The sequence below is a fragment of the Lygodium microphyllum genome, chromosome 2 (genome assembly GCF_053477565.2).
Source record: "Lygodium microphyllum isolate KBCC chromosome 2, Lygodium_microphyllum_v1.1.10, whole genome shotgun sequence".
NCBI lineage: Eukaryota > Viridiplantae > Streptophyta > Polypodiopsida > Schizaeales > Lygodiaceae > Lygodium > Lygodium microphyllum.
This window is the reverse complement of record NC_141136.1, coordinates 155,489,453-155,561,541: the sequence shown is the minus strand read 5'-3', so window position 1 is coordinate 155,561,541 and position 72,089 is coordinate 155,489,453. Positions and strand designations below refer to the sequence as shown.

The following is a 72,089-nucleotide window of genomic DNA, read 5'->3' as shown; positions in this document are numbered from 1 at the left end:
CTCTTGTCCTTGGGCACATGGCAGAATGCCTCACATCCAAAGACACGGAGATGCGCATAAGAGGGTGGCTTACCAACCCAAACTTCCTCTGCAACCTGAAAATCCAATCCACTGGAAGGCGATCGGTTTATGACATGCACTGCCGTACTAACTGCCTCAGCCCAAAAACTCTGGGGTAGGCCTACATGGCTAAGCATAGAGCGCACACGCTCCTGAATAGTCTTGTTCATGTGCTCAGCCAAACCATTCTGGGGTGGGGTGTAAGGGGCGGTCAACTGACGCTTAATACCCCTGTCATCACAAAACTGCTCAAAAGCATGCGAGACATATTCTCCCCCATTGTCAATCCTAAGGCATTTCAGCCTTTACCCAGTCTGGTTCTCAACAAGAGCAAGCCAACGCTGAAAGACTGCCAAGACATCGGACTTTTGCTTTATGGGATAAGCCCACACTTTCTTAGAAAAATCATCAATGAAGGTAACAAAGTACTTCGCGCCACCCATAGACATGCAAGGCATAGGCCCACAAACATCGGAATGCACCAATGCCAAGGGCTCACTCATGCGTGGCCTACCCGATTTCTTATGCGTAGACCTATTCTGCTTACCATAAAGACAATGATCACACGAGTCAAAACATGCATAATCCAAAGGCGGAAGATACTGCAAACCAGATAACATTTTCATTCCCTTCAAAGACATGTGCCCTAAACGAGCATGCCAAAGTGATACATGTGGGATAGAACCCACTACCAAAACATGGTCAATTGAGGACCTAGATACAACAAGAGGATAGAGGCTGCCAGCCTTAGTGCCTCTAGCAAGCACAAGTCTGCCACGAGTAATCTTCCAGGCAGAATCCCCAAAACATACATGAAATCCTGCATCATCCAGATGTCCTGCAGACATAAGATTGCGCGTAAGCGCAGGTACATGACGTACATCCCTAAGCAAAAATGAACTGCCAGTGGAAAACTGCAACTGAATATCACCCATGCCCACAATGTCAAGAGACATGTCGTCTCCAAGTCTGACTGAACCAGATATAGTGCGGTAAGAGTGGAACCACTCACGGTAAGGCGTCACATGGAAGGATGCTCCTGAATCCAATAACCAGCACTGTGCATACATACTAGATGTCTCAGTCAAGTGTGAAGCATTAGAAGAACTAGCTGCAAGTATAAACTCATCACCACCATCGAACTCCTCAGTCTGCGTGACATTAATTTCCTCAATCTTGACGCTGGACTTCGCAGGTATACTGCGATCAGAGGACTTCTCCTGCACTATATCTTTCCCCTTATCCTTGCGCTTCTCATTGCGCAACTCATGACACTGTGGTCTAATATGGCCCTTTTTCCCACAATGATGACAAGTGACATTTGCATTGCGCCCACGCGACTTGCCACGAGATTTAGACCGACCCTTCTGCGAGTGACGGCCACGGTTATTACCACGATCATTCCTGTCATTCCTGCCTCTAACTGTCAAAGCATGACTACCACGAGAGGCATCCAAGTTTTTGCGATTCACCTCTTCCTGAAGAAGAGCACTCTCAACATCTGCCAATTTTAGAGTAGCACTAGAGGCACAAAGAGCAGTGCGGAATACATCCCATGACTCATTCAGAGTCCTAAGCAAGAAAAGAGGAGTTACTTCCTCTCCAAAGGTGATATCCTGCGAAGTCAGGTTCTTCAGTATAGCATGGAACTGGCTCAAGTGAGCAGACATAGTCGCATTATCCTTCATGCGCAGATCCATAAGCTGCTTCAACCAGTACATCTGACTCGCCGGACTTTTCTTATCATAAAGATTCTTGATCTTATTCCATAGATCCCATGCACTCTGTGCTTCCTCAAATACATTATAATGTACATGTTCAGTGAGAGACAATACAATCGTGGACTTGCATAGCTCATCAAGTTCAAGCCAGTCGTCATTGTCCATAGTTTCAGGCTGCTCCCCACTCAACCGAAGTGGCTTAATCTGAGATTTCTGCACCAAGACCTGCCAAATTTGACTCTTCCAATAAGAGTACTTGGTACCATCCAACTTTGTAATGTTAAAGATGGCACTATCATGTGAAGATGACGCCATTATGCAGGCTGGAAATGCCCAAACAGTCCAAAACTGCTTGTTGTTTTATTGTAGAAACTGCCCAAAAATGACCAAAACGGGGTCCAAAGGGCGAGCAAAGTGTGCCAAAAGTTGCTGCCCACTTAGTACTAGGTGCGATACACCAAATCAGGATATTTCAGCATGAAAAGTACACCTCAGTCCACCAATAACTGCTTGCTGTAATAAATTGCAGGTATGCAGTCTAGAGAGCAAACTGTCCCAAAATAGGATCCAATGTCAAGCAAACAATGCTAGGTCCAAAGCCGGCATGAAACGGACATAAGCAAGGCCAATGACAGTGAAAAGAACATGAGCTCAACACCGAAGCATGTCAAAATAACATCTGCCAGTGAAAGGCACAACCCCTAGACACTCTAGGCAAAGTGTTCCTGTAACTGCCAAAACCTGACACAAATAGGTGTCTGCTCAAAGAGAAAGATCCAAATATGAGACTCAGCTCATAAGCATCCTGTGAACCAAGAGTACATCAATGCATATCCATAAAGATCGGAGTATGATCCCAAAGTCTCAATGCGTATGTAGCTGCTCAAGACATAAACTGCTCCAAATACATGTAAGTGCTCCAATAGCATGCAACTGTCAAAGGTCAAGCAAGCATGTAAAATGCTCCCACTGGCACAAAAGGCGTACAAAGCAAGCTCAGAAGCTCAAACAACCCAAGAGAAAGCACCAGTGATAAGTGACCCTGTCAATGCATCAAGCGCATCCAAGAGAGCATGACATACATGAAGCACTGGTTGTATTAACCATGAAGCAATACATAAGCCCAAATAAGCTCTCGGTCAACTCAATGACATCCAAATAGCAACCAAGATCAGTGATCAAGTAAGCCGGGAATGCTCAAATACATCCAAATCCAAGCTCCAAATGTCGGTATGGCATACACGAACCAAATAGCATATGTCACGAACCAAAGCATGTAATGTAAAAGTCTAACTGTCAAGCAGAGACATGAGGCATAGGCGGTCCACGAGCATGCCAAGTCGGTCCAAATGCCAGTGAAGACGGAGCTAATGCGAAGCTCAAAAGCATCCCATAATCTCATACATATGCTCCAAGTCGTCCCCAAATGTCAGAGACATCATGCCAAAGCTCAAAGCATACATCCGGTATTGGTAGGTAAGTGCCAAAGCATGTAAAGTACCTTCAGCCCACTGTTATTCCAGCATGTATTTACTATTCTAAACAGTAGATTTCAGCCCCGAATTCAAGCCAAAATCATGGTCAAACCAAATGCATACATCCCCAATACATCCGGGTAGAAAGTAGACCGCATACGGGCATCAAATAGCTCCAATGGAATGAGGCATAAGCAACAAATGTCAGTGTCAGGGGTGCTGCCCTGTTTCCAGCACTGTTATGCAGTGAATGAAGTTTCAAAACTGAGAATGATCAGCTCCCAACCTCAATGTCAAGCCAAAGCATCAAAATGACATCCAAAAAAGGCTCAAATGCCCTCCAAATAGGCCAATGATGAGTGCTCCATGAGCAACAAAGCATTCAGCTGTAAAACGTGGAGGTCAAAGTCTGAAAATGGGCGCCATATTCAGCGTGTTGAGGCTTGGAGTGTTGCTGCCAATCACGGGGAGTTATGATGGTTGGGGGGGGCTCAATGATGGCCCAAGGTAGGCACATACCAAGCCATGAAGGCCCAATGCAAAGGGGAGGGAAGATATGAGCTATGGAGCTCAAGAAGAGTGGCTGCCCTTTGTTCCCGCCCTGTTTCAAACTGAGAATACACTCAAATGCCTACAAATGCTGAAGCAATACCTCAAGGGCAAGGCCCTGATGAAGCTCAAGAAGGCCGGGATGGAGCTCGGGAAGCCGGGGAGAGTCGGGAGCTCGAGAGGTCGGCTATGGTTGTCGGGATGGAGACCCAATGCGTGAAGCGAGTCGATGCGAAGGTCGGGAAGCACCAAGTCGAGCTCGAGCAAGAGAATGCCAAGCTCTGATACCAGTTGAAAGGTGAGAATGATCGAAGCTTGCACGCGAGCTATGGCGGGAGAGCAAGAGCAAGAAAGAGAGAGACAAGAAATGGGAACTCCAACAGTCACAATGTGTGACCGGGCCTTCCTTTATTCAAATTGTCACTAAAAGAATAAAGAATAAAGTGACGTGACGGGCGCTCGCCACCTGCAGTGTGCAGTGGCGGGTACTGTCAGTGTAGTAATACACGGGGCGGCACGGCGGAGGCGCCTTTACCCCCAACATTACTCCTTCCTACCTATTGTCTACAAATCAAACTCCAACAATATAACTACTCTCAATGATGCAACTTGCATGTAAGTCATTTCACAAAATAACAAGCCTTGATAATCAACAAAGAATATGAAGAGGGCAATGAGGAGATAATGCCAGAACTTTTGAAAATGGTGTATATAATACATCTAATCCCTCATGGTACATTGATCTTTCGCTCAATCCTTTTTCTTGCTTCACTACAACATATAGGCTCTAGGGGTATATTGACCCTTATAGTGGATGAAATTTCTCTAATTGAAAAATGTTCCCATGGTCACATTTAGCATCAAGATGAAATTGTTACTGATCACATTGCTATTAGTGTTATAAGATATGAGATACACGCTCGACTTTCTTATATACTTAATATATATATAGCGAATATTATGCTGGCACGGAGGGAGAATAGATGAGAGAAAAGAAAGATGTAGTGAGAGAGAGAGAGAGCGGTAGAGAAATCAGCAACACATTAGGGAGTGGAAGATGGGCCAGTCCCCCCCCCTTGTGGAGTTATATTATTGACAAGGAGCAAGCTCCTCCGTTACACATAAGCCAATTCTTACTTGTAGATCTTGGAAACAAGATCACAGTTCCTTGCACGGTATACAACCAGCTAACACTTGCACAACTTGGAAGTTGGCACCTTTTGATCCTTCTTGAGTCTCCTTCTCTCCTACACAATATGTGTAGGGCTCTCCTCTTGGCGCTTGATTTTAATAGAGCTTCCGTAGCACTTGCACATTCTCTCCTCCTCTTAGAACTTGATTTCAGCAGAGCTTCCACAACACTTGCACCTTCTCTTCTCCTCTTGGAGCTTGATTTCAGCAGGGCTTCCGCAACACTTGCACCTTCTCTTCTCCTCTTGGAACTTGCAAAGTGATGATTCCTTCACCCCTCTCTCACACCCAAAAAGAGCCTCCTCTTTTATAGGCTTTCAAGAGCTTATCTTCTTGGAGAGAGAGTTGAGTTGTTCTTCATGCAAGATGTGGTTGTTCCACTCTGCAACACTAATTTCGAGATATCTCTTTATGTGTTGTTTGGATGAAAAAAAGTCCAACACGAAAGTTGTAGATCACTATATATCAATGCTTTTGGTGATGATAATGCTATGAGAGTGATGAGAACTTGGCAAGGATAAGGGTTGTCGCCTCATAATTTACAAAAGGGACCACCTTGAAGAAGAATAAGAAAAAGAAAAACAAGAAGAAGAAGAGCTTGATTCTTTACTATAGATGACAAAGCAAAATGATATATTTCTTTATAGAAAACTTGATACAATTATGTTTACAACATGACTAAGTTCACTGTACAAGACAAGGCAAGATAAAGACTAGGCTCAATACAAAACAAGACAAGATCTCGATAAAAGATAAGGCAAGATCTTAATAAAAGACTAGGCTCAATACAAAACAAGATAAGAACGTGAGATACAATGCTTAAACTAGAAGTGGAGAAGACTTACCTCGCAGGAGCCTAAACTAGAGAGGACTTACCTTGTAGGAGCTTGAACAATTGGTGTTGGCAAGGGTAAATGACTTGTAGCCCAAGGTCCCTATTAATACTAGAGTTGAGGAGGTCAAGAGAAAGCTTCTAGATATGAAATGATATAAGCCTTGACATAAGCATGATGAGATCGTCAATTATATAAGCATTATAGACATAAGTGGTCATATAAACAATGTTGATGTAAGCACCAATGGAAGCACTCCTAGAATCCTCCAAGAAATGTTTTTAAACATTATCAAAAACTTCTGGAACTTTCTTAAATCTTTGAGAAGCTTCTAGGAAATACTGGATGTTATTTGTGTCCATGGCCTTATGCCCTCCTTTAGCAACGAGCTCCTTGAGGAGTTGTGGGGTTCCCTAATAAGACTCTTGGCTTCAATGGATGTTGTTGACGAGACTACTTTACTTTTAGCAAGTGCTCAATGAAGGTTGGAGGGCTAACTCCAATGTTTGCTTGCTACTAGCATTGTAGCCCTTCCAATGAATAAGATGTTTAAGCCTTCCTCAAAAGATTTTGGAATCAAGGATAGCCTCGACTTCATACTTTGGGTGTCCTTCAATCTAAATAGGTTGTGGTGGTCCATTCTCCTTATTGAGGATATATGGCAAGGCTCCAAGCTTAAGACATGGAATATATATAGCTCCTCATGAACTGTGTTACTAGAGGCCATAAGTGACTAAATTCACTTGTCCAATGGTCATAACTGGCCAAATCCAATGTTTAGAAAGGGCAAGAAGAGCATAAATCATGCCATAAGAGCCAAACTCTATCTCCAATATTATAAGTGAAAGGAATCAATTTAGATGCACAAGGGAAGGGGGATGGCACAAGATATAGAGGCTCAATCCATCTTCTTATTCATTCTTCTCGTACATGCATTGAGTATCTCCCAAAGTGGATAGATACTTTAACTTTAGGACACTTTACACATAGCCTCTTTTTCATTTCATACAGGCATAGGATATGACTTAACTTATGAATTATTTCTCAACACTCCCCCTCAAGCTCAGAATGAGCTTGCAACCATAATACCCCAAGTACACTTCTAAAATACTTAAACTTATCTTAAAATAACGCTTTGGTAAAGACCTAAACATGCTCCATATACTATCCATTGTCAGCCATCTTTATATTTTGGTCCATTTACCAATGGAACGCTGTCAATGTGAGTGATCTTATGCAACATATCATCTCATATGGCAACATACTCCTCACTTTGCATTTGTTCCTTCCTGTCAAACCATTCTACATGATGTGTCATACGATTTGTAGCTCCAAAAACTAGAAACCAATTGTCTCTAGGGGGATGTGTCATGCTATTAACTACATGCTCCATAGCAAAAAAGTCATGAACCACCCTCTAGAGACATAGGATGTGCCTCCATAATCACATGCACAATGACCATACTAATTCCCTTCATGACCTCTAAACATAACATTCTATTTATGGTAGCATTCCTTCTCAAAATGGCCAAACTATCCACAATAATGACAAGCACTAGCTATGATGACTAGACCATCCTCTACCTCTAAAAAAGGATCTCCCCCTACATCTAGGCATAAAATCTCCATGATCAAAAGAGCTATGACTATGAGCAAAGTTATATCCATGATCATATGAAGATCCTCTAGCTCTTGATGAGCTACCACAACCTCTCTCATGGTAGAATACATTGTCTTGACTAGCATTTTTCCCACTACTAGATGCATTAAGATGCAACATTATTTATTCAATAAAAGAAATAAGGCAACCAACTCCTCAAAGTTAGTAGGCATACAATTACCTCTTATAGAAATGGAAGTGTCAAGGAACTTGTATGCAAGACAAGTCCATTCAAGGCAACAGAAACCAAGTCATCATCATCCACATGTGCATTAATCAAAGCAAGGTCCTCTACAATCTCATTTATCTTTCCACACTAATGCTTCAATTTTCATGCTATACACCATGAAATCTTTGGTTTTAATGTATCTTTCTTGCCTCTATAGAAGTCCCATTCACTTTCTTGATAATCTTCCATGCATATATGTGCTAGCTTTCCTTATGTGTGGATCAAGGTCTTTGAAATGCATATGGATATCCAATGTAAAGACTTCCTATTTGTATTTGTCTAGTCTTTGTAGGCCTTCTATTCCTTTGTGGGTTCTTTAGAGATCTTAGAACATGTGCCTTTACATGTTATGAGGTCCCATAGACCTCTTTTGATCAGAAAATATTCCATGTGATGTGTGCCATTTATGACATTATGATTGCTACAATTTTATAAAACTAGCAAGATGTAGTGTGCCAAACCAATATTCAAGTGCATGAACGAGACCTGAGGATTAACTGCTCAAATCCAAGGCAAAAGAACATCTAAAATGCCCAAAAATACATACAAAGTGGATTCCAATTATATGATTGATATATGTGTCTAACTATTATCAAATACATCCAAACAACATGTCCACATATCATACTGCTACTATCTAGCAAGAAACATTGAAATTAGAGCTCAACATTGCCCATACAACTTAAAAAGCATCAAAATATGAGTCAAAAATTGACAATTTTCTTTACTATTTTTCTACAAGATTTAATGCTAATAATGAAGTCCATGATAGATCAAATCACAATAACTTTTTAAAAATATTTAAATAAAATTTTCCCTCCAAAAAAACACTTGAAAGTTGCCTAGAAATTGGCCTTTTGTACCTTCAAAACAACTAGTTAATCATTTTGCAATGTGAAGACAAATCTGTGATCCAATTTAGAGTTACTTAGCTCAACATGGCCTAGGTGTGAAACCAATTCTAAAATATCCAATTCACTTAAGCTCCAATATGAACATCCCATAAGTGGAACCAACTCAAAGTCTTCAAATGTGAAATGGGTTAAATTGGAAGGGGGGGGGGGGGGGGGGGTGCATGGAGGGGGAGGGGGCTTTTTAAGGCTTTAGACTAAGGCTTAAAAAGCCTAAAGAAAGAAGCAATGAACGTGATGCCAATGGCCATTTATGGCATTGCCTGATCTCACCAGGCCTCCCCAATGTCATTGGGATCAATTTTATCCAAAACATACTCATCTCCCACAAATCAATTTTGGGAGTCAAAGCTCTCTTCAATAAACCCACAAACATGCGTCAATTCTATTGTCAATCTCTCTAACATTAAACCCTTGCTTCTCAAGCAAGCAAGCCACTTGCTCAATGTATAAGTTATCCTTGTGCTTCTTCTAGTGAGCAGGCCCCAAGCTTAAGCAATCCCCATGCTTTCAGCATTAATACATGTACCAATCCAACACAAGAAGTGAACCAAACCATTGTTCTAATACATTATTTGTAGCCTTCAATGGCTTCCTGAATGCATCCAATTTGGTAATAATGTCCTAAAGTTTAAGCTACAATAGCTCTACTAATCGATGAACCTATTTTGAGTGGATTGGCTAAAGATTTGTACTTGATCTAATGATGGACATCATTCTTTGAATCTGATGTAGACCTTGATTTGATATGCTCCTCAATTTAATTCTTCACTCTCATACTTTCAGAAGCAATTGAACAAAAAATTGGATTGAGGGACAAAGAGGATACTCTCGCTCTGATACCAACTAAAAGGAATCAATTTAGATGTGCAACAAAAGGGAGATGGCACAATATATTGAGGCTCAATCCATCTTCATCTTCATTCTTCTCACACTTTACACATAGCCTCTTTTTCATTTCATACAAGCATAGGATGTGACAACCTATGAATTACTAATAGAGGTATGAGTAGCATTATTGTGGGTGAATTTAGCAAAAATAAATCAATCTATTCAATTATTTTTGTGATAATTGATCTTACTTCAGAGGTGTTATTCCAATACCGATTTATTCTCCGTGTTTTTCCATTACTTTGAGGGTGATTGGGAAGGGATGTTGCTTAGGATGTCTAGGAGCTTGAGAAGAATTCTCATAAAACTTGACATGAAATCTGGTTCCTTGATCTAAAATAATGTCATCCGATATCCTATTATAATGGTAGATATATTCAAGGAAAAGTCAAGTTGTGCCTTTGCTAGTAATTATCTTGTGGGCAAGGACAAAGTACCATCCTAGTAAATCTATCAATCACTACAATAATGGAATCAAATCCCTTTGAAGAACATATCACTAAGATGATGCCCATTGATATAGATGACTAGGGCTATTAGGCATAGACATGGGGTGGAGCAACCCATGGGGTTGATGATGAGGGACTTTGGCTATGTTCCATGTATCACATATGTGTACAAATTCTTTGACTAATTTCCAAATTTGAGGCCACCAAAAGTTTCGAGAGATGATCTCTATTGTTCTATTGACCCTAAAATGTCCTATAGTTGGAAAGCCATGCCTTGTTTAAAGTATGTATAATCAAACCAATTCAAATATATATAGTAGCCCTTGATAATAGAGCGGACCTTCAATTTCCTAGAAGTCTTTAACATTCATACACCTTTCTTGAATTCTTTGCTTAACATTCTAGGCAACATGATCCTTAGTTATTTCTTAACTTCTAGAAGGAAGGTTGTATTTTTTGGAGCTTTGCTTATTATTATGCAAAGTTGGAGTTTTTGTTATGGTCAATTTGCATCTCCTTTTTTATATGCAAGATAGGAATATCAAGACAATCCATCCAAATATCTGCGTTGGTTACTAAACGACATAATATGACTAAATCAAATCTAGAAAGAAATATGCTCCATCTTTCTTGTCATCAATTCAAGAACTAAGAACTCATGAAGTACTCTAGATTTTTATGGTGTGTAAAGATTTTGATTTTGTGGGGTGCTCCTTCTAGAAGCGGCCTCTATGTTTCAAAAGAGTCAATAATAGTCAAGATCTCTTGATCACAATTTTCATAATTTATTTCAACTCTTGAAAATAGTTGCTTTCCACTCATCACCTTTCCTTATTCTAACAAGATTACAAGCCCCACGAAGATCAATCTTTGGGAATAGCTTTGCTCTTCCAATTCACTCCAAGAGTTTTGGAAGTGGATAACAATTCTTAATGGTTATCTTATTGAGTTGTTTGTAATCAACATACATAAGAAGAGATCCATCCTTCACTCACCACGTGCATGCACAATATGCTCACACATATACTAGCACACTCTCTGATACATGTGCAGACACATCACAATACTCATGTAAACTCAGTCAAAGCATAAATATACACACTCACTTTGGCATAAAGCACCACTAGGGCATAGAATTGCAACCACTTCTTAGATAATATAAGCACAATGATTCAATTAGGCATAAACACTCGTAATTTGGACACAAATAGAATGCCTCATATGCATGTAGGTCATCAAATCTAAAGACTAGTAGGTATATCACAAAACTACACACATTGTAAACACTAGAGCAACTCCACTACCTAAAACACATTGTAAACACTAGAACCACTCCACAACTTGAAATCAAGCCAACCCTAGTTATCTATCCAACCTTACTCCTCACACTCAAATCCTAAGACCAAATTACTCACACTCACAATAGTGTGCAAGAGCACTGCTACTAAGGGCTTTCCACTTTTAGACTATCCACACCACCATTAGTTGAGGGATGAGTTGACATCTTGGATATTCTTAGGTTAGTTCTAGCTCGCATGCCTAAAGCTTCATTCTCATAAGGTATGTTAGGATCACTGACAATAGCTACAAATCCCATCAACCTGTGACACATGCTCATCCATTCTTATCTCTTTAGACACATTTAGATACACCTAGGATAAGTCCCTTTTAGGTGCACTCCACTTAAGGTCATTTAGTTTTTTTAAGATCAATTTGTAGACCACTTTAGAGAAATAACACCACATTTAGGTACCAAACACTAAGACCTAGGCTACTAGGATCTGATTTCACAGCACGCCCTAGTCACTTTGGCACTAGTAATGGAATTTGGAGGAGGAGAGACAACCAAACTATTGAGAAGACTATGTTGAATCCAAATCATTGCAAGGACATGTCTATCAATGTATCGAGTCTATGAATTTGAGGCAAAAGAAACTTCAAATCAACAAATTGATTGACTCGATAGCTCTCTCCAAGTTTACTTATCAAGAACCCAATCAATCATCTCATCTTTTGGGAAACACTTGAGTGAGTTTCACTCATTTATTGTGACTAAGATTGGTTGAGTGATTTGTCTTTAAGGACTTCTAATTTTTAAGATAACATTAAGCAATTCTCTAATGAAAGGTGAGAAGGATCGACGCTTGCTTGGAAGAGCTATGGCGAGAGAGCAAGAGCAAGAAAGAGAGAGAGACCAAATGGGAACTCCAATAGTCACAATGTGTGACTGGGCCTTCCTTTATTCAAACTATCACTAAAAGAATAAGGTGATGGTGACAAGTGCCCGCCACCTACAATGTGCAGTGGTAGGTATTGTCAGTGTAGTAATACACGAGCAATTAGGCGGAGTCGCCTTTACCCCCAACAACCTCCCACTTAAAGGTGAATCTGCCCCAGTGAGGAGTGAAAAGGAAAAAAGAAAAGACAGTATAATGTACACATGTACAACAGGATGAGGAAAAACATCATCTCATCCAATGCCCATCAATCTCCTGAGAAAGGCAATGTGCTTAATATTGAGTCTTTTCGTGAATAGATCTGCAGGATTTTCATCAGTGGAGATCTTGACAAGGTCAACAGACCTATCCTCAATGATCCCACGTATGAAGTGATGCCTCACCTCAATGTGTTTCGTCTTAGCATGGAAGACCGAATTCTTGGCTAATTGAATAGCACTCATAGAATCTGAATGTAGTGTAGAGAAAGCATCAATACCAAGGTCATGAACCAAATGACCTAACCATATTGCAAGCCTCAGTGGTGGCTGCAACATACTTGGCCTCAGTGGTAGAGAGAGCCGTACACTTTTGCACCTTGGACATCCAAGAGACAGCACCTCCAGCATAGGTGAACACATAGCCAGAAGTGGACTTCATACTATCTGCATGTCCTACATAATCAAAGTTAGTGTACCCCATGACTCATGTATCTTGGTTTTCATAGCATATGCACATATCTGCAATGCCCTTTAGGTACCTCATGATATCCTTCATGGCATCCCAATGCTTCTTGCTAGGTATAGCCATATAGCGTGCCACAACACCGACTGCAAAGACAATATCTGGACTAGTGACATTCATCATGAGCTTCCAAAACATAATCAATATCATCCAAAAACACTTTCAAACACTTCCAAAATAGCTAAACATCACTCATGGCATACATAAGACTGCCCACTGTGGATGCATAGGGAATCTTGGCCATCTTGGCCCTCTGCTCATCTGTGTGCGAACAATCGGTTTGTGATACCTTCACATAAGAAGGCGATGGACAGTGAATATGTTTCACGTCTTGCATGCAGAAGCGCTCAAGGACTTTATAAATATACTCCCTCTGTGACAAGTAGAGGAATCTTGTCCCAGATCCTTCATCTCAAAGCTCTTCTTGAGCTGAGCCTTAAGAGCATCTAGCTCATCATGAACTTTCCTTGCTATCAACATATTATCCACATGAAGTACCAAAATAAGTAATGAGCCATCACAAGTGTTATAGCCTTGTGATTGCATAAAGGCATCAAACTTATGATACCACTCCCTAGGTGCCTGCTTCAAGCTATAAAGACTTTTCTTCAACTTGCACACTAGGTGCTCCCTGTCAGGTTCTGCAAAGCCCTTAGACTGCTCCATGTAAATCTCATCATGCAAATCCCCATGCAAGAATGCAGTCTTGATATCCATTTGATACATGTCCAAGTCAAGTTGTGTGACTAAGGCCAAAACCAAGCGTAGGGTGGTCATCTTGACCACAGGAGAAAAGACTTCATCAAAGTCAACTACATGCTCCTGTTTAAAACCCTTAGCAACAAGTCTTGCCTTATAAGTCGGCTTGGGGTGTCCGTGGGATACTTTTTAGCTTGTACACCCACTTGCATGGCAGAGCCTTCTTGCTATGAGGCAAGGAAATCGAATCCCAAGTCATATTCTTATGCAAGGATTCTATCCCAAGAGTGACTGTCACCCATGCACATAGCCTCATCATAGATGAGAGACCCTCATGCATCTATAACCAATACATGATGCATCGAGGGCTCAAATCTATTAGGTGGACATCTATCTCTAGTAGACCTCTCACAGCAAGTTTTGCTGCTTGTCCAACACTCTGGCCATGTGTACCAACTGCTGCTGTAGGCTATCCAATTAGCTATGGAGGAGCACATGGCTCCTCCTGGAATATAACCCTGTGTATCTCTACCACTTTCTCCTACATACATAAGACTACCTGTAAGCATAGGTACATGATGTACATCCTGTAACATAACATTATTGCCAGTAGAGAAATGCAGTCGTACATCCCCAATCCCAACAATAGCAAGTGACATGTCATCACCCAAGAAAATTAAACCAAAGATAATGCGGTAGGAGTGGAACCACTCATGGCATGGTGTAACATGAAATGAAGCACTAGAATCCAAAAGCCAGCACTGCACATACATAGAGCGAACATCAATCCAATGGCATAGCATCACAAGAACTAACTGCAAGTATGTACTCCCCATCAAAGTTATCAGTCTGCATGGCATTTATCTCCTTGATTTCCACATTGGATTTCCTAGGCACAATGCTACGATCAAAGGACTTTTTTTGTACTTTGTCTTTCCCCTCTTTGCGCTTCTCATTGCACAACTCATGACATTGTGGGCATATATGACCCTTCTTGCCACAATGGTGACATGTCACCTGTCGCTGCAGTGTCTAGGCGTAGGTATTGTCACTGTAATAATACACGAGTGGCTAGGCGGAGGTGCCTTTACCTCCAACAACCTCCCACTCAAAGGCAAATCTGCCCAGTGAGGAGTGAAAAGGAAAAAAGAAAAGACAGTACAACATGTACACATGTACAACAGGATGAGAAAAAATATCATCACGTCTAATGCCCATCAATCTCCTGAGGAAGGCAAAGTGCTTAGTAGTGAGGCTTTTCGTGAATAGATCTGCAGGATTTTCATTAATGGAGATATTGACAAGATCAATAGACCTATCCTCAATGATCCCACGTATGAAGTGATACCTCACCTGAATGTGTTTCGTCTTAGCATGGAAGATCGAATTCTTGGCTAACTGAATAGCACTCATAGAATCTGAATGTAGTGTAGAGAAAGCATCAATACCAAGGTCATGAACCAATTGACCTAACCACATGGCCTCCTTCCAAGCCTTAGTGGCAACTGCAACATACTTGGCCTCAGTGGTAGAGAGAGTCATACACTTCTGCACCTTGGACATCCAAGAGACAACACCTCCAGCGTAGGTGAACACATAGCCAAAAGTGGACTTCCTACTATCTGCATGTCCTGCATAATCAAAGTCAGTGTACCCCATGACTCATGTATCCTGGTTGTCATAGCATATGCACATATTTGCAATGCCCTTTAGGTACCTCATGATACCCTTCATGGCATCCCAATGCTTCTTGCCAAGTGTAGCCATATAACATGCCACAACACCAACTGCAAAGGCAATATCTAGAGGAGTGGCTATCATGGCATACATAAGACTACCCACTGCGGATGCATAGGGAATCTTGGCCATCTCAACACTCTGCTCATATGTCTACGAACAATCGGTCTGTGATACCTTCACATAAGAAGGCAATGGATAGCCAATAGGTTTCATGTCCTACATGTGGAAGCGCTCAAGGACTTTATAAATGTACTCCCTCTGTGACAAGTAGAGGAGTCCCAGATGCCTATTGCATCTAATGCGCATACCAAGGATGTGAGAGGCTTGTCCTAGATCCTTCATCTCAAAGCTCTTCTTGAGCTGCCTTAAGAGTGTCTAGCTCATCATGACCTTTCCCTGCTAATAGCATGACATCCACATAGAGTACAAAAATAAGAAAAGATCCATCACGGGCATTCTTCTATACAAGCACGGATCCATAGCACTATGGTTGTAGCCCTGTGACTACATAAAAGCATCAAACTTACGGTACCATTCCCTAGGTGCCTGCTTCAAGCCATAAAGACTTTTCTTCAACTTGCACACTAAATGCTCCCTGCCAGGTTCTGCAAAGCCCTTAGGCTACTCCATATAAATCTCATCATGCAAATCCCCATGTAAAAATGTGTCTTGACATCCATCTGATCCAAGCCCAAGTCAAGCTGTGCGACTAAGGCCAAAACCAAGCAGAGAGTGGTCATCTTAACCACATGAGAAAATACTTTATCAAAGTCAACTCCATGCTCCTGTTTAAAACCCTTGCCTTATAAGCTGGCTTGGGGTGTCTAGGGATACTCTTCAACTTATACACTCATTTACATGGTAGAACCTTCTTACCACTAGGCAAGGAAACCAAATCCCAAGTCTCATTCTTATGCAAGGAGCCTATCTCAGACTGCATAGCCCTCTCTCAGGAGTGATTATCACCCTTGCGCATAGCCTCATCATAAGTGAACAGCTCTCTTACATCTGTAACCAAGACATAATGCATTGAGGATTGAAATCTATCAGGAGGGCGTCTATCTCTAGTAGAATGCTGCATTGTCAGCTCTGCTACTTGCTCAACATTCTGTCCAACACCCTGGCCATGAGTATCTGTTGCTGCTATAGAATCCAGCTGACTATATGGGAGCTCGTGGCTCCTCCTGAAATATAGCCCTGCATATCTCCACTATCTTCTCAGGCTACCTATGCATCTTATCTTCATGGAAGACTACATCATGGTTGCAGATGACTTTCCATGTTTGCGGATTCTATAGATGGTAACCCATCTCTCCTGCATCTCCATAGCCAAGGAATATGCATTTAACACTCTTAGGATCCAGCATGTTACGCCTATCCTTGGGTACATGGCAAAATGCCTCACATCCAAAGACACGTAAATGTACATAAGAGGGAGGCTTTCCTATCCATACCTCCTCTGCAACCTAGAAATCAATGGCACTACAAGGCAATCTATTAATGATATGCACGACAATTGTAGTTGCCTCAGCCCAAAAGTGATGGGGTAGGCCTGCATGGCTAAGAATAATGTGAACCCTCTCCTGGATGGTCCTATTCATCTGCTCAGCCCCCTACCATTCTGAGGAGGAGTATAAGGGGCGATCAACTGATGCTTGACACCCCTCTCATCACATAACTGCTCAAAAGCACGTGAGACATACTCACCCCCATTATCTATCCTTAGGCATTTCAGCCTATGGCCAGACTGGTTTTCTACCAAAGCAAGCCATCTCTGAAAAATTGCCAATATATCAGACTTTTGGTTTATGGGATAAGGCCATACTTTACTTGAAAAATCATCTATGAAAGTAACAAAATACTTTGCACCACCCATAGAGTGACAAGGCATGGACCCATAGACATCAAAATGAACCAAAGCCAAGGGCTCACTGATGCGTGACATACTAGACTTCTCATGCATAGACCTAGTCTGCCTACCATAAAGACAATGATCACAAGAATCAAAATGAGAATAGTCAAGGGGCAGTAAGTACTGCAAAAACCAGATAGCATTTTCATTCCCTTAACGAACATGTGCCCCAAATGGGCATGGCAAAGAGCTACATGAGGTAAAGATCCCATAGACAAAGCATGATCAACTGTAGATCCAGAAACAACTAAGGGGTAGAGACTGCCAGCCTTGGCACCTCTCCCAAGCACAAGCTTGCCACGAGTAATCTTCCATGCAGAGTCTCTAAAAGATACATGATATCCTATGACATCAAGTTATCCAACGAACATGAGATTGCATGTCAATGCAGATACATGACGTACATCCTGCATAACAAAACTACTGCCAGAAGGAAATTGTAGCCTAATATTACCAATACCAACAATCTCAAGAGACATGTCATCACCCAAACGCATAGAACCCGAAATAGAACGGTATGAATGGAACCACTCTTGGCAAGGTGTCACATGAAAGGACACACCTGAGTCCAAGAGCCAACAGTGTGCATACATAGAGTGTATCTCTGTCATCTATGAAGCACTAGATGAAGCTACCTACAAGGATATAATCCCCATCACTATCCTCGGGCTGCGTAACATTGACTCTTCAAATTTAACACTTGACTTAGTAAGTACTATGTTGCAATCATAAAACTTTTCTTGCAATTTCTCTTTCCCCTTGTCTTTGCACCTTTCATTGCGCAAATCATGACACTATGGCCTTATGTGGCCTTTCTTCCCACAATGATGACAAGTCAAATTGGCATTTCTCCCACGAGACTTACTACATGACTTGCCATGGGACTTTGACCGAGATTTTTGCAAATCCCATCCACCACGGTCATTCTTTGCATTTCCATCATGTCGGCCTCTAATTGTCAAAGCATGAGACACACGAGAGGGATCCAAATTCTTATGGTTTATCTCTTTCTGCAAAAGAGAGCTCTCAACATTAGATAGCTTCAGAGTAGTAGTAGAAGCACATAAGGCAGTGCAAAATACATCCCAAAACTCATTAAGAGTTCCAAGCAAGAACAACAGAGTGACATCCTCTTTGAAATCAATGCCCTTCGAAACCAAGTTCTTAAGAATAGCATGAAATTGGCTCAAATAAAAGCTGACATGGTCACATTCTCTTTCATGTAGAGATCCATAAGCTGTTTCAACCAATACATTTGACTTACAGGACTTTGCTTGTCATAGAGGCTCTTGATCTTATCCCAAAGCTGCCAAGCACTCTGTGCTTCCTCAACTACATTGTAATGCACCTGTTCAGTGAGAGATAAGATGAGAGTGGACTTGCATAACTCATCAAGCTCCTCATTAGTCATAGTTTTAAGCTGCTCTTCACTCAACCTTAGTGGCTTTATCTGCGATTTCTGCACCAATACCTGCCAAAATTGGCTTTTCCAATAGGCATAATTTATACCATCAAGCTTAATGATGTTGAAGATAGCATTGTTAGTGGAAGAAGATGTCATACTACAAGTTGAAACAATGTAGACAATTCAAAACTGCTTGTTATAAATTGCAGAAAATGACAAAAAATCCACCAAAACCAAGGCAAAATGGTGAGAAATGAGTATTTAATGATGTTGCCCACCAAGTACCGTCAAAATTATACCAAACTAGGATGATTTAGCATGAAAAATACATGACACTCCTAAGATATATGCTTGCTGTAATTTGTAACAGCAGTGTACAATGCTCGTACAATGAGAGCGGACAGTAGGAAAACCCAATATTCAAAGTCAATCACCGATTGTCAATGCAAAACCATCATCAAGTGAGAATAAACAAGTATGTAACAGTCAAATAGACATGAGCCAATACCCAAGCATGTCAGATAAGGTCCGTCAGTAAAGTCAGCATACCTCCCAATCAATAGGACAAAATGTACATACCACTGCCAAGACCTAGCACAAGTCGGTGTCTATACAAAGATAAATCAACCCAAGTACATCTATGCGGACCAAGTACATCAACCATACATCATCCACGTGGAGATCTCAGTCTCAAAGATCCAAAAGCTCAATATGCATAACTCGCATTGCTCAATGTTTGATAAGTGTACAAAGACTCTCCCATCAACACAAAAGTCATGAGTTCAAGCAAATAAGCTCAAACAAAGTGTGTAAGAGCACCAGTGACAAAGTATCCAAGATCATACATCAGTAAGACATCCGAGCACATGAGTGGTCAAGTATCCAATGATAGCATCCAATGTCTTGAAGACAATCCCAATCAATCTTTGATGAGCCAAAGCAAGACCAAAATAAGCTTCAGAATATCCAAAGTCAAGCCCAAACAAAGCTCCAGTAACGTTCAAGTCCAAACAATGTAACTAGCATGTGTAGGTAACATAAGCATCAAGCATGTACCAACAGGTCATACATAGACCATAGGTATAACCAAATCATGCCAGTGTAGACCAATGTCAAGTAAATGCCAACCAATATGAAGCTCAAATAAGGCTCAAAATATATTCCAGAACCATCCAAAGAATTTTCCAACCTTTATTTGCATCCCAATAGTCATATGATACACTCAGGAAGCACCCATGATGACCCATAGGAAAAGCATAAAGTAACTAAATAAGCTTCAATCCTGGAGTGTACAGTAGTGATTCACTGTGTAAAACTGAGTATTTCAGGCCACTAATTCAGCTCCAAATGATGGCCAATCAATAGGCATACATTCCCTTAACATTCGGAGACCATTCGGAACCCCAACCGGGCATCAAATGTCAATGCCAACCAAGTTATAGCATCAAATGTCAATGTAGCACTATTTGTAACTGAAAAGTTTGAAGGATTGAAGCTTGCACGTGAGAGCTATGGATGGAGGGCAAGAGCAAGAAAGAGAGAGACAAGAAATGGGAACTCCAACAACCACAATGTGAGGCCGGGCCTTCGTTTATTTCAAACTGTCACTAAAATAATAAAGAATAAGTGACTATGACGGGCGCCCGCCACCTGCAATATGCAGTGGCGGGTACTGTCAGTGTAGTAATACACAGGTGGCTAGGCGGAGGCACCTTTACCCCCAACAACCTCCCACTTAAAGGCGAATGTGCCCCGGTGAGAGAGAAAAAAGAAAAGACAATACAACATGTACACATGTACAACAAGATGAGGAAAAAGATGTCATCTCACTTGAGGAAGGCAAAGTGCTCAGTAGTGAGGCTTTTCGTGAGCAAGTCTGTAGGATTCTGCTTAGTCAGAATCTTGACAAGGTCAACAAACTTGTCCTCAACGACCTCGCGAATGAAGTGATACCCCACCCCAATATGTTTTGTCTTCGCATGGAAGACCGGATTCTTGGCCAATTGAATGGTACTCATAGAATCCGAATGCAATGTAAGCATAGCATCTGTCATACCAAGGTCTGCAATCAAATGACCTAACCAGATAGCCTCCTTGCAAGCCTTTGTGCCTGCAATATACTCGGCCTCTGTAGTAGAAAGGGCAGTACACTTCTGCGCCCTGGACATCCAAGAGATAGCTCCTCTAGCATAAGTGAACACATAGCCAGAAGTGGACTTCCTACTATCTGCATGTCCTACATAATCAGAGTCAGTGTACCTCACAATTCCTGTATCCTGGCTACCATAACAAAGACACATATCTGTTGTGCCTTTCAGGTACCTCATGATACCCTTCACGGCATCCCAATGTTTCTTGCCAAGTGTAGCTATATAATGTGCCACAACCCCAACTACAAAAGCTATATCTGGATGGGTGGCTATCATGGCATATATAAGACTTTCCACGGCTGATGCATAGTGAATCTTGGCTATCTCGACCCTCTGCTCATCTGCTCAGCCTGTGAAACCTTCACATGAGAAGGTAATGGACAGCCAATAGGCTTAACATCCTGCATGCAAAAGCGCTCAAGGATTTATGTACGTACTCCCTCTGTGACAGATAGAGGAGTCCTTGAGATCTATCATGCATGATGTGCATACCAAGTATATGAGAGGCATGTCCCAAATCTTTCATCTCAAAGCTCTTCTTGAGCTAAGCCTTAAGAGCATCAAGCTCCTCATGAGCTGTCCCTGCTAAAAGCATGTCATCCACATAGAGTACCAAAATCAGTAAAGAACCATCACAAGCTTTCTTCGTGTACAAGCATGGATCCATAGCATTGCGGTGTAGCCCTGTGAGCATGAATGCATCAAACTAATGGTACCATTCCCTAGGTGCTTGCTTCAAGCCATATAGACTCTTCTTTAGCTTGCACACTAGGTGTTCCCTACCAGGGTTTGCAAAGCCCTTAGGCTACTCCATGTAAATCTCATCATGCAAGTCCCCATGTAAAAAAGCCGTCTTGACATCCATCTGATACAAGTCCAGGTCAAGCTGTGCAACCAAGGCCAAGACTAAGCGTAGGGTGGTCATTTTGACCACAGGAGAAAAGACTTCATCAAAGTCAACACCATGCTCCTGCTTAAAACCCTTAGCAACCAATCGAGCCTTGTATGCCGGCTTGGGGTGTCCAGGGGTACTTTTCAGCTTGTACACCCACTTGCATGGCAAAGCCTTCTTACCCTGAGGCAAGGAAACCAAATCCCAAGTCTTATTCTTATACAATGAGTCAAGCTCAGACTGCATAGCCCTCTCCCAAGAGTGACAATCACCCCTACGCATAGCCTCATCATAAGGAAGAGGCTCTCCTGCATCTGTAACCAGTACATAATCCATAGAGGGCGCAAAACGGTCAGGAGGTCATCTATCTTTAGTAGAACGCCTCAAGCCAGGTTCTGCTGCCTCACCAACATCCTATCTAGCATCAGCACGTTAACATCTGGGCTATGAGCATCAGGTGATGCTTCACAGTGTCTAGCTAGCCATGGAGCAGGGCTGAACATGAGCAAGTGGCTTCTCCTGAAAGATAACTTTGCGTACCTCAACCACTTTCTCATGCTACCTATGCATTTTTTCCTCATGCAAGATGACATCATGGCTGCAGATCACTTTCCGTGCCTGCGAATCCCATAGATGGTAACCCATCTCTCCTGCATCTCCATAGCCAATGAAAATGCATTTGACACTCTTAGGATCCAGCTTATTGCGTTTGTCCTTGGGCACATGGCAGAATCCCTCATAGCCAAAGACACGCAAATGATCATAAGAAGGGGGTTTGCCTGCCCATATCTCCTCTGCAACCTGAAAGTCTATGCCACTGCTAAGCAACCTATTAATGAGATGCACTGTAGTAGTAACTGCCTCAGCCCAAAAGTGATGCGGTAAGTCAGCCTGGCTAAGCATGCTACGGACCCTTTCCTAAATGGTCCTATTCATGTGTTCAGCCATACCATTCTGGGGTGGGGTGTAAGGAGCGGTCAACTGACACTTAATACCCCGCTAATCACAAAACTGCTCAAAAGCATATGATACATACTCACCCCCATTATCCGACCTTAGGCATTTGAGCCTTTTCCGAGACTGGTTCTCTGCCAATGCAAGCCAACGCTGAAATGAGTCTAAGATATCGGATTTTCTCTTTATGGGATAAGCCCAAACCTTACGTGAGTAATCATTTATGAAAGTAACAAAGTACTTTGCCCCACCAAGTGACTAACAGGGCATGGGCCCACATACATCTGAGTGCACAAGAGCCAAGTTCTCACCCATGCGTTTCTTACCAGACTTTTTATGTGTATTTCTAGTCTGTCTGCCATACAAACAATGATGACAAGAATCAAAATGCGAAGAGTCAAAAGGCGGAAGATATTGCCAAGCACGGAGCATTTTCATTCCTTTAAGAGACATATGCCCCAAATGAGCATGCCAAAGGAATACATGGGGAATAGAATCCACAGACAAAACATGATCTAATGTAGTTTCTGATACAAGTAAGGGATAGAGGCTACCAGACTTGGCACCTTGTGCAAGTACAAGTTTGCCACGAGTAATCTTCCATGCAAAGTCTCCAAAAGACACAAAATACCCTGCATCATCAAGCTGTCCAACTAGCATAAGGATGCGAGTCAACGTAGGTACATGGCATACATCATGCAAAACAAAAGAGCTGCTAGAAGGAAACTACAGCCTAACATCTCCAATGCCCACAATGTCAAGAGACCTGTCATCACCAAGACACACTAAACCAGACATGGTATGATAGGTATGAAACCAATCTCTATAGGGTGTCACATGAAAGGACACACCCGAATCCAAGAGCTAGTACTGCGCATACATAGAATATATCTCGAAAGTTTATAAGGCATCGCATGAAGAAGCTGCAAGTATGTAATCATCATCTGAATTAGTGGCGTGCGTGACATTAACCTCTTCTATCTTCACACTAGGCTTTGTAGGTACTATGCTGTGCTCAGAAGACTTTTCTTGCACTTTATCTTTTTCCTTTTCCTTGCACTTATCATCGTGCATTTTATGGCACTACGGACTAATATGTCCTGCTTTCCCACAATAATGATAGGTAAGATCCGACTTCCATCCACGGGACTTACTATGACCATGTGACTTTGACCTGGACTTCTGAGAGTCCTTGCCCTTATGATCATTATCATGCCAGCCATTTCTACCACCTCTAACGGTCAATGCATGTGAAGAGCGAGAAGCATCATTGTTTCTCCTGTTGATTTCCTTAGTCAATAAAGCACTCTCAACATCTTTGATTTTCAGCCCATCAAGCTTGTTAGTGCATATGGTAGTACGAAATACATCCGATGATTCAAGAAGGGTGCCAAGCAGAAATAACGGGTGCAAGTTATCGTTGAACTCAATATCTTGTGACAACAGATTCTTCATGATAGCATGAAACTGACTTAAATGAGATGATAGGGATGACCCCTCCTTCATGCGAAGGTCCATTAACTACTTCAACCAATACATTTGTGACGCAGGACTCTATTGCGCATAGAGCCCCTGAATCTTCTCCCATAAATCCCATGCACTCTGATTCTCATCTTCAACAACATTATGATGGACCTCTTTTGAGAGTGACAAAATAATGGTAGACTTGCATAGCTCATCAACTTCCATCCAAACATCATCATCCATATCCTCAGGTTTGACACCTTTGAAACACAAGGGTTTAATATGCAACTTCTACACCAAAGCCTGCCATATTTGGGACTTCTAATACCCATAGTTGGTACCATCCAACTTGACAATGTTAAAGAGAGTTGTGTCTTTCAAATGACCAGCCTATCCCAAATCAATGCAAAAATGTAAAATTGTAGGTTGTTGTAATTAGCAGAAAATACACTAAAACCACAGCTAAAACTGGCTGAAAGAGTGGATTTTACCAAGAAAAGCACCTGTCCACCAAATATGACCAAGATAACATCAAATAGTAAACACTACTCTCAAAGAAGTGCTCAAAATTTACAGATTTTAGCTTGTTGTAATAAATAACAGATTTCAGTAAATGAGAGCTAACTATGCCAGAAGTGGATCCCAAGTCAATCATATATTGCCAAGACCATAATCAGCATCATGCGGGCATAACATAGGCATATATAAATCCAATACCCGAACATGCTATGAAATATCTACCAGTGAGTAGGCACACCCCCCAGTGAACGAAGCAAAGTGTGCCTACCACTACCAAGACTTGACACAAGTAGGTGCCAGCTCACAAGAAAAGGGACCCAAGTCAAAGAGTTAGCTCATAAGCATCGGAAGGAACCAAGACATATGAACCATGCATCATCTCAAAGGCTAAGAAATCCCAAATAGTCTCAAAAGCTCAAATAGCATAGACCACCTGTCAAGCATCCAAAGATGCTCCCACTGGCACAAAGGCCGTAAATATCAAGCAACAAAGCTCGAACAAAGCATGTACAAGCACCAGTGACAAGTGTCCAAGATCAAGCATCAATGAGACATCCCAGACATGGAGGCGATGTGGCATCCATATGTAGCATCCATAGACATCAAATATATCCCAAAATAAACTCTGACAAGCCAATAAATCTCCAAAATATGCTCCAGACAATCGAATGTCAAGCCCAAGTAAAGCTCCAATAGCATCCAAGCTCAAACAATGTAACTGACATAGATAGGTTACATGAGCATAATGCATGTCCAAAGCGGTCAAACATAGACCGATAAGTACCAAGATACATCCAAGATAAATATCCAAATGCTATGGAAATCGAAGCTTAAGCTCAACCAATGATTAAGAAGCAATGTCGAACTCTTTTCCAATCCCCGATGGTCAATACATCAATGTACATCTCCAAGACATGACTCAAATAACATAGGCACAAGCATACATAAGTAGAATAGCTTCAGCCCAACTATTTATAGTAGACACTCATTGCTCCAGACTAAGTATTTCAGGCCTCAAATTAGTACCAAAATGATGGCAATCCATTAACATAGCATCTTCATACATGTAGACATCATTTGAGCATCAATATGCATCAAGTGATCAATCTCGATAAGCATAGACTTCAAGAGATAAGTGTTGTCCTATTTTGGCTAGATCTAGAACTGTTCAAAACAGTCAATGGCTGAGCTAAATCAGCTCCAAATGCGTCTCACATAAGAGGCATAACATGCACAAGTGATCGGTATCAATAGATATCAGTAGAAGCATCACATAAGCCATAGGCATGCAAATACATGCTTTCTTAGACTTGAAATCTATTACAGAATATTTTGTCATCAGAATTTGGCAAATCTGACATCACTATCTCATCTGAAGCATGTCAAAACTCCAACTTAGACTCTTACCTTGCCTGAATTGGGTTCCGAATGCTCGAGATATGACAAAAAGAGTGATTTTTGAGCCATTTTTTCAAACAAGCGCAAATAAAACGTGAGCATGCTGCTATACTTGAGGGGCCAAATCAGGGTGGATAGGGGGTAAGCAAGAGCCCAATGAAGGCCTACAATAGGTCTACACAAGCCCAAGATAAGTCCAAGCAAGAGGTGAAGAGAACAAGCTTCAATGATGGAAGCTATGGTTGTCTCTTCATGAAACCTTATTGTTCATGTCAAAGAATGGCTGAGAACTGAGGGAGAAGCTAGCTCTCATACCTCGTGTAGATGTCGGGGAAGGCTGAGAAGCGCTAGCGAATGACATGCTCTGATACCAGTTGAAAGATGAGAAGGATCGAAGCTTGCATGCGAGAGCTATGGCGGGAGAGCAAGAGCAAGAAAGAGAGAGATAAGAAATGGGAACTCCAACAACCACAATGTGTGGCCGGGCCTTCCTTTATTCAAATTGTCACTAAAAGAATAAAGAATAAGTGACTATGACGAGCGCCCGCCACCTGCAGTATGCAGTGGTGGGTATTGTTATGACAATCCCAAAACAATGCTAAATCAGACCCAAATCAATACCAATGTTCAAGGCTTCAATGTCAAGCTCCAAGTATGCTTCTAAGCATCAAATGAAACGTATCCAAGTGCCCAATGGTTGGAGTAGCTGGAGAAGATCAATGTCAAGCTGAGGAAGATGCTCTTGCAGGTCACATGATTGCGCAAACTGATCTGGGGCCTATGGAAGGGCTAGGCAAGATCAAGGCAAGGTTGGGGGGGTAGACAAGGACCCACAGGAGCTCCCTAAAGGGCAAAGTCACTGGTAGAGTGTAGGCGTCACAAGAAGCAAGATGACATGGCTATCCTGATTCACAAAACCTATGGACTGAAGTGAAATAACAAAAGAGAGCTCCAATACCTCTAAAGGAATGCCTTGAGGGTGCTCAAATGGGCCGGTAGGTGCTCGGGAAGCCGGGGAGTGATCAAAGCTCAAAGGAGTTGGATATGGCTGCCAAGAGTGAGAACCGATGGTGTTGGGATTCAAATAAAAGCTGAAGGGGTCATGAACCAAGCTCGAATGCTCAAGAAACCATGCTCTGATACCAGTTGAAAGGTGAGAAGGATCGAAGATTGCACGAGATATCTATGGTGGGAGAGGGAGAGGAAGAGAGAGAGAGAGAGAGAGAGAGAGAGAGAGAGAGAGAGAGAGAGACTCACAATGTGGGAACTCCAACGGTCACAATGTGTGACCGGCCTTCCCTTTATTCATCTATCACTAAAAGAATAAAGTGACGGAGATGGGCGCCCGCCGCCTGCAGTGTGCAAGTGCGGGTACTGTCAATGTAGTAATACACGGGTGGCTAGGCGGAGGCGTCTTTACCTCCAACAAATCTAGATGCATGTCATGCACTCTGTGTATAAAGCTAGCGATCTTAAAAAGGGCCTCCATCATCATGAGGGTTATAACAAACTCAACTCTAATAGCTAGTGATTTGAAAAAGTGCCTCCATCATCATGAGGGTTACAACAAACTCAACTCTAATAATCTCATGTGGTATAGATGGTTTGCTACTACTATTCGTGAGGTGGTACAAATGGTTTGCTGCAAATCATTCGTGTGATAGCCTAATGACCTATGGTCTCTCAATCTCTATCCATAGATATGTAGCTAGCAGGCCGAGGGTCCAAATACGTGCACTACATATCATGGTTGGTGTGAGCAATGTGTTGAATAGCCACCTCTATGTGCAAGCTCCTAGAAGTATGCATGGTGGCATTGTCTCTCCATCATGGCCAATGTCAGGTGTCCTCGTGTGAGTTAATCTCTGATGACCCATGCCATGATGAATCTCCTAGCCAATGTGGTGAATGTGACCCCTAAGTAGACATACAAATCCACAACCTCCACATGTCATACTCCTGGGGTAATGTGTGGAAGATCACGATCTTGGTCTTTCCAATATAAACTGTCAATCCACATTGTGTGCAAAAGTCATGAAAGCCATGGAGATGTCATTGTAGACCCTCTTATGACCCCTCAAGGTGAAGATGTGGTCAAGTGTAGAGAATCTTTTTTTGAATATAGCCTATCCTGCTGCCCTCAATCTGCCTTTCTCTACATATGCATTGAGCTCAGCCTCCATCATTGCTCCATTTCTCTTATCAATGTGAGCATAGGATGGAGGTGAGTTGGGAGGTGAGTGTGCTTAGAGAGGCAATCTACTTGAATTGTGTAAGCCCATCATAAACATGATGGCTACATATGTCAGCTAGCTCGTGGATGAAATAGGAAGTGGTGAACTAGGAGTGGGTAGGAGTTGGCACTTATCGGCATGAGGAGGGGGATACAATGAGGGATAGTATGATCTACTCCAATTGAGCAAGAAGGGATGGTGAAGGATCTTAAAAGTTCCAATGTCTCAATGGAACCTAGTACATCATCACTGTGTTGGAGCCAATGGGCTAGAAACAAGTCACTGCCTCGAATCCAGGCCACTTTCTCATCCCATTGTAGATAATAAGATGGCACCACAACCCTAGCTCTAGCAAGTGCTAGCCATAACATGTGCACATCTTTTTGAAATTAATCAATTTTCCACTTGAGGTTTCCTAGTTTTGGAGCTCCCACCATAGCAAAGGGGTATGTACCTTGCTCCACCATAGGAAAAGGTGAGTATCTTACTGCCATCTACATTTTTCCCATTGTATTTCTTCCACATGATAATCTGAGTATTAGCTATGGCCACCCTGGTTATGGCTTTTGCAATCTTTCATGGCTCTTTTGAGCATTTCTTGTTTTTAAGAAATTATATTTCTTAAGATGCATGATCCTCAGCCTACAAATGATCCTATCTGACCACCACACAATCCATTTCCAACTCCACAACTTAATATGACTACTTTTGAGAAAGAAGAACCATCAAGAACGAGGGACTGTTTTCAGCAGCCAACTCATATGCAATGTAAGAATAAAGCAAGGCCACAATTTAGCCAAATAAATGATTCTAGGCAATAAGAGAAATTTTTAATTGAAGATGAATATCATGGATGTGATCCATTCTACAAGTCTTTCTATCCTTAGCCTGCTACTTTGCCAAGGAGAGTTGAAGTTAATCATGAAGAAAGGCATGATGGAACAAGACCATTCCGTGAACAAGTACCTAGAGAGCACCAATCACTTGGCTAGGCCTCTAATCATGGAATTGGATAGTAACCAAAATGAGCAGCCCTCTTATAAACAAAATTCATGAAATAAAGGTTCATGGAGGCTACAATTTTATCGAAAGCCTAATACAAATCCACCAAAGAAAATCAACATTCTAAACTTCAAAGGAGACAAGTCTTCACCCATGAAATGGGAGGAGTGGATAAATAAGTTGGAAATGTATTTTACACTTTACCCCCATAGTGATGAAGCACAAATTTATTATGTAGCCCTTCACCTTGAAGGCTATGCCCATACTTGGTGGAGATACATGAGAAAGATTAGAGAAGATTTTGTCATACTTGGGAGGAATTCAAGAGAGCGATGCTGGATATTTTCACCTCTCCCATGGTTCCTCAATTTATCAATGTATGTGGAAGGGATTACAAATTTGGCAAATTTGAAAATATATTTATGGACTTGATCTCCATCTTTCTTTGGAGGTTGGTGCCATGCTACCCAAGACCATACATGAGGCAATTCAACTTACTGGTAGTACAACCAAAAATACCATAGAGATGTGTCTTCTTTTCAACCTAGAACTATGGGAAACATTTCTTCAAATCAATCTTCAAGGTTGGGATAGAATTTTAACCAACAAAGAGAGGCGTTTAGGCAAGAAGGAGATTTCAAAAGCCCTATAGCAAATTCCAACTTATCCTACCATTTATGGAGCAAAATAAGGCATGAATTCTAGGCCTAATGTCAATGTAAAATCAAAATTTAAGCAGGCAAACTTTGCTGGAGAACCTTCAACTAACAACACACTAAGAAAGCATGTAATAAATAATAAATTGAAGGACACGTACACCAAAGGTTTGTGCTTCAAGTGCGGGGAGAAGTGGCCCCCATGCAAATCAAGGCATGCCAAAGTTGGCATGATCATTGAAGACGGATCAAATAAAGAAATAAATGAAAGTGAAATTTTTCAAACAACATACATGCCTTCTTTAGAGGAACCACATGAAGAAGAAGAGGTTACAAATGAGGAGTTTTATGACCCCATGGATGGGTTTCCTTTGAACTTGGGTGGTTCTTCTAGATTGTGCACTATTTCTCATGATGCATAGATGGGTAATAAAGGTGAAAATACTCATTGGCTCAAAGGGCTTGTGAATGGTAAAGTTGTCTATATTCTTGTGGATATAGACAATATACATAGTTGTGTGAATACAAAATCTTTGGATAGGATAAAGCTACTACCTGAGAATATAGATGAGCCATTAAGGATACAAGTTGCCAATAGAGCCTTTATCGAGTTGTCGCCATCATGCACTATTCAAGTTGATCTTGTAACCTTGAAAATGGGACCCATTGACATAGTTATTGGTTGTGATTGGTTGAAAATAGTTGGAAAGTCTACCATGGGTTTGAATTTAATGCAAATGGAAATTTCTTGGGGTGGACAGTAAGTAACATTACATGGGGTGGATCAAAAACAAGTGGAGCTCATCTCTTTGAAGAAGTTGAAGAGAGAGATCTATGCTAAGTCTTGTGTATTCGCTCTTCTTCTTTCTAAGGAGGATGAAGATCAGCCCATGCCCACTTCAAGTAAGAAAAAATTAGCATTGTGCAAGTTGTAAGAATAATACAAATGCTTATTTAAGCCACCATCTTCATTGCCACCTAAGAGAGAGGTTGATCATGCTATTCACTTGGTGCCTAATACCAAACCCATCAAAAAGCCACCCTATAGACTATTTAACTTTGAGCATGAGATAGTGCAATAGCAAGTCATGGAGTTGCTATAGATGGGGTTGATTTAATCAAGTCAGTCACCTTTTACCTCTTTAGTGTTACTGGTGAAGAAGAAGGATGGGACATTCTATATATGTATTAATTATAGGGAATTAAACAAGTTCACCATAAAAAACAAGTACTCCATCCCCCGTATTGATGATTTATTGGATGACCTTAAGGATGCAAGGACTTTTACCAAGCTAGATCTTTGTTTGGGTGTATCCTCAAATTTGTATGAAAGAGAGGGATGAATATTAGACTACATTCATGACTGAAAGAGGATTAAATCAATTATTGGTGATGTCTTTTGGACTTTTAAATGCTCTAGCCACTTTTCAAGCACTTATGAATAAGATTTTGTAGCCTTCCTTATTCAAAACATTCCTTGGTTTCTTTGATGACATTCACATATATAGCAAGTCCAAAGAAGAGCATTTAAGGCATGTACAAGAGGTATTTGATGCATAGAGAGGGCACAAAATCTTTGCAAAGGAGTCAAAGTGTTATTTTATGGAGGATAAAGTGAAGTATTTGGGTCACACAGTCAAGGTGACTAGGATAAGAGTGGATCCAAAGAAGGTGCAAAGTGTCAAATTTGGCCTACCTCTATCACTGCTACATCTTTAAAAGAATTCCTTGGATTATCCTCTTTTTAGCAGTAATCTTATGTGGTTGAAATCACTCCTAATTCTATATCAATATCATGGAGCCATTGCCTATGAAAGTAGAAAACTTAATGACAAGGAGAGTCAACTTCATGTGTATGAGAAAGAGATGCTTGCAATTCTTCATGCTATCAAAACTGACAGCACTACTTCGATGGTAGCCATTTTAAGGTCAAGAGAAATCATCACGTGTTGAAATATTTTCTCTCACAACCTACTTTATCTCCTAAAGAAAGACGGTGGTTGTCTACATTTCAAGGGTGTGATTTTGAAATCTCCTACATGGCAAGTAAAGATAACATTGGGGCGGATGCTTTGTCAAGAATATGGGCATGTTTACTTTTGACAATCTCTACCCTATATAGAGATTGGATCCGTGATATACAAGAAAAGTGTTTAAATGCTTGATTAGAAATCAACGACTACGATGAAAGAAATTCAACAAGAAAGAGGTGAAGAGTATCTTAATTTTATATGGCATAATGGACTTCTATCATACAAAGAACAAGCTTATTTGACACCCTAAACATCCTTTAAGCATTACAAAAATACACTCCTTACCGTTAACAAAACATCATGGGTTATTCAAGACACTTGACACTATCCACAACAGCTTTAATTGGAAGGGCATTTGGCCGGGGTTGAATATATGTTTGATGTGCCAACAAAGTAAACATTTAATGCTTTACCTAGTGGTTTACTTTAGTCATTACCCATTTCTCAAGGAAAACGGATCGATATGAGCATGTATTCTATCACAAGATTTCCTATTGCAAAGCATGGATGGAATATCATTTATGTGGTTGTTGTTGATCGATTAACTAAATCAACCCATTGCATCCCAATTAAGGTCCAATTTTATGCCAAACGATCAATTTATGGAGGGTATTTTCAAGCTCAATGGGATGCCATCAAAGATTGTATCTGCTTGTGATAGTAAGTTCATGGGAAACTTTTGGAAGAGGTTATTATTTTCCATGGGCATCCAATTGACTCTTGGCATGGCATAACACCCCCAAACAAATGAGCAGACAAAACATGTTAGTAAGTGGTTGGAAGTCTATATTCATCACTTTTGTCATGATACTCAAGCCTCTCGGGAAAAATGGCTACATCTAGTTGAATCTTTTTATAACAATACTCATCGCATGAGCATTAGCATGTCACCACCATCAAAGTGCTTTATGGTTACAAATTAGTGCAAATACATTTTGCTCTTTTCCATGGTGACACGAATCCACAAGCTAAGGTTTAACTCGAGAAGATGGAAGCTTTGATGGGTCAATGTTAGAACAACATTTGCAAATCACAAGATATCATGAAGGCTTACGTGAATGAGAAAAAGAAGACCTTTGAAATTGAAGAAGGTGGATGGGTTTTTCTTAAGGTGCCAAAGTCTAGGTATGCTTCTTTGAAAGGAGGCCATAACAAGCTAGCTCATAGGTTTTATAGACCCTATCAATTTCTTAATAGAGTTGCAAAGCTTGCATATAAGCTTGAGTTACCTTCTTTAACACACATTCACACTATCATCCATGTTTCTTAATTAAAGAAGTATGTAAGTCCAGCCATTCAAGTTTCGGAAGAGTTGCCTCCCATGGATGAGTACGATATCATTATCTATGAGCCCGATAAAGTCATTGGAATTGATTAGTGCTAGAATACCTTATTAGATGGTGGGGCCTACCTATGGAAGAGTCTAGTTGGAAGCCATCATAATATATTGACTCGTTTCCTTGGCTTTTACACGAAGAATACTGAGTTATTGAACACTACAGTTTGTTTCATTAAATTTATGTTGCAAAATAAATTGTCCTACCTCGGTCAAAATGTCATCTTTATAGGTGGACGAAATTCTATATGGTGCCTATTTTCTAATGACACTTCATTTGCTGAATTTGGACAGAGATATCCCAAGTTATGGCCCTCTCCATCTCATCTTGAAATCTCAAGAAGAGTGTGCCCTTTTGCTTTTGTTTCCCAATTCTCAAGTTTTGTTCAAGGAAAGTGCATATTTCTCTTTGCATTTGAGGCGTATGCATGGATTCTTTTACTATCCTCCTCAAATGATGAGCCCTCTTGGTTGGGTATGCCATTTGCCCTTACGTTCAACTGCCTTGATTGTCTCATTCTCCCTTCTTCAAGTGGGGTGTTGACAATTGGCACCTCCTCCTTTTGATCGACTTTCTCTACTTCCTTTTTTATGTTCTTCTTCACTACCTTTATCCACCCTTATTGCATGGCTTCAAGCTTAATGTCCATTGCCTTGGAGATTTCCTCCTTTATGGCCATGATCATGTCCTCTTGGATCTCACCTTCCTCTCATCTAATGCTCTTTAATGCCACAATTTCCTATTTTAATTATTGGATTTCCATTAATATGGATGCCTCTTATTCCTCTACTCTTCAGCCTCATTTTCAAGAATTGTAATCTTGTTGAGTAGGCCACACTGTACTTAATTGATGCTATTGTTTAAAGTTTTTTTGATATCAGTGATTAGTGCTTTCATCACTTCCTCTAGTGTGTCTAACTTAGTGTTTATGCTCATCACCTCAGTTTGATGGTTTTAACCTCAGTTTTACTGTGATTCACATTTTAATTGGATCCAGGTGGTCCAAGGCAAGTGGGGGAAAAGTAGGAATGTTGAAGGAGGACTAAAGTTGGTAGAGGGTGTAGGAAAGGTTGGGGTTGGATAGGATCGGCTGATAGGGTGCAAGGCGATGTCGAGAAAAGTAGGGCGGGAGAGATGCGAGGTAGGATAGGGCCAAGGTGGGGATGTAGTATAGGGTGGGGTTAGGCAATGTAGGGTGGACATGGTGGGGTGGGATAGAGATAGGGTAGGGAGAGGGAGAGGCATAGGGCTGGACAAGGCCAAGGTAGGGATGTTGAGCAAGGCAGGACAAGGTTGAGGTAAGGATGCAAGATGGGGCTAAGATGGGGGATGTAAAGGTAAAGGTGGGCCCAAGTGTTCAAGGTGGGGCATAGGTGGTTAGGGTGGGGAATGCAATATGAGGCATAGGGGGACAAGTAGCATGGCGGGGTATAGGTGGTCAGCATGGGGGATGCATGGAATGGAGCAGGTGAACTAGGAGCAAGGTAGGGTGGGGGAATGCAAGGTGGGGTGTAGGTATTCAATGTGGGCAATAGGTGGTCAGGGTAGAGAGAGAGAGAGAGAGAGAGAGAGAGAGAGAGAGAGAGAGAGAGAGAGAGAGAGAGAGAGAGAGAGAGAGAGAGAGAGAGAGAGAGAGAGAGAGAGAGAGGATAACAACAACAACAACAACAATAAGAAGCCACTCAATCTACGTTGAGTAAGGTATGTGGCAAGCTCCAGGTCTATAATATCTTCCATTTCCTCATCTACCATGCCCTTTTGTTGTTAAATACCATTTACTTTGGTTTTAAGACAACAAATCATCCAATCTAAAATGATGTTTGGTAGGTCATGCACATCACTAGCATTGATGAGGAAACTACATGGTTAGAAGTGCATGCATTTGGGGATAGGGTTAAGGAGCACCTTGCATGTAGCAATGATGCTTCCAATTTCGAGGAAGGACATTGAAGGAAGGAGGAGGGGATAGAGAATGAGAAGGGAAAGGAGGAAAGGCAAAGGGGGCCAGGAGGCTATGACATTGAAAGGGTAGCATTATAGAAGCCACACTATGAATTTTCAAGAGAAGGATGATGCTAATAAGGAATATATTAGCAAGATTTACATAAAGTCTTTAATAGACATCTCTAGATGTCTTAGCTCAAATCTTTTGAGTACTTTCTTTCTTTCTATCTCTTAAAAATTCATTACTTGCCTGGCTTGCCCAATGAAGCTGAGAGAGAGAGAGAGAGAGAGAGAGAGAGAGAGAGAGAGAGAGAGAGAGAGAGAGAGAGAGAGAGAGAGAGAGAGAGAGAGAGTGAGAGTGAGCTAGCTACATGATATATATTCACATACTTTTCTCTCTTTTTACCTATCTTTGTGGCTATAATGTGAGGGTACCCCCTCCCTCTCACATTGAAGTTGGTGTACCACCCCTTCCTCTATCATAGACTCTCCTATCTCCTTCCCTTCTTCCCCCCCCCCTTCCTCTCTCTCTCCCTCTCTCCCCCATGACGTTTTCTCCTCACCTCACAATTCATGTTAGCACCCATGAGGGGCCAAGCTATAAGCAACACATACACACACACACACAATATGTCACAAATTGCATGGTGGGGGACTTTCTTGAGCAATTGGGTCGAACACACATGATACACAAGAGAAAGCTCACTCAAGAACATGAGAAGAGAGATGGAGGCAAAAAACATTTTCTCGTTGGTTTTTTTCCTTCTTTCTCACACAATGCAATATGCACAAAGTATAAATAAGATACAACATCAAGAAAAGTCACCTGTTATGTCAAACAATTGGTGCTATAGCTATGCTAGCTATAGGTAGGTGTAACTAACCAAATATAATAAGTGATAAGTTAATAATAGCCATGCGAGGATCATAATGATTACTAATGTGTAAGTGTAGACGTATGGATCTGACTAACCAAGTAGTCTATTATCAATATATACACATGTTGAGCTTACTATCTCAACACTCCCCCTTAAGCTCAATTGCACCTTTGTTGTCATCACTCTTATCAAAACAATGGGTTGTAATATGACATGTTCTTCTATAGTAATAGGCAAACAATACTAGATTTGCTAAAATCTCTATTCTTCTGCCATCCACCTCTTCCTCTAAAGCTCCCCTATCTTTAGAATTACCACATCCCCCAAAATCTACATGTCATTAAGTTGTTGATTTAACTTATTTTGCTAGTTACCACTAGCACGACCTATATCATAGTCTCTTGAATAGGATTTACCACGTCCCCTTCTTGAACTTCAGTAAAATTCTTGGACCTATTAACCACTTCTTTTACATGATTCACCTTGCATGTTGATCTCTTCAGGATCCTAAGAGAGAGATCAACTCATTGAAATTAGGAAATGGCCTTCATTCATACACAAAATTAACAAAACATTTCCATGCCTTCTTATTATTAAGGCCACCCAAAGTAGATGAAATCAAATCATATCATCAGCCATTGCTAAGGCATCTACAACTATCCTTATCTTTAAAATATGCTCATTTATAGGCATCTTCTCTTTCTTCAAAGTATGTAACTCTTGCTTGAGTTGAATCTTCCATGCCTTTGTATTTACTGAAAACATATTCTTGAAGGTTGTCCAAGTTGCCTGTAATTTTTGTATTTTTGATATGCCCCAACATAGTGTTATCAATGACTACAGACAACCAATACATTATTTTTTTGTCTTTTGCATTCCATTTATATTTTTTGAAGAAGGTTGACTTTAACAAGGGATTTACAAGTAGGGTTCACTTTAAGTCTTTGAGGGACATGTCATGGTGTCTTAGCTCACAGCTTTGAGTTCTTCTTTGTCCTCAAAAAAATCATTACTTGCCTAGCTTTTTGAGTGAAGCCAAAAAACACATGTGCAGAGAGATGCACCATACATACTCGTCCACACTCCTCTCTCTCTCTCTCTCATGTGGCAATGATACAAGGGTCTCACACTTCTATTGGGGTGGGGTGGTATTAATGTTTACATAAGCGACATGCATTAGTGTTGATCTATTGGACCTCTTGTAATCATCCTGATCTTTCTTGCCACATGCCTTGCTATGTGTTGTGCATGGAAATGCCACCCACTATATTTGCAACACCTAGTAGATCTACATTTGTATCATAAGTTACCACAATGGGATGTGAATACTAGAAGCCCCAACATGGAGAAGCTAATGTTTGACATCATGCTTGATAACTTGGCACTTGTACAGAGGTTGACACCCATGGGTTGATCTCACAATAGTGATAAACATCAAGGTGGTTTTCATTTTGCTCCATACAAATATTTTGCTCAAGGGGATGTTATTAACAACATAACCATTTTACTGGGCTTGACATCCACCATGTTGGCTATTTTTGGCTTGAATGGCAATGTTTTAGTGTTGTTCTAGGAACGTCCCACAAATTTCCTAGGGAAACATCGAGATTTCTTGGCAACATGAGTAGGTTGATGCTTATTCTCCACCATGAAAGTGTGAAGTGCATGAAACTATAATAGAAGTTAGCGTCTCTGTCCATAGGTCTACATACATTAGTTTCACATTGTCTCACAAACATGCACACATGTCGATGAGTTCCTCGCAAACTATAGCAGCTTTCAGAACTTTATTGTCCGGTTTATGTCTGTGTGAAGCGCGCCTACTACACCTTTAAGCAAAACAAAATTACGAATACAAAAGTCTGCCTTGCTTTTCATGGTTTGCACTCTGTGGAAAGATGCCCTAGGCGTCCCCAATCGATAGAATGGAACGGAATATTATCGGACTTATTAGGTAGGCCTAGCTTACGAGGCGCGTGTACACAGACACACCCACTTGCATTCCTCTCTCACACTACTGTGGAGTTTTACACCTTTAAGCAAAACAAAATTACGAATACAAAAGTCTGCCTTGCTTTTCATGGTTTGCACTCTGTGGAAAGATGCCCTAGGCGTCCCCAATCGATAGAATGGAACGGAATATTATCGGACTTATTAGGTAGGCCTAGCTTACGAGGCGCGTGTACACAGACACACTCACTTGCATTCCTCTCTCACACTACTGTGGAGTTTTGCCAAGCTTCTCTCTCTCTCTCTCTCTCTCTCTCTCTCTCTCGCTCCCCGCCTGACTGCCTGGCTGCCTGCGATTCGCTCTCCTGAGCGCGACTTCGAGCGCCTACCTTTTCTTTCCACTCTTGGAAGTCTTGTTGCGTCGGCTATGGAGGACGATTGGGGTAAGCATCCTTGTGGACGGTAATCCTATGTAACCCTAAAGTCGAGAAAAGAAGCTTATCAGAGCTCCCTGGCGTAGCTGTTTGCATCCTTGTTTGCAGCTGCTAATTGAATTTCCTCGCTCGTTTTGTTGCGAGCTTGGTCTCTGCACCGTCACTCTGCTTCATTGAATAGCGTTTGTTAAGTGCTTTAGTCTGATTCACATGCTCATCATGTCTCTGCTGCTGATAATGATGATCCGAGTGTTCCAGAGACCCAAAATGACATCGTACTAATGTCTACTTATTTATTTTCAGAGGCAGAGGACTTTGTGCCACCACCTCCTAGTATTGCCAGAGAGCAACCAAAAAGTCAATGGGACGATGAAGATGCCGCTGAAGAAGAGGACGTGAAAGAATCTTGGGAAGATGATGAGAAGCCTAAACCTGTGCGTATAATTCCTCTCTTTTAGGGCCTGTGAAAGCAAATTCTGTTGGTTTAACGTGTGGAGGTGCATCGTCAGATTCCTGTGTAATCACTTTACAAGTTGGCATTGCTATCCGTCTGATGTTTGTGACACCGTTGTTTAGCTGCAGAAGTGCTGCACTTAATTGTGCATTATTCTACGTTTTCAATGTGAGATGTAGAACTCGTATATAACTACACGATTATTAGGGTTAACAGGAAATATGATATAGATGCCGTGCCACTCATAACACGTCCTCATACCTTCAATTCATTTCGTTTTATGGTAGGCATATGATATTAAATAACTTTGTCTGAAGATGCCTGCTATAGGTATCTGGATCTGCTAACATGTAAGGTGGTTGGCTGAATTCGAAATGCAGATATCTTGGGCACTGGACATCATGGTAGTAACCATAATCCTAGGTTTTGGCACCAGTTGCATTTCTATCAGCTATGAATGATGTTAGCATATCAAATATCCGTGAACTAAAATTATCGTAACTGTCTGTAAACTTCCACAAGACAAATATGTACTGGGTTTTTTTTTCCAAATTTGTGCTACATTTTTCATCCCAAACAACTTTCTAACTGTGAGAGCAGTGTAGCAATTAAAAAGTGGAATATATCATCACTCCCTTGGTCCAAGAATTGAAGTGATACTTTTCACTTTTTATTTTACATTGGGCGGACTTTGGTTGACTAACTAACTGGTGACTTAAGTGTGGGTCAGGTGAGTACCCGGCAGTATGCCAGTGTGAGATGAATGGATAGCAGATATGATGCAGCAAAGGGCCTTTTTGTTGGTCAACTTAGTTGTGACAAGTGTTTTGTTCAAAACTAGCTGACACATTGCAGATTGCCAGCACCAACAGCCCTATGTATTACTACAATCAGTCCATTTGTTGCACTTAGTCCGAGTCATGAAGTCAGGGCTTGAAATACCTGGTCATTGCACAACGGTAATGCATTTTTCAGTTGAATTGATCTGTAGTGTAAGGTCTGTTACCCTATTCCAAACATTATAAGATATCACGAATCTTCACACTAGATGTATTTCATATTTTAGCTGCTTGTAGGTGTACTGCCTTGCTGTCTGCATTTAAAAATCAGCAATGGTTGGATGAATCTTGGACCCATAAGTGTGTCAGACTCTTGCAGGGCTCCCATATCTGCTTATTGCAGCAGTCATTTCTGTTCCATGCCTATTAATTTTTGTATGAATGAGTACCGAGAACTAGAAACTAGGGCAACATCCATTTTTCTTGGATGAGCTGTTTGTCAAAAGTGGGTGCAGCGATGGAAGTGTAGAAGACTGCTGTAATAGTCTGCACATCACAAGTGAGACTGCAAGAAAAGAGAGAAACAGAAGAACACAAGAACACTGCAAAGAGAGAACTTAGAAGTATGCTTCAGAAATGGAATCCATATACCAAGACATGAGACAATGCATACAGTAGTGAGTCACCAGCAGTTTGGGCACCAGCACTGGCATTGGCTCCCTCTCTCCATCAGGACATGCAAGTAACGAGTGACAAGAGGAGAGCAACTAGCCTCCAAAGAAGCTCTTTTCAATTACAGCTCGACCTACGATTTTTCATGGCAACACAAGAGGACAACAAACAGGGCTGGACCTCTTGTTGATGTTGTAGGAACAAGTTTGTGCACGAGTGTGTGTTGGACCATTGCCTTTTTTAGTTCCTAGCAATACTTTCTTCCCAAAAGCAAGGGGCACTTATTCTTTGTCTATTCCCAATTCCCAAAAGAAGGGCTACTCTCTCTCTCTCTCTCTCTCTCCACCCTCCCTCTCTCTAGGGTAATTTCTCCTTCACAATTCATCATGTCACCATACCATTGTATAAGCATATGCCCTAATAGGTAGTACTCTCTCATAGGATGAATCTATCCAACTTTGCTTCGACAAAACGTGCCAATTAGGACATAGGATGAATCTATCCAACTTTGCTTCGACAAAACGTGCCAATTAGGACAAATTGCCTCTTGTATCGAGTCATGATGGTGGGTTGAACCTCACAATCATTTTAGATGGTGGGTTTGAACTTCACAAGTTATTTTGGGCAGTTACACTTTGGTCTATGATCATTTGCTAGGGATAGGTCTTTTGACTTAGCTCTTCTTGTCTCGAGGTTGGTTCAAGTAACCCAAGATTCTGTGAGATTTGTTATTATGGTAGATACTAGGGCATCCATTCCCTTATATTGGAAACTTTTAAGATTGTGAAGTTCTCATAGTTAGATTTGGATATTGGTTTGAACTTCATTTTATTGAAAGTTATATTGGAATGTGTAGTCAACTCTTGCATTCTTGGCTTCTTGCACATGAAGTTTTACTTGCATTTTTAGCATAGTGCAAGGGACTTTCAAAAATGGGGGAAGTGGAAATGGTAGAAATTGGGATTTTGGTTAGTTTTTGAAACTGGGGAGGAGTTTCGGATTTCACTATGAAATCTATACATAGGCACTTTACTATATCAATGCACATAACATCACCTAATTTTTACATTAAACTCCAAGCCTTCATGTCATATGAACTTATCTTCATTACATCTCCATCTTTTATATCAAAAGAACTATGACGAGTTGAGGGTTTCAAGCCTTTGTGTCACTATTTAGTAGCTATACGTTGCTGGCAAGAGTTGAGAGTTGGTACTACCTTTTGAGTTATGCAAAATTTTGTATGATTGCTTCCATCTTCTCACTATAAATGACTTTTAATGAAGAGAAACATGCATGTAAACATTTGCGATAAAAGTGTTTTTTGAAGGTAAGAATTGAAAGTTGAGAATGAAAACACATTGCGGTTGGCCAAAGAATTGAAACATAGGTGGGGTAAAGTTCAAGTCTCCCCCCTTAGTGTAAAAAAAAGGGGTCCTGAAAACATGTTTCAAAAATGGCATCTGGGGTTTGGAACTCTGTTTTGAGATACTCTGGTTTTCATCTATTTGTAAGAAATGCATAATCATCCTCTACCAAGTTGGATGAAGCATCACTATGAGAAAATAGGACCAGCAATGGAGCAGAGAGAAACAAGATAGTGATTGTGAGTGAGTTGCAGCAAGAGAGTATACTTGCTAAATTGAAACGTTAGAGTGAAAGTACAATGTAGTTTAGGTCATGGGTTGACCTAACCAGCTGTTCACCAACTAACTAGAGTTAGGCTAACTTACTCTAGTTCTCCTAGTATTGCAACCTTAATGTCTAAAGACACTAGGTATACACACTATATTGACACTTGATTCATGTGTCCACACCAAACGAAATACATTGAGTATTGTCTAGAATTACCAAATTCTAACACCAGCTTGTAGTGCCAATGCCATGAAGTACAAGGATAATCATAAGTTTAAGGACTTTCAAAAAGCCTCAAACTTCTCATGTGGTAATGCTTTGGTGAAAATGTTCTATGCCATTGGGTAGTTGATGAGCACCCTTTGTTCGATGCCTTTGCCTCTCTGAGGTGATCACTTGGGCGTCCTTGGTGAAAACCATCGCCTTTGTAATCTTGATAGGCCATTAGGTTATCGATGTGCAGCTTTTGTTCGATGCCTTGGTTGCTTTGGGGTGGGATGCCTTGGGGTAGAAATGGGCTTGAGCTTTTCTTACATTCCCTTTCTAGTTCCTTTTTTGGAGATGAGAGGGGGTGTTGAGCTAAAATGCATTACAAATTGATTAGCTTTTTCAACAACCCCAAAACTCAAATGTTACCAAACTTCCATTTATAAAGAAATGCATGCCTAGAGAGTTTGTGTCCCATAAGCAAAACCCTAGTTTGGGAGGATTATTTTGCATCTATAAATAGACAAATTGCCCACCATTTAGCCCATTCCATTTCATCCTTGTTTTGCATGTTACACTAGTACACAACCTCTCTATTGCTGTTGGTGCCCTATTTCCAGCCTACAGCCCACCGATAGTGGCTGTCTAGCCTCACATGACTACTACCATGTGATCACCACATGCTGTTGAGCCATCATTGACTGCAGCCACAACTGTTCTAGCACCTGGCACCCATTTTTGTACAGGCGCCTTGCTCCGAGGAAGTCCTAGACAGCTGTGTTTTGTATCAGGCTTGCAAAGATTACTAGGTCAGAATTAAGGTGGCAATTCTCGGTCTGCATTTTATTGTTCTACAGGCAGCCTTGCATCAGCATGCATCCCTACAGCTATTGTCCTGCTGTTATCAGCTTTGGCAACCAGTTTCGAGCCTCCAAATGGTGCTGCATTTACCAGATTTTAGCATCTAGACTGTTGTGTTTTGGTTACCAGCCTACTGCCCAGCACACTTTCAGCTCCAACTGATGGTTATAACACTCCAGATTTGTCTCTAGTGGACATCACACTCAGGCTACTCACTCAACCTTCTCCCACGAGCCACCGGTTGTTGGAGAGCTTTACCCTTGAGCATCTCGTACAATCTTTGTGTAAACCCTAGCATATCTTCACATGGGTGCTCAAGCCTCAAGCCTAGCATATCTTCACATGGGTGCGTAGGCTGGTTGTTAAGCATCTCCCCTCAAGCCCAAAAAAGATGATGGAAGAGGTTGAAGAGATGTCTTGGCCTTGATGTAAAAGGTACCACTCTAAAGAGATCGAGGCATTGGGCTAAGGCGTCACAAGGGATTGCAAAAGGACCTAGTAGGAATATAGTCGATGGATATCTTCATTTGAGTCACCGAAGTTAATGGGACTAAAGTCTTTTTTAAATAAATCTAGTTGTATTGAACTATCTCTATAGTTAGTACAAAAGTGAGAACTGTCTCTATAGGTAGTTGTAAAGATTAGTAGATGAGTGTAATTGTCGCATGGATTGTGGGAGCTATAGAGGATCTCGTGTGAGCATCGTGCTCATGAATACTTTGCTCGATGAGGTAAAAGGGAATCATGCATGCTATAGAATGCATGGGCTTCCACCTAGAAGAGATGCTTACTTTCGTTAAGCTTTCTTCTGTTCAAGGGCCCAACATGTACACACAACGCCAATGTAAATGGTTAATGCATTAGGGGCATGCTTATACAACAAGGTGTCACTTGTACAACACCGCCATGGGGAAATCTTTCACTTGTCCAAGTGCCCTTTTACAATGAATGTTGAAGTGAAAATGCCAAGAATAGATACAAGGAAGGGATATTAATGTCAAAAATAAGAAAATAACACTGAAATCTGCATGTACCATGTGGGGTAATCCCCTTCCAAACCATGGATGTCGATGTTGAAGGAGGAGTAATTGATATTGGCTCATGTTGAGAATTTGATGAAGAAGAGAATGTAGAAGCATCTCAATCACAAAGTTGTGTTGGACAAGCAATCATCATGGTAGTAGTAAGTGATGCGTGAAGCTCAGCCTAGGGATGGGAAGCCCCCATATTGGTCGAAGAATCAAGGATTCAACCAAGAGAGATCATGGAGCCACGATGAAATAATCAACAAATTGTCTCTCCAGTCTAGTCAGGGTTGGTGCATACCTGCAATGTTAATCCTTAATTGAAATACATGACCAACATGCAAGTAGCACGAGAGATACACTTCACAATTTACAACCAAGCAATAATATAAGGGGGCCTATTTTTGACAGTCCCATTATTATAGGAGTATGGGGTTTTAGATAAAGAAAGATAGGAGTGGTATATTCGTTGTGCACCTCTATTTGTGGAGTGCTTCGGAAGCTAAGTATTACTGCAAGGGGTGCAGTGTTTTGGGGCCAATTAGTGTTCTCTCGTTTGTATGGAAACACTCTAGCTCCACTGCTACAAGTTTTAAGTACATGTGTGTGCAAGGTTTATATCTACTATCCTTTTGGTCATTAAGGGCTGTTGGTTCCAAAAATCTAGCTCATTGTTTGGTGAGAAGCACTTGCTGCCTTTTGGGATTGTGTGTTGTACTTTGAACAAATCCCAAAAGGCAGCAAGTAGCCTCAATAAAATTACCCCCAGGATCCAACTTGCATAGTACACATGAGACATGATACAAGCCACATTCATGAATGTAAAGGACTTGACATCATACTCCCCTCCTAGCCTAGAGCCAAATGGGTTCACCCTCGAGCTTGGGAGCTAGTAGCACTCTAGTCATGACCACATCCCAAGGGTTGGTGTCCCATACCACCAACCCACAGAATCTCGGTGTACGGATGTGTCGGCCAACGGGCCAAGAGTGGTTAATTGTGATCACACAATCCATGTGCATAATAGGGCGTTGAGTCCTATAAAGAGAACATAGCTGTCCTTACTCTGGAGTGCCCTTAGTGCATTCGCACTAAGTCACTTCACAACCACTATGACCAATGCTACTAGTGCCCATTTGGATGTCCAAGGATGCAACACTTCCCCCCTTATGAATGATTGCTGTCCTCAACAATATCGTCAGGGACGGAGTGGGGAAAAGGACTCTTCAACAAACATAGCAACGCTCAAATAGCCTCGGCCTCTGGCTGGTTTTCCACTTGACCAAATACTTGGGATGAATGGTCCGATGGATCATTTAGTCCTTAGGTCAAGAACCAATTTGGGTTCGAGTGGAATATATCGAGCAATATCCTCTAGCTTCCTCAATCGGAACAATCAATAAGTCACTTCGTACAAGTTACGCTATTTATCCTCTTGGTAACTTGAAAGGGACTACAATACCTTGAAGATAATTACAATACTGCACATGTCCCTCACATGTGCACGCCTAATAATGCCAAAGCTAAGCGTTGAAAATACATGTCCTCATGATAGAAAGGGTGTGGACCATAGTAACACGGAACAGGCTCGGGGATGGGGGATGGCCAAAAGCAGGGAATGGGGAGGGGGGTGGAACAAAATGACATACATAAATAACATTTTGAAATGTATGCATGTGATGTGGTGGGTGCATGTGTGGATGAATTTATACTACCAAAGAACATATGCATGTGCATGCATGCATACATGTATTTTGCATGGTAGAAAACTGCATGTGTAATGTGGATTGATTTGATACGACTTCATACGAGAGCATGCTGATTTTGTACGTGTATGTGTGAAAAAAGGGGAAGTGCTTGGAAGAAGTCTAAAATACTCACCCTCCAAAAGAACCCCCCAACCACAAACCCACAAAAAAAAAGGGTTCCCTAATAGGGGACGTGACAAGGGGATGGGGTAGGGGACAAGGGGATGACTGTTGGGGATGTCCTCTGTCCTATTTCAGCGTCCCCTTCGGCACATCTCTCCGGGATGGTGTTTCCGCATTGTGGGGTTTGGGAGGCGGTTCCCTGTTACTATGGTATGGACAGCATTGGAATCATGTATCAATAGTAGCAGAGTTTGAGTTTGCAAAACAAGGATAGGTGGTGGCTATACAGCTGCTTCTATTTATAGATGAGAATCTTTGGAGCATTTTGAGTTTTGGGGCTATTTAGAAAGAGATAATTAAGGTCCAAACTGAAATGCACCTTTTTTAGTTTTACATGGGTGGGTGGTAACAAAACCATGGAAAGGGACACATATGAGTATACCTCTTCCATTCATCAATATTAATCTTTGCAAAAGCACAGAAAGATGATGAGGTCTCGTTTTCACGGGCTCTTAATTGCCAACCCTCATTAAGGTTTTTACCACTCTGAAGTCTTAAAAGGTGCAAGTTTATTTGCATGTCTAGCTGAAATGAAAATCGCAATCTGGGTTGCAATATCATTGGTGTCACGGGGCATCTTTTGCCAATTTTATCCTGGCTATGAAATGGCATCATGTTGAAGTCTCCACTCTAACTGACCATGCCAAAAGTCCCTGCAATAAACCTTGAAGAGCTGGCTTTGACATGTGACCAAACTGAAACAGGACAATGAATGGGGTATGGGCTTAAATTTACTGATACATTGCCTTTAGAAATTGCAGGAGTTAATGCCACCGTGATGTTGTTTTTTGGTATGTGTTTTTCCAGTTCAAGAGCAACATTCTTCCCTTTATTATCTCTCAAACCAGTTTTTGAGAGCTGCTTGCATTGTCCAACTGTTCATCGTCTGATGTTTTGCGTTTGTCTTTCAGGCAAAGGCACCGGCAGCTCCAAAAACAAAAGCTGAGAAGAAAAAGCCTTCTGAAGTGAAAGAAGAGAAAGGTACCCCTGAAGAAGAAGCAGCAAAGAAACTGGAAGAGAAGTTGAAACAACAGCGGTGAGTTGTTTGAATGCAGCTATTCTGCTCTTTTTACTTGGTCTAATCCTTGAGCTGTGCGCAGATTAGTAGAGGAGGCAGATTACCAATCTACTACAGAGCTTTTTGGAAATAGAAATGAAGATAAGACTCTGGAAAATTTTATTCCTAAATCAGAAAGCGATTTTATTGAGTACGCTGAACTCATATCACAAAAATTAAGACCATTTGAGGTATATAGCTGCATCGCATCTTGCTAGAATTCGGGCTGAGTTCATTAGTTTCTTTTTCTTGATTGTTGTGGATCAATATTTCTGTGCAGAAAAGTTTTCATTATCTGACTTTGCTCAAGGCTGTCATGAGGCATGCCATGACATCTTTAAAGGCTTCAGATGCCAAGGAAGTTGCATCAAGTGCCTCAGTTATTGCAAATGAGAAGCTAAGAGCTGAAAAAGAAGCTGCTGCAGGAAAGAAAAAGACAGGTATACTAAGTTCCAGTATATTAAGTGAAATAGGCAGTGTCCTGTTTGCTGCCTTCACTTTTTCCCACTGTACTTTTTATATTAGAAAAGAGTGAACGACTTGTGCTAAATCAGCTAAGAGAGCGAAATGGTGATGAGAGGGCTGTTTTGGTGTGCAATTCTCATCTACCATAATGAACTTATCATATGTATCCCATCAAGAAGCTATCGAATGGAGAACTATCATATGAATAATCTGGAGCCAGGGAGCAGCTCTCTCATGGATGGCATCTGCAGGTATAAAGGAAGCCACCTGCTACAATAGTGCAGAAAGCACAATTCATCTCAAAAAATGGCAATATTGTGAGTGTAAATTGGCGCATGTGGGTACCCTCCCAACATCGTTCCTTGATCAGTAGTCATTTGATCTGTGTGGACATAACCACCAAAATATAACCTGGTATATATCGTGGATCTAGCAAGAGATGACTTGCAGCACTTGCCAAATAAAAACCTCAGCCTGATAAGGAATCTCAGGGCTCCATATCTTAAGCAATCTGTCCTGCTGTTTTCCATGGTTGCGTAGAAATTATTGCCTAAAATTTGCGAAACATTTCCTAAATATGAACCACATTTAAGAGCGGGGCAGGAGGGACCGGATTGCAGAGGAGGTTGCAGAGGCCCTAGCCGAGTTGAGCAGAATCTGCCAAGAGGCAGCCATACAGGCCAGGCAGCAGAGCTGGGAGGAGGAGAGAGCACTCCGGCGAGACCTTGCAGCCACGTAGAGATTATTACAGGAGGCACCAGGGGATCCCACCCTCCACGCACAGGAGGTGTGCGTGTGAGCAGCCATTGCTGGCCTCAAGGACAAGTGATCGGAGTTCTCTTTCCGCAACTTAGCAGCTTTTTGGGCGCGGAAGGGAGATACGATGTGCAAGGAGTTCTTCCAGGTGCATCAGCCTCACTCCTCAGGAGAGCAGATACACAACCTTCGAGATCAGTATGGGAAGACTCGTTCTAGCCTAGACGAGGTGATGGAGATTGCCACTGACTACTACAGTCGCTTGTTCTAGCAGGAGATAGCCTCAGCTAGAGGGCAGTGATGTAGATAGCAGGTTTGGGATCACATCCTATCCCTCATCTTAGAGGAGATGGGATGCTCTCTCCTAGCCCCCTTCATAGAGAAGAAACTAGAGGAGTCTTTTTCACTACCTACTGGAAAGTGGTGGTGGACCCTCTACTGATGGCCTTTCAGGAGATCTTCACTTTAGGATAGATTCCAGGGAGTCTTTCAGCAAGCCTTATTAGTCTTCTTTCCGGAAAGGGGGAGACCGGTTGGAGCTTTCCCAGTAGAGACCAATTACACTATCGTTAGTGGCCTATAAGGCACTGGTAAAGATGATTGGTAGCCGACTACGTCCCGTGTTTCCGGACATCATCCATGACACACAGACATGCTTTGTGCGACAGAGTGGGCTCAGCATAGAGGGCAGAGACTGGCCGTACTACTCTTGGATTTTGAGAAAGCTTATGACAGGGTGGACTGGGACTTCCTAAAGGGCACCATGGTGAGGTTGGGTTTCTCCTAGGCTTGGATTCGTGGGGTCTCCGCACTTTACAAATCAGCCACCAGTAGGGTTCTCATAGGTGGTAGGCGAGGGGAGGAGTTTCGGTTGGAGAGATCGGTACAGCAAGGTTGCCCCCTTGCCCGGTTCCTGTTGCTACTCTTTGCAGAGGCGATGTCCCATTTCCTTAGGTCACATGTGAGCGGATTACATGGCCTCCGATTTCCAGTGAGAGGAGATTGAGTTGTTAGACTCGGAGTATGGAGATGACACAACACTCTACATAGAGGACGATGAGCTGATGCTGGAGAGATTGAGGTTGGCTCTATAGGTGCTCTGTCTTGCAGCGGGAGCGAAAATCAATCGGCGAAAGTTGGTTGGTTTTCTCACAGACCCGGGCTCTAGCACGGAGTGGGGCGTTCACGTGAGCAGAGGGCAGACTGTCCGGTACCTAGGGTTCCATGTGGGATTCAACATCACTCCTGTCCAGCAGTTTCTTCTTGTCCTTGATTCTATTCGGAGGAAGCTGACCTACTGGAGCACGGCTCGCCTCTCATTAGTCGGCCGAGCCCTGGTGGTTAACCAAGTCCTTCTAGTGACGGCCTAGTATATCACCTCATGTTGGTGCTTCTCCTCATCCTGCGTAGTGTAGCTTCGTCGCCTAGTGCGGAACTTCCTTTGGTCAGGGTTAGATGGCTCCAGGGATTCGAGGGCCAAGGTGGCATGGGCGACCATCATATGGCACCGGTTAGAGAGAGGGCTTGGGATCATAGACCGAGAGTATCAGAGTATGGCCCTCTTGAGCAAGCTAGTTGTCCGCGGCCTCACATTAGGCGGGCAGACCTGGAAGGTTTTATTGCAGGAGGGGTCTTCAGGATTGTAGACTGAGGCTTGACGGTGAGTGGAGGCTGTCCTTGAGATGGATCTTCACGCCAGCCCAGATTCCCCCCCCCCCCCCCCCCCCAAAATCACCTTTCCTATGCAGCTTACTCTGTGTGTGGTAGGGCCCCCGTAAGGTCCTAATCCAAAGCCCCCGAGGCTGCCAGGAGGAGATAGATCGTCAGTCGGTGATTTGGAACCCCTAGGTCAAAGATCGGAAAGGGACACAGATTGGCGAGCGCCCCCACATCCAGTGGGCTGGTTGGGAGGCCGGCCCGACTCGTACCATCAGGATATAGCGGGAGGTCTACAGGATGGCGGACGAGATGTTGCAGCGAGTATCAGGTTGCCAGAGAGGAGTGGAGTTGAGGAGAAGGGAGATAGACGCAACAATACTACTAGAGTGGCTTGCTCCCCTGATACGAGTTCCGATAGAGCCCGAAGAGATGGGCTGCTAGTAGGCATGCCCCTGTAGGTGGCAGGTAGAGTGGGCAGATCCCCGCAGAGGACTTTCTTCATCGTTCAGGAGGGGGGGCATCTTGCCCTTGACAAAGGGCAGCAAGATGAGGGGATAGCTGCCCATTCATGGAGGAGGATTCGGGTGGTGGGCCTTCAGGGGAAGACATGGCGACTGAACCCCTATGTTTTCTGGAAGGAGCTCAAGGAGTGTCGCCTTTGGATCTGGGAGGGCAGATCACTTGATGAGCCGGAGTGGGATCCAGGAGAGTGGCTATGGCTGGCCATTGCAGTCTCGCCAAGAAGCCATCGAGGTTCCTGGAGTACACCGCTATGATTGGCAGACACGTACTGATGTAGGAGGATATGGATTGGGCGCTGTCACGTAGTAGGCACTGGGTGGAGCACAGCATCATGGAGCCATTTCGACAGACCTTCTAGCACCGCCTATGGGGATAGCTGGAGGCTGAGGAGGGTATTGTATTTCTTATGGCTGGTGGCACATGGAGGCTTGGCGGTGGGAAGTTGACTTGCCCAAATGTAGAAGGAGGGAGGTTGTAAGTGCTGCACACAGCAGCCTGCCTTTGGTCATGTGAGGAGGCGCAGCTCGTGTGGAGAGGAGCATGCCGCATCCTTAGCCGTATAGCACCCAGCCTTGGATGTATCTCATGGGAAGCTTTCTGCTGGCAGGCAGTCAGCTAGGGCCGTCACCTTCTATATGAGGCTGGGATGCAGGACACGGTATTCATCATCGAGGCAGGGTCGTGCATAGTGGTCAGTTTGGAGGCTTTACCCATCCGCCAGGTACTAGAGCCCACAGCAAACTGCTCTGAGGTATAGGAGATCATAGGGAGTCTTACTGGATGGCATATCTGGAAGGCGCGGTGTCAGGAGGCTTTCGGCGGAGAGAGAATTTCAGTACAGGCGACCTTAGCAGAGCTCTGGACCTCCATCATCCACTCCCTCCGTGGCTGTTGGGATCTCAGGTGCAGGGCGAGTCCACGGCTCATCAAGAGCTCCCTTGTCATTTCATGCGTACTTGGGACGGCCAAGACCTGTTTTTCGTGATGCAGGCAGGCAGCCCGAGATGGCAATACACCCCCCCTCCATGGCTTCTTCCCCCCTAGACCCCCTTGAGAGGCTTGTATACATGATGTATTTGTGACTTTGCATCAGCTCCGGCTAGTCTGTTGAGCATGAGCACTCCGCTGTAATTAGTTTTTTTTGAGTAATATAATCAGCCACATTTTATTTGCAAAAAAAAAGAAAAGAACCACATTTTCTATCTATCCAAGCCTCTATACCTCTTGGACAGGCAGTGGGCAGGTTGGGCAGTCTTCGGGGGCAGGCAGATACAGGTGGGAGGCAGCCGCCAGGTAGGCAGGCAGCCCATGGGGCTTAATGGGCAATGCTCAAGTTACAACTTACAGGCAGCGGGCGGGGGCAGTCGGGACTGCCAGTCGGCCATGCTGCCATGTGGGCTACTGCATTTGGCCAGTTTTATACTGGCCGATCCACTCTTCTTTAGGCAGTCCTGGGCATGTGTGATCATGTACTTTTGATTTGTTAGTGATAGCGAGGTTCGGCTTGAATGCTGTGACACCAGCCCTTGCACATACTGTGTTCTGGATTTCAGTCTTCATTTTTCTTGGAGTTATTTGTCTCTCTCTCTCTCTCTCTCTCTCTCTCTGTATGTGTGTGTCTCCATATTCATCTATTTGACTCAGCTGTGTGCATTTGCTTTTGCAATGCTCCACTCTGACATGGTACCAGAGCAATGAAGGGCTGATCCGTGGTGGACAGGTTTCAAGAGGAATATTTGGTGCATCCATGAGGCTACAATTTCAGTTTAAGAGTGTGAGTTGGAAGGCTGCCCATTGACCTATGGTTAGAGCAAGCAAAGGGGCTCGCAAATTGAGATAGATTTTCTGGGTTTGCTCATCACAAGGGCTGCGTGGGCATGCATGGAGGCAAGAGAAAGCATATGGACCTGATTTTGCAAAAGAGTTAGTGGGAGAAGTGCGTTTTTTGCCTTGTATCAAGTTTTGCATATTAATCGCCGCTGGAGGTAAAGTAACCTCAAAGTTTGGGAGGATGAAGTCCTAACAGGCTGCGTTTTCAGAGTTGTGGGGGACTACTTGAGAAGTGCAATTATTTCAAGGCGAGAGAAGGATGTCTAGTGACTTAGACATGGATTTCTAGGCCAACATGTAACACAAGGTCCATGTCCTACCAGTGCTTTCCTAGCATCAAAAGCTTGACGGAGACAACTTGGCATCTAGAAGGTGATGGTGGAGGCTATCTTAGAGTCCTATGATCTTGTGAACTTGTGATCAAATAGATTGATTGTCTGATGGCCATCTCTCATCTTCATTGACATTCCCTCGGCCATTTTCATTTCAGATTTGTGAAGTTAATGCTTGCTGCAATCTAAGTTAAATCAAGTCAATCACCACCCTGTTCAAGAAGGACACAACCACTCTTTCCCTCTATCTTCTTTCTTCTCACTCCTAGAGCGAGCTTTGACATGCTCTGTTTGGTCGTCTCAACCATGAATACCATTGGTTTGTTGGGAATAAAGGGCCATCGTGCCTTTTATATGTGCACGGGTGTGAACACACCCTTAGCACATTGTACTTTCATACATATATCTATCTAAAAACCTAAAGTGGTACACTCGTCATTGTACCGAAAAACGTGTTCACTCTCTACTTTGCTCTCTCACACTCTCTCTGTCTCTCTCACTACGCGTAACAACTGTCTGCCTCGATCTCCGTGCCTAACCTCACCCTACAAACTGGTATCAGAGCCAATGGCTCACTCAAGCTGTTGAGGGGTAGATCAACAGGTGTAACAATCTTGTGGACTGTTGAGAGGTGCAGGCAACACGCAGAGTCTCGTGTAACAGTTTTGTGGATTGTTGAGGAGCGGGCAAGAGCTGCGTGACCAGTCGAGCTGCGTGACAGGTGACGGGCTGCACGACGGGGGCTCCACACGAACTGTCGACCTGTAGAACGACGGGGGGCTGTTGGACGGGGCTCCACGATTGACTTGCGAACAGGCGACGGGGGCGACTGGTTGACGTGGCGTGAGGGACCTGCGACAGGCGCTGTGTCCAGCAGGGTGACCAGCGCGAACGGCGAAGAGGCGGTGTCAGGGTCACATCGTACGATTGATGGGTCAATAGACCCGTCATCAATCTTTTTTTCTCTTCAAAATCCTTTGTAAATTTCCCCTCCAACCAAGGTTTCGCTCATGCAAGCACAATATCTCGGATCTGTGCAAAATTGTCCCAGAAATTTGGGGCTTTTCTCGAATTTGGGGATCTCAACATAGAATTGGACAATCTGACTCAAAAATTGCAAAGTCGGTGCACATTTGCCTTGGAATTTTGGGGCTTTTCACATTTCAGTGAAATTCTTTCAATTTTACTGAAATTAATGCACGCAGGACTTAGAAAATTTGGGGATTTGTCCAGATTTGGTGTGAGCAAGATGCAACAGTGATATCTGTCTCAGAAATTGCAGGAATTTATGACATTTTGTCCCTGACATTTGGAGCTTTTCATGTACATGCACAATTTGGGCTGAAATTAACCCAATTTCTTGACATTGAGGCACATTGGACCCCGTGCAATTTGGGGTTTTTGCAGTTTGGGCAAAATTTGTGCAGCATTTGGTCATTTTATGTACATGCAGGTTGAAAACCGCGCAATTTGGACATCAACACTTGGTAAAATTTGGGGGTTTTGCTGAAATTGCTTTATTTTGGCAAAATTGGACAGTCCTATGCATGACAGAGGAAATGCAGATGTGTGTTTGATGCTTTTGAGCACAAAATTTTGGGGCTTTTGACCGTTCGTGTCAAATTTTATGCTCGTGGGTACATGTACAACAGAAATTGCAGCTGAAATTTTGGGATTTCTCATGTAATGTGATGCACATGCCCTTTGGAACAGCTGTAATCAGTTGGATAATGCTGTAGCACTTGGTTTGGTGTTTCTGAAAACCTAATTACAGATCTGAAATCTGTACTTCTACGTGGTCATTTATTGCTGATTGGTACTTGTTTGTACCTTGGTCACTTGGGTGACAGTTTGGGCCTGAATTTGCTGGTTTTTTGGTTACACTTGGGCTGAAAATCATGGCTGGAAGCAATGACAGTAGTAATTTGATGCACTTAAAGAAGCTTGAAGGCGCACATAATTTTGCAGTTTGGCAAAAACAGTGCTTCAATATCCTGTTACAAAAGAAGCAGGCAAAGCCGATAAAAACCAAAGGAGCAAAGCCCGTGGACATGGATCAGGATGATTGGGATGAGTTGAATGAGCTTGCACGCTCAACCATAGAGCTATCAATTTCTGATGCCTTGCTGTTCAACATTGAAGGTTTGGATTCTGCATATGCTATATAGACTAGACTGGAAGAACTGCATGTACAGAAGAGTGCTGCAAGCAAAGTGTATTGGCTGAAAAAACTTATGGATTTGCGTATAAAAGAAGGTACAGCAATGTCTACTCACTTGAGTGAGTTTAACTCCATTTTCAGCCAGCTGGTTGCCTTGAAGTTCATGATTGATGAGGAATTTAAGGCTACTTTCTTGCTTTGCACTCTACTAGAGAGTTGGGATACATTCAAGACTGTTATGAGCAATTCTAATGTGATCCTTTTGTATGCTGATGTAGAGAGTGCTCTACTTATGGAAGAGATGAATCGGCAGAACAATGCATCCAGTAAGTCTTCCAGTGCTTTGCATACTAGGGGTAGATCACAACAAAAGGGCAAATATGATATCAAGGGACGCAGTAAATCACGTGGCTAAGATGTTGAATGCCATCATTGTGGCAAGAAGGGTCGCTTTAAACGTGATTGCTATAAATGGAAGAAAGAGAAAAGGAAAAGGTAAGAAGACCGATGATTGCAAGGAAGAGAAGAAGGACAGTCAGCCTAAGAAGAGCAATGTAAAAATTGAAGAGATGAATGTAGTCACTCATGACAGTGATAGTGGGAGTGATGTACTCTTTGTCTCTTCACATTTTGGTGCACATGCTTTGCTTGCAGATACAGATGATGACATGCATACTTGGATTCTTGATTGAGGTGCTTCCTTTCATGTCACCCCTCATCGTGAGTGGTTTTCCGCCTATACAGGGGGTCGACATGGTGTTGTCTATCTTGGGGATAGCTATGCATGTGAGATTGCAGGTATTGGCAGTGTGCAGTTACAGTTTCAGCATGGCTTTGTCTTTACACTTCAACATGTACGGCATGTATCTCGGCTCAAGAAGAGCTTGATTAGCACAGGGTAGCTAGATGATGATGGTTTTCATACCACCTTTGGTGATGGAAAATGGAAGATCTGTAAGGAATCTAGGGTTGTTGCCAGAGGTTGCAAGAGTGATACGTTGTATCTACTTCATGTATCTAGTGTGCGTGACCATACTGTTGCCGTGACCGAGCAGCCAAGTGTTTCTTTGTGGCATGGCCAATTGGGTCACACGAGTCAAACAGGAATGAAAGTGCTTTCTTGTTTGGGTTACTTGCCTTGTCTTCGTTATGCTGATTTTGAGCATTGTGATCATTGCATTTATGGCAAACATGCACAAACATCTCACAAAAAGTCTCTTTCTTTGAAATCTTCTCCTCTAGAGTTAGTACATTCGGATGTATGTCAAATGCAAGGATTATCTTTAGGGAGAAAGAAATATTTTGTCACCTTTGTCGATGATGCTACACGGAAAGTATAGGTTTATCCTATTCGTAGCAAGGATGAAGTGCTTGACAAGTTTAAAAAATTCTTGGCATTTGCTGAAAATCAGACAGATAAGACACTTAAGTGTCTTCGCTCTGACAATGGTGGGGAATATGTGTCCAAGGCCTTTCAGGCATTTTGTGACAGCAAAGGGATAAAGAGAGAGCTCACTGCCCCTCATAATCCACCCCAAAATGGAGTTGCAGAGCGTATGAATTGGACCATACAGGATAAGGTCTGTACGATGCTGTCTCATGGTGCATTACCCCATGGTTTTTTGGGTAGAGGCTGTTATGACAGCCGTTCATCTGATTAATCTGTCACCAAACAGGTCTTTGGGGGGGGGGGGGGTTTCCCAATAAGCGCGTTCGGGCAAGCCACCTTCATATGCTCATCTAAAAGTGTTTGGCTGTGAGGCTTTTGTGCACATTCGTAAAGAAAAATGCAGCAAACTTGAGCCAAAGTCCAGTAAATGCATTTTCCTAGGATATGGTGATGAGGGTGAAATGGGGTATAAATTGTGGGATCCCGAGAAAAGGAAAATAGTATGCAGCAATGACGTTATCTTCCGGGAAGATCGCATGCACAAACAGCCCGAAAAGACTGAGGAAGCCGTAGGGTTGTGTTTCGGGAAGAAATACATTGTGCCCGCTGTACATCAGCAAATACCCATTGTAAATGAACCTGTAAATGCATGAAATGATCAGCCAGCTATTGTCCATGAAAATAAGCCATTACATGTGCAAGACCAGCTAGGACAGCAAGCTGTTAATGTTGATTTGCAGGCTGAAATGCTAGGACAGCATGCTGAAAAAGGAAATTTGCAAGAACATGCAGCAAACAATGACCATTGGGTTAGGAGATCTTATAGGGCTACTAGACAACTTGATAGATTTGTTCTTGGTGCAATTAATGTGGCTAAGTATGTCATGTTGATAGATTGTGGTGAACCGTCTTGCTTCAAGGAAGCAATGGACAGATAGGACAGTAAGAAGTGGTATAAAGCCATGCTGTCAGAGATGGAATCTTTTAAAAAATGGCACTTGGGACTTGGTGCAGTTGCCTAAGGGGCAGAAAACCCTTCCATGCAAATGGGTTTACAAGATGAAGGTCACTTTTGGTTCCTTACCAAAAGTACAAAGCAAGATTGGTTGCAAAAGGATACAAGTAGGAGCATGGAATTGACTTTGATGAGATTTTCTCGCCTGTAGTTAAGATGATTACATGGACAAGGGCCAAATTGAGGCTTAACCTCATGCTTTAGCCTCATTAGACATTCACATACGTAGATCTTATTTTTTCATTTTTTAAAAATGCAAGAAATTCAAATTTTTCATTTTTTCTCTATATTTTTTCATTTATTTTTAATAGAAAGTAGATATTTTCTAGTTTTTTTTCTGATGACTAATCATTGGAACTGAAACTTAGTATTTTTTCTTATTTTATCTCATGTCCACTTATTTTTTTCCACTCAAAATAAAAAAACTATCAATTTCCATCAAAATTAGTGTCTTTTTGAGTTTTGAAAATTTATAATTGCTGTAAATCAATACGGATTCTGCATAATAGTGATTGTAACTCTCAAACATAATGCAAGGAACATTTAAATAAAATTTCAGCCCATGTGCACACCAACCATTTTGGGCTTGGTTGCAGTTGAAGATATGGAACTCATACAAATGGATGTAAAGATTGCGTTTTTACATGGTGATTTGCATGAAGACATATATATGCAGTAGCCTGAAGGGTTTGTTGAACAAGGGAAATAAAAAATGATATGTAAACTCAATAGGACTTTGTATGGGCTAAAACAAGCACCAAGAGAATGGTATCATAAGTTTGATACATTCATGCAATCCCAAGGCTTTCATAGAAGTCAAGTGGATCACTGTTTGTACACCAAGAAGGTAGCAGATAGCAGCCTTATTATCTTGGTTTTGTATGTAGATGACATGCTGATTGCTGGCAAGGATACTCATGCCTTGGATTCATTGAAGCAAAGTCTTCATGGTAGGTTTGACATGAAGGACTGGGTGATACAAATCACATTCTTGGCATGTGAATACTCAGAGATAGATCTAAAAGCTTACTCTATCTATCTCAACAGGAGTATATCTCCAAAGTTTTGCAGCGCTTCAATATGGAGGGGAGGAAAACAATTGGGGTTCCATTGCCTCCATATGTGAAACTCAGTGCAGAGGACAACCCTACATCTGATGATGAGAAGACTGAAATGGCCAAGATACCATATGCTTTAGCTGTTGGCAGTTTGATGTATGCTATGGTTGCTATACGTCCTCACATTGCTTTTGCAGTGGGAGTGGTTAGCAGATACATAGCAACCCTTGGCAAGCCTCTGGAAACCCCCAAGCATTGCCTTTGGTCATGTGAGGAGGCGCAACTCATGTGGAGAGGAGCATGTTGCATCCTTCGTTCTGTAGCATCCAGCCTTGGATATATCTCACGGGGAGCTTTCTGTTGGCAAGCATTCAGCCAGGGCTGCCGGCACCTCTGAAACTCTAGGTCTCTGGTCTCGAGCCCACCCTCTGACCAATGCTGTATGATGGTCATCCACGCCACCTTGGCTTGGGAATCCCTAGAGCTATCGGATCTGGACCAAAGGAAGTTCCGCACAAGGCGGCGAAGCTGCACTACGTAAGACGAGGAGAAATATCAACACGAGGCGATGTACCAGGCCGTCGCTAGGAGGACCTTATTAACCACCAGGGCTCGCCCGGCTAGTGAGAGACGAGCCGTGCTCCAATAGGTCAGCTTTCTCCGAATAGAATCGGGGACTGGAAGAAACTGCTGGGTGGGAGTGATGTCGAGTCCCACCTGGAATCCTAGGTACTGGACGGTCTGCCCTCTGCTCACCCATCTAAATCCAAGGTGGACGCCCCACTCTGTGCTAGAGTCCGAGTCTGTGAGAAAACCGACCGACTTTCACCAGTTGATTTTCGCTCCCGCTGTTGAATAGAACACCTCAAGGGCCAGTCTCACTCTCTCCAACATCAACTCATTGTTCTCTATGTAGAGTGCTGTATCGTCTGCATACTCTAAGTCTAGCAATTCCGTCTCCTCTCTCACTGGAAATCGGAGGCTGCGTAAACTGCTCACACGAGACCTGAGGAAGTGAGACATCACCTCTGCAAAGAGTAGGAACAGGTACACGGCTAGGGGGCAGCCTTGCCAAACTGATCTCTCCTGCCAAAACTCCTCCCCATGCCTACCCCCTATGAGAACCCTGCTGGTGGCCGATCTGTAAAGTGCAGAGACCTCGTGAATCCAAGCCTGTGGGAAACCCAACCTCGCCATGGTGCCCTCTAGAAAATCCCAGTCCACCCTATCATAAGCTTTCTCAAAATCCAAGAGAAGTATGGCTAGTCTCTACCCACTGTGCTGAGCCTACTCTGTCGCCTCAAAGAAGGTAAATACATTGTCCAGGATGCTCCTATCCTAGACAAAGCCTGTCTGTGTGTCATGGATGATGTCAGGCTGGATGGAGCATAGTTGCCTACCAATCATCTTTGCCAATGCCTTATAGGCCACTAACAATAAGGTGATCGGTCTTCACTGGGAAAGCTCCAATCAATCTCCTCCTTTGGGAAGAAGATTGATGAGGCTTGTCGAAAGGCTCCTTGGCATCTGTCTTGAAGTGAAAATCTCTTGGAAGGCCATCGGTAGGGGGTTCTTCACCACTTCTCAGTAGGTAGTAAAGAAAGCCTTGGAGAGACCATCCTCCCGGGCATTTCTTCCTGTCCTGTGTATGGAAAGCCTCTTCTAGTTCCTTCTCTGTGAAGGGGGCTAGGAGGGAGTGTCCCATCTCCTCTGTGACGAGGGACGGGATGTGATCCCAAACCTGTTGCCTATATCGCTGTCCTCTAGCTGAGGCCGTCTCCTGTTGGAAAAGGCGACCGTAGTAGTTAGTGGCAATCTCCATCACCTCGTTTGGCCTAGAGCGAGTCCTATACTGATCTCGGAGGTTGCATATTTGCTCTCTTGAGGTGCGAGGGTGGTGCACTTGGAAGAACTGCATGCACATTGTACGGAAAGAGAACTCTGAGCGCTTGTCCTCTAGGCCCGCAATGGCTACTCGTGCTCGCACCTCCCGTGCGTGGAGGGTGGGATCCCCGGATGCCTCTTGTAGTAATCTCTGTGTGGTTGCAAGGTCCCGCTGAAGTGCTCTCTTCTCTTCCCAGCTTTGCTGCTTGGCTTGTATGGTTACCTCTTGGCAGATTCTGCTTGATTCAGTTAGGACCTCTGCAACCTCCTTTGCGATCCGATCCCTCCTGCCCCATTTCCTAGTCCAAAGCTGCTCTATTTGTGTCGTCACCTCCTCCCTCCTATAGATCGAGTCAGGGATCCTACAGGATCGTGTGTCTAGGGCAGATGTTGGGGGGTCTAGTGTCAGGAGAACCGGGCAATGATCGAACAACGTGGTGCCCGCCAACTGTCCTATCTAGCCTCCATGAGAGCCTCCCGCACTCTCCCACATAAAATGTGTCCAACGGCTCTAGCAGGACTTCACCTAGCCGCTTGTATCCCTAGGAGAAGTCCAGCAACCTCTCCCTCTTGTGGAAGGCAGGGTCTCTCCAGGCATCGTGTGCACCTACTGCCAATAGAAATACCTCCCATGCCTCCTACTCCTCCCCGGCCATGCTCTGGTAGTTTCTGCCTCTGCCCTGTTGGTCCTCCAACGCCTCCAGGTTGTTGAAGTCTTCTCCAATGATCCAAGAGTCCACCTTTGGGAGTCCCTCCGCGATCTCCACCCAGAACTTGCTGCGTGCCCTTCCTAACCTCCGTAGGGGCATAGACATTGAGGACTCCTAGGCACGAGTCCCGAATGTCCAATCTGATTCATAAAACCCTCCCTTCCACTATCGTCTCGTGGTCTCGTACACAGGCGGTGAGACTCGGGCCGATAGAGGTGCATACGCCTCCACTCCTACCATGGGTAACTATGGCGTGCTCCCAGTAAGTGCGGGAGCTGTGCAGTAGTACCTTTCCTACCCGTTGGGCTTGGGTGGGCGTGAGCTTGTGCTCTTGTAGAATTAGGATGTCCATCCATCTGGCAAGGGCAGACTGCAGCTCCTGCTGAACAATCAACTTTCTAGAACCACGTGCCCCATTGTAGTGGAGATTGTTCACATTCCATGATGCGAGGTGTAAGCTCATGGGGAAACCTGTGACTGACCGAATAGGCATCTATTCGGTTTGGAAGCTGCTGATGAGGAGGAGAAATTATGAGGCATGCAAGTGCGCTTTGCCGCAGGTCTGGATGGAGAACTCCAATCCCCCATGGTGGCCCTCAGCTGGGACCATAGGGGTGATAGATGCTCCAGGTGGTACTATCAATGCGTCAATTAGCCATGTTGAGAGTCGCGACTCTGTGTTGGTAGAAACGGGCCGCCTGTGCCAGGGGCCACTCCATCACATCCGGCAGAGCTTTCCAGTGTGGACGGGCTAGAAAGATGATGCTCAAGTGCGGGACCTCAGCACCAGCCCACCGATTAATGTCCATCGTTCAGCTAGGCCACTGCTGCACGAATAGTGCTAGTCCTTTATCTCCCATCCACTGGGAGATGCGGTCCTCCACCTGACTCTTTTAACTCCTTCTCTATCTGTGCCGTTATCCAAACCCCTGAGTGGGAGGACTGAAAGAAGAAGGCGTAGTTTGTTCCATTTGGTGGTGCTAGTAGATGGACCTTGCTCCTCCTTGACTTGCGAACCACGAAGATTCCTACCTCTAGAGATAGTGGGAACTCTTCACACTTCGCAACTCTCAGGTAGGACCATGGGCCACTTCGGGGGAACTCTTGTGGCAACAGCTGTGCTTGTCTCGAGAAAGTGTAACAGGCTGCACGAGCAGATGAGCTGGTGGTTGTATGGGAGGGGGGGAACTGCTGGTGCGAGGATGTAGGCGTTTGTGGCTCATCACCTCCTATGGGAGGGAGGGGGGTGGTTCTGGGGGGGGGGATCACCAAAACCGGGGGTGGATGGGGTGCTTGATAGGGAAGGTGGCGGGTGGGGGGAGAAGATCGAGGGATGGTTGGAGGTGCATGGCGGGTGGCAGGGGGGGCTGGTGGCCTTGGAAGGGGGGAGGGCATGGGCTCGGGTCAGTGGGCGGGGCATGGGAGGTGGGGAAGGGTGGGTGTGGGGGGTGTGGGCTCTCTGGTGCGGTAGTCTGTGGCGTGGGTGGTGGATGTAGGGGGTTGCGGCCCTGCCGGGTGGGGCGGGCAGGGGTGGTTGCGGAGTGCCCTGTCGAGGGTGCGTCGCTCACCCTCTTGCTCCCTGTTAATAAGGCTGTGTCTGCGGAGCTGATTGCGGTTCCCCTTGTCGTCTACCTCTCTGTCGTCTCTGGACCCGTGTGAAGCCGTCAGCATCCACCTGTGGGCTTGTCGATGGAGCCGCCTTGGGTCCGAAGCATGTACAGTCAGCTGCTTGATGCCCAAAGTCATGGTAGCGCAGGCATTGCCCTGGTTGCCCGGTCACAATGACCTGCTGCCTAAAAGAGCGACCTCCAGCCTCTATCTCCAAGAACTTGCGTATACTCTTTGTGTCTTTCACGGCCACCCGTACCTTGGAAACTCTTGCAGTTGTCACAGCATCCGCGAAGGAGGCAAGGAGAACTGTGCAGAAGAGCTGACCAAAGTCCTCCACTAACTGGAGGTACTCTACCGCCAGTCTGGGAAAAAGTAAAGTGACTGGGTGTTGGAGAAATCTGTTGTGGAGCTCAAATGACTCCACTGTGAAGACGCTGTACCAGGGGACCATGTGAATGACCCTCTTCGTGGAGGCATAGGGCGAGCTCTCCACTAACTCCCGAGCTGTGTCTGCGGAGGTGAGACGTACCACGAAGATCCCAAAGCGTATGAGGATTGCCCCCACGGCCTGTGCTGTGCCAATGCGTAGCGTGGAGTGGAGCCAATCCCGAAGCTGGGCCTTGGTTGGAGAGTGTCATACTATCTGGCTGAAAATCACTGTTTCTTTAAGCTCCAGCTCTGTGGCACTGACAGCCAAGAGTTGTTCCTCAGAGAGGACAATGCGCAAGGTGTTTGACAGGGGGCACTCACAGAATGCACCGGTGCCTGACCAGAGGTTTCCATTGCGCTTCCCTACTGAGAATCTACCCAACACACTGTTGTACTGCCGAAGGGGGGGGGGAGTTGCTGCAAATGGAGGGAGCAACTGGGGGGGGGGGGGGAAGAGGGCAAGGGCAATGGCGAGGGGGGTTGGATTCTGTTTTTTGATGTTGGTAGAGGTGTCGGGCGCCACGGATGGCGGCGTGGGAGGTGTGTGGGCAGGTGGCCGTAGGATGGAAGAGATGGGAGAGAATGCGGGAGAGGTCAATGGTACATAGGGCAGAGGGGGGGGGACTTAGGGCGGGGGGGAGGGCGTAGGCACACTGTGATAGTGGGGGTCACAGGGCAGGGGGTGCAGCGTGATGCGATGGCGAGGTGGGGGAAGCGTAATGTGGTGGCGCATCGTTGATGACAAGCAGAGGGGGCAGCACGATAGTGAGGAGGCAGCGCAATTCGACGGGGCACGGGGGCGAGGGCAGCGGCACGTAGGTAGGGAGCAGAACGTAGATTGCAATTCTACACTTTCTCCCCCCTTCTTAGATCTTGGATGTGGTGGAAGGCCAAAGGAGATGTGGATCCGAGGGTGGCAGGAAGAGTGCCAATGCTTTGAAGTTCGTCAATGAAGAAAGCCAGTCAAGGAGCAAGATCTCCTCTCCATATAAAAATCCGATCAAATGGAAGGCCACCATATGGCAATGGAAATAGAGAGGCCTTAAAAAAATCACTCTTGGAAACTCTAGTTAGGGATGGGTGAGCCAAGCTACGAGCCCAACTATGAGACCATAGCTAGGAACTATTGAAGGCGCCATAAGTTGCATAGAATCAACAGAAACCAAGGGCCAAGCGGCAAGGGAGGGTGGCTTGGTGGCTGGATGACGAAGAAAAGAGGTTGCTGCATGAAGGAAAGACCCAAAGTAGATTGGAAACCTTGAGAAAACTCCTCATGATCTTGGGAAGCCCGTCTGAAACACAAAGGGCGAGGAAATCCATAGCTGCATTACCAATATCGCCTTTGTTTGAAAGGGATGGGAGGTATGAGGGGAGCATTAGAGGAGATTGTGGAGGATGGGATGTGAAAAAATGACTAATAAGAGATCGGAGGGACAACATGACTTGCAAGGAGAAACGCAAAGTGTGTACAACAAACATTGAGAGAGAAGAGAAATTTAGAAAGACAAGAACATGATGGTGATGCAGTGAATCATGGTATGAAGAAAAGCTGATACAACGGAAGCTCAAAAGATGATTGCACAATCTTGTTTGAATGAGACGGCAACAGTCGTGGGTAATCTGCACAGAAGGGGGGGAAACACAATTCTTTGGGTAGTGGGCTATTGAAGTAATCATTGGAAGGTGAAGGACAGCTATCGAGGGAGAGAACCATAGTCCTTTGATGCCGTTGGAGATGAGGAAGATGACAAGTAGTTGTCAAAGGACCGAAGCAAAGTCCTCGGCATGGTGCATTGTTGCTAAGGGCAAGGACATTGTTGCTAAGGTGAAGAAGGTGACCCTAGGCAGGGAGATGGCCTCTAAATAGCCAAATGCAGGTGGTGACACTACTTGGAGGATGAGGATGCTAACACCAAGTTGATGGAAGATGATGCTTTATAAAGAAGACCCAAAATGCAAGGAGTTTGATGCCGCCAAGTGGTAGGGAGAAGTCGCAGGCTATATAGGGCTGATGCCAAGATGTGGGGAATTCTCTAGGCAGCCAAACGCAGGTGGTAGGCTGGCCTAACATGACGCCAAGATGAGACAGAAGGTCGCCATGTTGGAGGAGAGAGATGGATGCCCACCATGAACCACAGTGTTAGCCTAAGGGGTGTGAGGGTTGTGGAGAGGCGGGAGAAGGGAAGGGTGTCGGAATGACGAAGGAAGAGGGGTGAAGAATGATTGAAGTGGTGGTGAATGAATGAAGTGACGGCCTATTTATAGGTATAAGCTGTCTAGGGTGGTGCATCACCGTGTCGACGCCCATTGAAGAAGTCGCAGGCTGTATAGGGCTGATGCCAAGATGTGGGGAATTCTCTAGGCAGCCAAACGCAGGTGGTAGGCTGGCCTAACATGACGCCAAGATGAGACAGAAGGTCGCCATGTTGGAGGAGAGAGATGGATGCCCACCATGAACTAGTGTTAGCCTAAGGGGTGTGAGGGTTGTGGAGAGGCGGGGGAAGGGAAGGGTGTCGGAATGACGAAGGAAGAGGGGTGAAGAATGATTGAAGTGGTGGTGAATGAATGAAGTGACGGCCTATTTATAGGCATAAGCTGTCTAGGGTGGTGCATCACCGTGTCGACGCCCATTGAAGAAGTCGCAGGCTGTATAGGGCTGATGCCAAGATGTGGGGAATTCTCTAGGCAGCCAAACGCAGGTGGTAGGCTGGCCTAACATGACGCCAAGATGAGACAGAAGGTCGCCATGTTGGAGGAGAGAGATGGATGGCCACCATGAACCACAGTGTTAGCCTAAGGGGTGTGAGGGTAGTGGAGAGGCAAGAGAAGGGAAGGGTGTCGGAATGACGAAGGAAGAGGGGTGAAGAATGATTGAAGTGGTGGTGAATGAATGAAGTGATGGCCTATTTATATGCATAAGCTGTCTAGGGTGGTGCATCACCGTGTCGACGCCCATTGAAGAAGTGACTAGAATGAGGACACCAACCCTTTTTGGTATTGTTAGTGTGAAACCCTAAATAAAGTGTGTAAACTGAAGAAGTGGTTTTTCAACATGGGATGGAACTTGTGGGATAAACGGAGCACGAATGGGAATGGGTGCGGCAATAGAAAGCCACCTTGGAGGGCCTTGCACAATGGAAGGGAAATGGAGCATAGCATAGATAGTCCCCTCTCTTGCCAACCTGTCACAAAAGGGATGCATGTAGAAAAATCCTCAACAAAGATGGCCGGCTCGGTGAAGAGAACATGGGTCTGGAGTCTAGGAAGGCCATAAATGGAGAGGAAAGGGAAGCTCGAGTCTCCTGGTGATGAGAAAAGAGAAGATTAGTGTAGAAAAGAAAATGTGCTGCCTAATTGAAGGAGGGTGCTCTGCTTTAAAACATAGATGTAGAGGGTAGTTGCCTATAGAAAATGCTGGCAATGCAAGGCCTGGTTCTGCAGCAAGTGTGCTAGTGGCTGCTTGTAGAAAACACATGCTTGTATGGTGCTGCGTAGCTATTAGAATGGCCACCCAGCCTATCGGAAGCTGCGCGAGTGTAGGAATAACACTGCCCAGCTTGTTAGAAGTTGCCCAAGGTCAAAATGCAAATCTACCTTGGTAATTGCTGTATAAAAGGGGTTCGCCCTACCTTTTTTGACTCCAAATGCAAGATTTCTAGCACATGAGGTTGACGTCTAGCAAGTTTTGTTGTAGACAACATGCTCTTCAAGATCTCCTGACTCCCACATATGACTTTGATACAATGTGACAGTGCGCAACGAAAGGAGGAAAGTGAATATGGAGAGAGGAAGGAGATAAAGGAATAATGTAGGAGAGATTCTAAGGGGGTGTTCACAGGGCTGAAAAACCTTCTCCAACAAGAAGGTAAAAGGTGCCCATATGCATAGGGAGCACATAGTAGAATGATCAGAGGAACCTGATAAATGAAACAGCTGCAACTTCAGCACCGCCATGTCATAATCCTGCCACACGATTGTGCCAGAACATAGTGAGCCAGTCAGGCATGGCAGCCCCATCCATAGTGATTTCTAAATTCTGATGACAGGCTGTTGTGACAAGTGAGCTCACGTCTTGACTCCACATTGTCCTGAATAACCAAGCTCCATGTCTAGCAATGTCACTGAGTCTGGATTTCTATACCCACTATGTGCTAGCCAACGCCTGCATCATTGGCAGTGACCATTTATATGGCAGTCCTCATGCAAGCCAAGGTGTATATCTGTAGACAATAACTGGGTCCTTTACTTCCATTGTGACCAGTGCTCCATTGCTATGGCTGAGAGTTGTTTAGAAGTGACCGTGTATTGGTTGTTGGTACTAAGAAAGGCGAGTCACCATGTTTATTGATAGTGTGTTTCAATTTGATTTGGTGTGAGATGAGTTCATTGGTGTAGCACCTTGGATCTCAAATCCTTGGAAGAGCCGAGTGTCTGTAACTGTAAAGGCAATTGGAGCATGTAGGCTATGTACTTAATACTGTTTTGGGCAGTCCATGGCTTTGACTCTTGTTTTGTATGAAACCTGTAGTAAATTGGGACAGCTGAGGTACAGTCTGCATGTTGAAACAAAGATCACCAATCACCCATATAAAATTTCCATGAGGTTTTCCATTTGTCAAGCATCTGTGATGATAGGGGTGAGTGTCTTTTGAGGGAAAGAGATGTTTTGTGCTGTCTTTACATATCAATGCTTTTCTGAAAGAGTCATCAAGGCTAGAGTAAGTTTTTTGTATGCTGAGCATTGAGGGCCATGTATGTGCATAGATAGCACAAATTTATCTTCCAAGTCACTATTTTTGTGACGTTTGCCTTGCTGATGTGTGCCAAATATTTAAGGCCATATGCGTACAAAGAAGACATACTCGTTATGTTCCAAGGTCATCCTCATTTTCAGGATGTTTGCCTTTCTGCTATTCTCTACAAGATTCTTACTTTTTTTATACCTGTATCCTTTTCAGCATAGTTGCACTAGTACCACATAGGAAAGGTTTCATACTATACCATACTTTAGGTACCATACCTTATTAGTACCATAAGTTTCCAACTTAATGGATACATCTTTTCTCGTTTGAATTGCACTTTGGGATGAGCTAAATGCTCCTTATACTAATATGATTCTCCCATGAGATTAGGTTATTTGAGATTCAAATAATTTCTCTCAACCTTCTCTCTCTCTCTCTCTCTCAAGCCCACACTTATCTTATTTGTATGATCATTCATGTATGATGTATCCACTCCCATCTATTTAGTTGTAAGTTGTAGGTAGGAGTAATGCATGTTGCGTACGTAACATCAGGTTTTGGAGGATAACTCTTATTTGTATGATCATTCATGTATGATGTATCCACTCCCATCTATTTCGTTGTAAGTTGTAGGTAGCAGTAGCGCATGTTGCGCACGTACCATCAGGTTTTGGCATGTTATCTTCGAGTATTCATCTTATATACTCTAATAGCATTGCTATTTAGACTTGAATATCTATTCTATTATCTTTAGTCCAAAATAATCAAGTTAATTTTTTTTGTACTAATATTGTACCATACCTTATAAAACCTTAAGGTACCATTTAGTACTGTATTTTATCGTACCATACCGTACTATACCTTTCGTACCTGATAATTATACTTTTCAGTGTGTACTGATACATTTCTCTTTTATGATCAGGACCTAAGAAAAAACAACTCCATGTTGACAAGGCAGATGAGGACGCCGTCTATGGCACTTATGAAGATGTTGACGACTATGATTTTATGTAGATATATTTTCTGGTTTGCAATTAATATGATTGATTGACGGTCATGTAACTTGTTCGATGTCTGCTTGCGGTCCGTAGGTGCAATTGTGAGAAGGGTTTTTACCTTGCCCTGATACCCTCTTCAAATGTATTTGTTTAGACAATTTTGATGGCGATTAGAGTTGAAGATATCTGGACATTGAACTTGTATGCTTAGTGGAAAGCACATGGTTATTACCTTCAGGATATTGGCATGCAGTGCTGAACTGGAATTGTGCTCTTCCACTCATGGGGGCTCACTTGTTATAACATCACTGGCAGCTGTATGAATTCTTTGCAGGATTAGGCTTTCTGAATAAGTGGTGTGTGTTTCTGTATCTCTATTCAGATATAGAAGTATAACCGAGAGGTTTATGCAGTATACTTGCTTCACACTGTTTTTATCGTTTTTGCACCTTTGTAATGGGCCCTAGGGTGCAGTGAGAGTTGCTGTTTATCTTTGCAGTTCAAAGTACTGGCAAAAGCACACTAGGGTGAGGTTCTATGTTCTGCTGAGCAGTTATGGTGCCTTTTGACTCATTTTCAATGTGGGAAATGATGCCATTCTGTTTGGTTATGATTGTGCTTCTAAAGATAGAAAGTTTGTCTTCAGGTTTCTCTGTCATACATCCAGGCCATATGAATTTGTAAGGATAATCCTGTAACAACTATCCTTACCTATCTAATGAGGATCGTTCCTAATGATAGCCATAAGTTGGTTTTATTGAGAGGTTTCTTAGAATGTGTGAAGAGGCCAATAGCGTGGAGGGCTTAAGAGATGAATGGCATGTTTCCTTTGAGCTGCACGTGTTTGTTATAGGAGGGTATATGCTCTGAGTAGGTTTCTCCTAGTAAATCTAGAGGACTAGGAAAGAGCGCACAGGATGTTGATGGAATGCTTACACATACACAAGCTTTTCTGAAAGTCTGGTGCACCCAATATACCAAATTGCAGTTATTACATGGTAAGCAAACCAGCCTAAAACATTAGCGACAATGGGTTAGTGTGCTACCACAAGCCACCTAGGTCTGAAATGTGCAGCATTGAAGGCTGTAAAACCTGCGGTTGCCCCTGCTGCTTGAGTTGAAGAGAGAATTGAGCCTATCTAGGTAGTCCTGTATCGAGTTGATCACATATTTGGTGTCTGACCTCTAGGTTGTGAAAAGGATTCCTGTAACATTATGATTTTCTCTGTTGAATGGTGGAGGGGTTTTAATTGCCTGCAATCAGAAGTTTTGATAATGGTGGTTCAAAATATACTGGCTTGTGATTGTGCCAAATAGATAAATAAAAATCCACACAAATAAATAATGAACATATTATTTTGATAAAATAAAAGCATCTTATTTCCACAGCAATTACCATAACATTGCCGGGGTATTAAAAAGCATCAGTGTTTGGTTGATAAAACAAACAAATTGCACAGGTGATTAGTCACATGCTAGCACTATCTCGTGTGGGGAATCTCTATTAATTCAACAAGGTTATCCAGAATGCTTATGTACCACCTCATGTGATGAATTTGTATATACCCTATGAAAATAAGGTAGCCATGGATTTTCTTGGAATATCGCCACCTTTAGTGAATCTGTCCCTGTTGGATATTAATGTGGCTGTGAGTGGTATGGTGATATTGTAGGTGAGAGTTAGTGGTGGCCTTTGAATCCATTGGGATGCTTATGATAGAGTACTTGTTCTAGTAGTCGTCTAGTTATAGTCAAGGATAACCTTGGTACTACAATTTGAATTTCTTTTTCTATTAGTTTTCCCTTGAGTTTCAAAAGATTAAGATGGAATACTTTTTGAATCTAGTATTGAGAAGTACCCAATCAAAATACGCTATCATTGCTCTTATGTATAATAGGCAGTGATCAATAATATCTTGGATATAAATTTATATGTGGATGATTTTGAATCTATTTTAGTCTTCTTTTTTGAATATGAAGCCATAAACAGACCATTTTTCTTCTATTCTATTGGCTTGAGCTATGTAGGGTTTAGCCTTCAGCAATCACGTCTATAAGTTTAGATAAAGAAAATAAATGGTCTTGATTAATGATATTGTGCTAAAGTAAAATCTAAATACATTGAAGCAATAATCTCTTGCGAGCATTAATAAGCATTATGGTCTATTGGAACATATTAAAATGTGTAAATGTAGGGATAAAACCCTAGACATAAATATATAGACATATGCATATGTGCACAATTTGTCTAAGAAAAATAATAGTATGGATAATCAAAACTGTACGTTAAGAACAATGGTTATCATGATGGAAATGTTTTATTTTTAGTACTATAGTAATTTATTCTAATAAGTAAAAATCTTACCAATGGAGCATGAAGTCTACCTCAATTCTTGACAGATTTTAATGATTCTTTTTAAAAGTATATATATTTTGGGATCTATGGTAATTAAGGATCAATTTCTCAAAGATTAGGGCCTAGATGGTGTTGTGAGACTTTAGTGGAATAAGTATGGTATGTTGATAAACTATAAATAAACTATTGTTTTTTTCTATTTCATGGAATCTAGTTAACTTTATTATGTAGTTAAAGTTTGATTATATTAATCTCTTGAAATCTAATTTTAGTACTATATTAAGCTTAGATAAAATCAATTCAATCAATAATTTTAGAAATATTTAAATAAAAGGGAGTTGTACATTATGGTCCTAAAATGCTATAAAATTTATTGTTTACTTTATTGCGATAATAAAGTTTTATAATCTCCGTAAAATAATCTATTTGAGTTTTATTTAAATTATATATTGAGCGTGTAACCCAAATCTCAAACTCCATTAGCGATTGTCCTTTAGTTGTTGATAGAGATACAGGTGAAGGGGGGAGTGCGCAATGGAGTGCGAGATAGAGGCATGAGCAGCAGAGTTCAGAGTTAGAGTGAACACAGAGATAGATGTACCAGATCGTGATGATACACATAATGAAATAATGTATTTATATGTTAGGGTACAATAAGGGTGTGTTCACACTTGTAAGACTATATACACAGAGACAAAGGGACTTACATCTAGCAAGCTCTCACTTAAAGGTCTGAAGTGGTACCTTTAAGCTAATCAACTCTCACTAAACGAATGCAATACTCATGTTGAGCATTTGCAAGACACCCGGTGAGAACATTTGCAAGGTTATCTTGGGTTTTGACCTTAGTCAGTGTGACAAGACCATCATGCAAGACCTGCCGAATGAAGTGGTCTATGTGCTTGGTATGTTCATGGAACATGGCATTCTTAGTCAGACATATTGCACTCTGGCTATCATAACCAAGCATTGGAGTACGTGAAGAAAAACCAAAATCCTTGACCAGATGGCCAAGCCAAA

General features: G+C 43.0%; 1 protein-coding gene across 1 annotated transcript; it reads left to right on the top strand.

Moving 5' to 3' along the window:
- Positions 1-38,246: 38,246 nt before the first annotated feature.
- Positions 38,247-69,128, top strand: LOC148040506 (uncharacterized). The gene is made up of 6 exons (XM_087700041.1): positions 38,247-38,539; positions 38,834-38,964; positions 47,006-47,130; positions 47,195-47,342; positions 47,432-47,591; positions 68,638-69,128. Exons 1-6 carry the CDS (start codon positions 38,524-38,526, stop codon positions 68,727-68,729), a joined length of 672 nt encoding a protein of 223 aa, XP_087556167.1. The 5' UTR covers positions 38,247-38,523; the 3' UTR covers positions 68,730-69,128.
- Positions 69,129-72,089: the final 2,961 nt, after the last annotated feature.

Bases quoted from the DNA above. Each gene is read 5' to 3' on its own strand.
- LOC148040506 (XM_087700041.1), top strand. The intron at 38,965-47,005 runs GTGCGTATAATT...TTTGTCTTTCAG, and splicing joins ATGATGAGAAGCCTAAACCT to GCAAAGGCACCGGCAGCTCC. The intron at 47,131-47,194 runs GTGAGTTGTTTG...AGCTGTGCGCAG, and splicing joins GAGAAGTTGAAACAACAGCG to ATTAGTAGAGGAGGCAGATT.